Genomic DNA, 72,089 nt, shown 5'->3' with positions numbered 1-72,089 from the left:
GGAAAAAACCCATAAATGACTTAACATTATGGACTCAATTTGTGTGCCTTCTCAATGGCAAAATCGTCCAATTTTTTACTTTGTGGGTCTTATTTGATTGTCAATGAATTTCTGTAAAATTCATTGCCAAAAGGAAAAATTTCCTTTTTAATTAAAACATTTTTTTTTTTTGATTGGCCTAGTTTATTACAAAGGACAAAGATGAGGTAGGAAGATCTCTTGGGCTTGCTATTTCATTTTCACTTCTAATAACCATTTAGAAACCTGTAAACCCATCTGCACTGTCTTTTACTACCCTGTAAGCAATGACTATGACAATGTAGTGTAAGTCTGATAACGTATTTTATTTTCCGGAACAAAACAGTTTTGATAAACAAAGAGAACACTATTAATAATTACACTAGAGCAGCAGATATAATCCAGTACTGCCCTCTACAATCTGGATTGTATGTCACTATATGCTTAATGGAAAGAGCATGAAATTTGAGGTGAGGTGTGCATTTTTGTACTACTTTTGCCCCTTATTGTCTGTCAATTTATGCCAGTTACTTAACTTCCTAAGCCTTAGTTTCCTTATCTGATTATCTAATAATATGTGAGAGTGTATTTGAATTATATCTGCATGCCCAGAAGGACAGAAGTGCCAGAATCAGAAGATCATGAACTATACCTTTGGAATAGGTATTCGGTGTTGGTGAGGGTGGGGGCTTTAAGATAAACTTTCCTATCCATTCATCCAAGTTTTCTTTCAGAAATCAATTTCTTTCACACTTTCAGTCCCCTTGTTCTGCTGAAGTTGATTCCCCACAAAGCTCCAGAAGTGCTTTAGGCTTGAGCTAACCAAAACTTTCCAACATCTTACTGCAGTATTGGGAACGTGATTCCTATCAGGCCAATCAGTGTCAATGGGGAAACAGAGTCCTACTTTATCTCACAGATCTCAAGCTTTGAGAAAGCCAGTCATGAATCTTCTGGTTCCAGTTTAATGAATTGGAGATTTTGAAACTTAAAGATTGGGTGAAACAATTTGTGACTTCTACATTTTGAGTTTACTTATTTCCTGAGATGCAGATATATTAGACTCACCTATAAAATTTAGGCTTTTCAGGGAACTGGATGTGGTTCAAGCAATTGGGATCCCATCTACCATATGGGAGGTCCTGGGTTTGTTTCCCAGGACCTCCTGGTGAAGATGAGCTGGCCCACGTGGAGAACCGGCACAACAAAAGAGACAAAGAGGAGAGACAATGTGAGACACAACAAACCAGGGAACTGAGGTTGCTCAAGTGATTGAGTGCCTCTCTCTCACATTGGACATCCCAGGATCGATTCCCAGTGCCTCCTAATAAGAAGATGAGAAGAGAGTACAAGCAGATGCAGAGCAGAGAGCAAGCACAAAACAACAAGGGTGGGGGGGGGGGGGCTGCAGATAAACAAAATAAATATCTTAAAAAAATGTAGGCTTTTCAGACTTATTTGAGAGGACTATGTGTATGTCATTTAATTATCAAATTTTCTAATAGAACCATTTTTTATTTATTTTTATGAATTTCTTATGCACATCATTTAGAGACTAAAGCAAAGATTTTTGTTCTTTAGATCTTTCTCAATTTCTATCTCCCCACTGAATATTCATCTCCCCAGCAATAATATTTACACTACTCTTGGCTGGATTTGGGAGGGGGTTAGGGTGCAGTTAGGGGTAAGCATGTTAGGAAAATTTAAGGCTTTTTGTGGATCCCAGATAAGATTATCTTCTTAAAGATTATCCATTTCTTTCAGTGTTGGGACCCTTTAATTGGACAGGATTCAGTTGCGGGGGGAGGGGGGGGGAAGGGACTTTGGTTTGATTGCTTCAGTGAGGTGTGGCCCAGGGTGAGTAATGATCCTCTTGCAAGAGTCCTTTACAAATGGGGAAAACATGCAGATACTCACAGAAAAAAAAAAAAAAAAAGATGGATACAAGGAATCCAGGAGCTCAGAGAGGAACTCAGGAGAGACTAAAAGCCACAGACAGAGCAGCCAGAAGCAAAAGCTTCGAGACCGGGATGAGAAGTAGATGCCTCAACCTGCTTTGCCACATGGAAAGAGTCCAGGACCACATGCAGCCACCTTTAGTGGAACAGCATTTTTGATGATGTCTTGATTTGGCTGTTTTTACAACCACAGAAATGTAAACTTTTCACTTAATACATTCCCATTATAAAAGCAAACCCATTTCAGGTATATTGTTCCCAACAGCCTTTAGCAAACTAAAAGAGGTATTAACCTATATGTTTGTTCATTGTTAATTATTGCTTCAGCAATTACAGATTATATCTATTGCTTTCTATTATTTAACAGGAATACTTAACACTTTTCCTCCCTATACCCTTGTACAGATTGCCCTTTTCCCTTTTCTCACATTTCCAATAATATTACTGGAATGACTTCTAGATAAATCAATATTCTATGTTTAAACTTTGAAATAATATTATTGGAATGACTTCTAGATAAATCAATACTCTATGTTTAAACTTTGATAAACAAGTAAATTTTATCTACAGTTAAGACATGATTACCTTCCCTTTCTTACAAACCTTTTCAATCTAGGTTGTTTCTTTGTTGGTTACCTTGTTTAGTTTTCTATGTGTTAATAATTAATTCTGTCCCAAAATATTGGACAGTTTTCTCAATCTTTCCTGAAGTAGTCAAACCCATCTGGTATTTTATCTGTTTTACCTTCCTTAAGAAGTCTCTCCCAGAGTCTCTCATCACCTCCAACCTGGCCAGGGCACCCTCGATATCTTGGTCATATCTGTCTTGTCTTTCTCCTCCTGAGTATTTCTTCCTGTTTCCAATGATGTATATAGTTCTCCATTTGGGTTCCCAAACTCATTTTCATAGAATACTTTCTAGATAAAAAGTTAAAAGGAGAATATTTTTTGATGTTTTACAAGTCTTAAAAAATAAACATTTATTGTATTCACTTATGTAGTTAAAATTTAAACATGATATTTTAGATTGAAAGTATACAAATCATTGGGTTTTAGTATTTTCACAGAGCTGTGTGACCACCATCAATCAAACCTAATTTTAGAACATTTATATCACCCCAAAAAGAAATCCTCTGCCCATTAATAGACACTCCCACTTCCTGTCCTACTCCCTCTGCCAGAGGCAACATCTAATACACATTGTCTCTACAGTGGCCCTTATCTCTTGGGGTGACAGTCATGCCTTACTAGCAGGGTGCTGGGTGGGTGCAGTAGGCTCTGGTTGTCCTAGCTTGCCTCTCCTGGTAGAGAATGCCCATGCGAGAAGTGAGCTGAGGCAAGAAAAATAGGTATTCTTGGCCTGCCATGTCTGTGATAAAACCTCCACCTTACCAATCAAGGCTGGGTGGAGAGAAGGGGTCCCTGACCTCTCACCCACACTCACCTAAATTTATCCTCTGGAACACAAAGCAAGAGGGGATGAGAACTGCTAGTAGTCTGCCCTCCTAGAGATCTACCATACCTCTTGACTGGGAGATGGGAAGAGAAGTCCCATCTTCTTGACCTCATCTACCCAGAGTGAAACCTGGAGGAGGGGCAGCAGTATATTATGGCTTGGGTAACAAGACTCTCCAGTTCTTAACAGAGATTAAGTAGGCTTTCTTGAATAAATAATTCTATATTTTCTGTATGCCCTTAGAGCAACTTTCAGACACTTTAAGTTTTTATTGAAAAGTTTCACCAATTACAGACATATCTCAGAGACATTATGGATATGATTCTAGACCACTGCAGTAAACTGAATACCACAATAAAGTGAGTCACTTGAATTCTCTGGTATCCCAGTGCATATAGAAGTAATGTTTACATTGTACTATAGTCTATTAAGTGTACAATAGCATTACATCTAAAAATAAATTTATATACCATAATTAAAGACACTGTATTGCTAAAAAATTCTAACCATCAAATGAGCTTTCAGTATGTTGTAATCTTTTTGCTGTTGGAGGGTCTTTCCATGATGTTAACTGCTACTGACTGATCAGGGTGGTGGTTGCTGAAGGTTGGGGTGGCTTTGGCAACTTCTTAAAATAAGAACAATGAAGTTTGCTGATTCAACTGACTCTTCCTTTCACTAAAGATTTGCCTAAGCATATGATGGTGTTTGATAGCATTTTACCCACAGTAGAACTTCTTTAAAATTGGAATCAGTCCTCTCAAACCCTGCTACTGCTTTATCAACTAAGTTTATAAAATATTCTAAATCCTTTGTTGTCATTTCAGCAATGCTCACAGCATCTTCACTAGGAGTACTTTCCATCTCATGAAATCACTTTCTTTGCTTTTCTATAAGAAGCAACTCCCCATCCATTCAACTTTGATCATGAGATTTCATCAATTCAGTCATATCTTTAGGCTTAAATTTTAACTCTGGTTCTTTTGTTATTTCCCCCATAACTGCAGTTACTTCCTTTCGTGAAGTCTTGAACACTATAGCAGTTTAATATGGTTTATGAATTCCAAAAATAGATATTGGATTATGTGTATGATTAAATTATGATTAGGGCTTTGATTGGGCCATGTCAGTAGGACATTGAGTACCCACCCCCTTAGTGGGTGGGAACTCAAAGATAAAGCTACACAGCAGAGCAGAGGAGTAAGTTGGAGTTTTGATGTTGGAGTTTTTGAGTTGGAGCCAGGAAGTGAACACACAGGAGAAGAACACAGAGGAATAGAGATAGCTCCTTAGACACAGCAGAAGTCCTGGGGAGAAAGACAGAACTTGTCACTTGATAGATTACAGCTGGCCTTGTGGACAGGGGCAAAGTCTTAGAGAGTCTCACATTCTACAGCTGACCTTGTGGAGAAAACAGAGGAGCTGAGAACAGGGAGACATGAACCTTGCGAAGAGAGGAACCCAGGAATCCTGAACCCTGGCAGACTTTGGCAGCCATCTTGCTCCAACATGTGGCAAAAGACTTTGGCGAGGGAAGTTACTTATGCTTTATGGCCTGGTAACTGTAAGCTTCAACCCCAAATAAATATCTTTTTTAAAAACCAACTGATTTCTGGTATTTTGCATCAACACCCCTATGGCTGACTAATACAGGCCCCTCAAAGTCATCCATAAGGATTAGAAACAACTTCTCCAAACTCCCATTAATATTGATATTTTGACCTCTTCTCATGAATTACAAATGTCCTTAATGGCATCTAGAAAGGAGAATCCTCTCCAGAAGGTTTTCAACTTACTTTTCCCAGATCCATTGGAGGTATCATTGTTTCTGGCAGCTATAGCCCTACTGTATGTTTTTTTCTTCAATTTTAACACTTGAAAGTTTAAATTATTCCTTGATCCACTGTTACATAGGTTAGCAGGCATGAGAATAAGAGTAATCTCATTGTACACCTCCATCAGAGCTCTTGGATAACCAGGTACTTTGACAATGAGCAGTAATATTTTGAAATAAATCTTTTATTCTGAACATTATGCCTCAACAATGGGTTTAAGATAGTAAATAAACAGTGGGTTTAAAATGTTCACTATACCATGTTGTAAACAGATATGCTGTCATCCAAGTCTTTTGTTACATTTATAGAGCACAGGCATAGTTGGTTTAGCATAACTTTAAGGTCCATAGGATTTTCAGAATGGTAAGTAAGTATGAGCTTCAAGTAAATGTCACCAACTATATTATTCCCTAACAAGAAAGTCAACCTAGGGAAACGGACTTTGGCCCAGTGGTTAGGGCATCCGTCTACCATATGGGAGGTCCGCGGTTCAAACCCCGGGCCTCCTTCACCCGTGTGGAGCTGGCCATGCGCAGTGCTGATGCGCGCAAGGAGTGCCGTGCCACGCAAGGGTGTCCCCCGCGTGGGGGAGCCCCACGCGCAAGGAGTGCGCCCGTGAGGAAAGCCGCCCAGCGTGAAAAGAAAGAGCAGCCTGCCCAGGAATGGCGCCGCCCACACTTCCCATGCTGCTGATGACAACAGAAGCGGACAAAGAAACAAGACGCAGCAAATAGACACCAAGAACAGACAACCAGGACAACCAGGGGAGGGGGGTATTAAATAAATAAATAAAATCTTTTTTAAAAAAAAAAAAAAAAAAAAAAAGAAAGTCAACCTAAACTTTAAGCTTTGAAACCAGGCATTGACTTCTCCTTTCTAGCTGTGAAAGTCCTCAATGACATCTGCTTCCTATAGAAGGCTATTTTATGTTCCTTCCTTAAACTTCATAAACCAATCTCTGCTAGCTTCGAAGTTTTCTTCTGCAGTTTCCTCACTTCTCTCAACTTGAAGAGAGTTAAGGGCTTGCTCTGGATTAGACTTTACATTCACAACTTGGCTGTTTTGGACAAAAGGCGTATCTCAGTTTTTGACATGCCTTCCTCACTAATCTTCATCATTTCTAGGTTTTGATTGAAAGTGAGAGATCTATGACTCTTCCATCTACTTGAACACTTAGAGACCATTTTAAGGTTAATACATAATTGGCCTGATTTCAATATTGTTGCATCTTGGGGAATAGAAGGGGCCAAGGAGAGGGAGAGTGACTAGGGAACAGCATGTCAGTGAAACAGAACACATATCATACAAGATTTATTGATTAAGTTCACCATCATGTGGGCATGGTACGTGGTGCACCAAAACAATTACAACAGTAGCTGTAAAAATCACTAATCATGAATCACCATGGCAGATGTAATAATAAAGAAAGAGTTGGAAATATTGTGAGGATTGCTAAAATGTGACAGAGAGACACAAAGTGAACACATTGCTGTTGGGCTTGCTTGACCTGGGGTTGCCGCAAACTTTCAGTTTGTGAAAAACACAGTATCTGCAAATAAAACAAAGTGCACTAAAATGAGGTATGCTTAGATAGTTTTTTTTGCTGACTACCTGTCCCCAGACCTCTTTGTGCTGTTGTTCCTACTTATATATCTCTATTAATATTTAAAACTGGCTACACATTGAGCAACTTTGGGAGATTTACAGGAATATCAAATCCTAGCCCAAACCTGAGGTATTCTGATTCAATTTGCTGGGTGGCATTAAGGAGCATCAAAACTAAGCTAGTGGGCGTAGTGTCCATTTATTGATAGTGTCCCTTAATATCATCCTGGTAGATATTATAAGAACTCCATGACATTTCCTTTCTTCCCCACTTTTTAGGAATGCAGAGTATTTTTTTTTTCCTTCCCCCTTTTAAATTTGAATAGGCCAATATGACTAAATACCCTGAAAGGAAGATATTATGAAAGAGGTCACATGTATCATTTTGGGAGTCAAACACTTATGCTCTGGAGCATAATTTTCTATGTTCCTTTTACTTTTTTCCCTTATCTGGTAAAGCCTGAAGTCTAATCATGAAGTAAAAGTGCCACAACAGCAAAGCAGCCTGAATGTCTATATTCCTAGTAGAATCTGGTGTCCTTGGAGAGTTATTTGCTCCTACAGAAGAGAAATAAAATTTGTAGTGTTGTTATGGCTTATTTGTGTAGTAAAACTTAAATTAACCTGACTAATACAATCATTATTATTTCTCCTCAAAGTGATTTATAGATTGAATATTATTTCAATAAAGATGCCAACAACATTTTGGGGAAATTGACAATTTTATTTTTTAAAAATTATATGGGTGAATAAAGAATTATTTAAATAAAATGAATAAAGTGATGTAAATTTTTTTTTATAAATTTGACTTCATTAAGGTTAAGAACTTCAGCTCTTCAAAGATACCTGAAAACAACTATAAAGACCAATGTGCTAGAAGTAACACCTATCACTGACAAAGGCATAAAATCAAGAATATGTGATGAAAACTTTTAAGTCCATTAAAAAAAGCAAAAAAGGAGGTTTAAAAATTGCCATTTCATGAAAGAAACACAAACTGAAATAGTCTCACTAGAAATTATAGAAATGCAAGCTAAGATGACAATGAGATACCATTTTAACACATTTGATAGGGAATAATTAAGGTCTAGGGAAATAACTCTATTGTAGTTCAACTGGATTTCTTATGCATTGTTTATCATAGTATAAATTCATCTTAGTATAATTCATCATAGCATAAATTCAAAGACAATTTGGCATTGTCTTTCAAAGTTGAATGTTCATAACCTCATAAACAGCAAGTCAACTCCTAAGAAATGTGTACATTGGAGATGCGCTCAAGTATATCCATAGTAATACTGATTATAATAGCAAAAACTGTTTAGGCACAACCTACATGGCATAAATTTTGTTATATTCCTACAATGGAATGTTACACAGAAGTACAAAAGAATGAGGTATTGTCATATGCAACAACATGAATGAATCTTTAGAGTATAATGTTGAGCAAATAAAAGCAAACACTTGGAGATAATATTTAATTGATAACCATTTTAACCTTAAAATGGGCATAACTAAATGATGCAGTGTTAAATGGTCTGTGTGTGTGTGTTTGAACCTATGTGTGTTAATAAAAAGAGAAAACAGCAAGGGAATGAAACACAATATTCAGGATAGTGGCTCCCTATTAAGAGTGGAGGAATTGGGATAACGGGAATGTTATATGGGTAGGCATAAGTAATAAGTAAGGTTCTAGTACTTGGGTTTGGTGGTAAGTTCATGAATAAAATAATAAAAATGTGCCAAGCTTGGCCCAATGATATTATTTCTTGAACCAATGGATAGTTTTAATTAAATCCTGTGCACGTGAAATCTAATTTTTAAAATTTCCCTGGTGATTTGAATTTGCAGTCAAGTTCAAGAATCTCTGCACTAAATCAATCTTGTTATTCAATGCATGATCTGAGTACTAGTAGAATAGGCATATCCTGGGAGCATTTTAGAAATATAGAACCCCAGCCCCACCCCAGGTAGTGAGTTCAGAATTTTCATTTCATCAAGATCTTTTGGTGATTTTTATCCCCTAAACTTTGAGGACCACCTACATTGGTTATCTATAATGTTACTTGCCATTTTTCAAATATGCTTGCAAAAAGAATTCTGAGTAAAAAACGAAGGGATAAAGACTATATTAATAAAAGTCACTTTGACCTGTTCTTTGAAAGAGTGAATTTTTGAAATAAATTAAACTTCTTATTACATTTATGCTTCTTGATAAATGACTTGAAATGAAAAATATCAAATGCTAAATTTTTAATTTAACACTATGTTATGAACCCAGATAATGAATAAAATAATTATTGATTGGGAAATAAGGGCATCTATGACTAGAAGTCTCTATCTGCCCTGAAATGTAGAAATGGTAACACAAAGACATGCAACCTAACTAGCTTAATTATAAACTAATGGAAAGTATGTGAGGACTGTAAAGTAGAAACTTGACTTTAAATCAATGAAACTTCAAGGTTGTAATGACTTTACTGTGTTGATGAACAAAATGAAGAACGTGATGGCTTTCCATCCTCATGAACATTTTGCATTTTTAAATAAAAATAAAAGTCATTTTGTGGTAAGAAATCTGGGGAGATAAATGACTTCAATTAGCTTTTCCAGTTTTAAACAAGATTATTTCTTAAGCTATTACTCATTTATCTCACTTTCACTTTTTGAGAGCTTCAGGCAACTCCTTTTCTAACACTAAAGCCAGGTAAAGGGAATTAATTTTAAAATATAGTGAATAATTTTTATTTTCTCTTGGGTTGGATTGTGGTAAATACTGAAATGGAGACTCTGCTTCAGAATGCTTCTGCTGTAATCTCTGTAGTAAAAATGATATTTTAGAGAAATAACATTTTAAAGGGCACAATTGGGTGCATCAAATTTTCTTTATGTGATGAAGAAAAGACATAATTTGAAAACTATTTCTAGAAAATCAGGGAAAAATATTTCTAGTAAATTCTGCTTTCTCAGACCCACCCAATCTTGAAAGCTACAGCAACTGTAGGAAGGCAAGCTGGCATAACAGGCAGCATATCTGAGGTTGAAGTTTCTCTTTGGGTGACAGGAGTTGAAAGCGTTGGAACAAATAAGACATTTGTTCTTCTTCAGGCCTAGAGCAAGACAGAGGGCAGCACAGGGAGGCTGACATTATCTTTTCCTCAGGAGTCAGAAAAAGAGAAAAATTTATGAATTCCTGAGGAAGCATCAGATAACAGAAACTATGACTTTCTATAAAGTGGGGTTTTACCTACTTGCTCTCAGGGTAAGCCTAGTGTGGTTGTGCTTAATTCTCCTGCTTTGCCATTTTTCCTTAGTGAGGGAGGCAAGGGGCAGGTGGCAGATGTTCCCCACCCTACATCTGGAAAGTAAGCAGTCTCTTGTGCTCCCAGAAACTGACAGCTGTCAAAGATAGGCACCTGACAGCAGTTAAAGTGGCAGGACAGACTTTATTAAACTGCTGTGACAGGAGAGAAGAGAACCTAGAAGCAGCTTGTCTTAACTCAGGTACACAGGTACACTCAGGTACACTCAGGTAGCACAGAGGTAGCTAGATTTTTTAAAGGGCAAAGTAGGAAGGGAAATTGGGAACTGGAAAATTACTGAGAGTGTCTAAGTTTGGTCAGAGGGGGTCTGGCAATGAGCTTGTAGAATAAAGTCAGGTAGTCGTGCAGTCCTGAGAAAATATATTCTGTAGTTTAGCAAGTAATGCATCAGCTTAGGTAAGAGCTCAGGGTGGGGTCAGGGGGTCCACCCAGGGACACTGCCTAACATTAGAGAAATTCACACTAAAGTTTGGACAAGTCCTAGGAGCAAAGTTTGGACAAATATATGGGACCAAGCAGTGTCTCTTGCAAGGATTCACAGAGGGAAAAAGTTCTTTTCTATTCCTGAGCAATAGAGGTAATGGTTTAACCTTCCAGTTCTTTTCTGATCATTTATTAATAAGTGATTAAAAGTAGAAGCTGCTATGTTATCCACCACCTGCTGGTTTGCCATAGCAGAAAAAACTTCTATGGTTTGACCTGTTCTGGGTTGAGGAAACACTAAATCACTTAAAATCAAGGATGAGCAAAAACCAAAGAAAGCAAAAAATGAATGACAAAAAGTTCAAGTAAAGAAATTCAGAGGCTGATGATGGAAGACTGAGATTTATATATAGACTGGGAGTTCTCCTTGAAAGAAAATAATGCAAGAGTTAAAAAGATAACTGATAATAAATGAAAACTCTCAGTGAGTACACACAAGGATATACATGCAGAAAGTTAATAGGACAATAAAATAAATGCAACCCTTATTCTAAATTATAAATTTTAATAAGTAGGATGTCTGTTTCCAGCCATGATGTTATAATAAATATGAGATTTTCCCTTCTTCTTTACACTATTACAGCAATTATCCTTCATGTTTCTTAAACTTTCTTTGATATTCTTTATGTGTTTTCTGGTTTGTTTAAGTCCTCAACAAATTCTTCAAGCTCCCTAATTTGCGTTTCATCTGTGTCTGTTCTAGTTAGCCTATCTATGCAGAGTTGTTTTTAAAATGTTTTTTAATTTTTAAAAATTTATATTTTTATTTTCAGGAAGCTCTACTTTTTCTCAATGTTGATGGTTCTTATTTCATGGGTGTGGTATATTCTCTTACCTCTCAGATGAAATTAAAAAATCCAAATAAAGTTAATATTTGTAAAGTGCTTATAAGAGATCTTAGCAAATAGAAAAATACTCTACTGTCTACTGTCACTATTGTGGTGACTGCTACTACCATTATTATTGCTCTTGTACTTATTTTCAAGCCCAATTTTGTTTCATCCATTAAATTTTTTTTTACCAGTGAAACCTTACAATTTTAATATATACTAGAGTCTCACGATTTGACAAAAAGGCAGTTAAAAATTTATACTCTAAGATATGCTGAAGGAAAATTAAATCTTAAGAAAATTGCTTCATGACTGAAAGTAGCTCACACTGTCCATTTCATTTGAACCACCAGTTATGGCAGGCATGGTAGTGAGCGCATATTACGGGTCCTTTCTCAGGACCAATGCTTTCATATGCTGCCCTTCCAGAAAGATGAGGTTTTCCTTAACTATCAAAATCAGTTAACAACAAATGTATATTTCCTTTTATTAAAACATCTATCTGTTTCTCTGACTCAACTTAGGAAGAAGTGGTACTATTCAAGTCTTTCAGATTAACTATTATTTGCAGGTAGTATTTTATCAGTAAATTCTCCTATGGAACTACTATGTGCTGTCTACATCTTTGTGAATCAGCAGCCAAAGAAAACCAAAGAACTGTAGAGATGAAACATCAGGCAGTTCATCTGTCAAAGATGACTGTAATTAAGCAAGCAAATAACAAATTTTCTATAACATGACCAAATTGGGGTTTAAAACAGTTACCCACCAACTGCATACTCCACTATTAAAATGTTCTAAAATTTTCATGATTCATAGCTAATCAAAGACTGTCCACCCTGCCTACCCTCATTTTAAACAATGCCAGTGATCTGTTAGAAGGCCAGATTATGACTATGGGCATGGCAGAATATGAGAAGGGCACACTGAGAAAATATGAGTGAGAGAGAACGTGAAAATATTGGAAGTGGCAAGAGAAAACATAGTGCTCTATCTAAACACCAAGTCACCATTATCCTTTAAAACGTTTGAAGTTCTCAAACCACGCATACCTATTTGTCAGACATGATAATTAGTGTTAATCTTCAACAGACAAAAAAAAACCAGAAAATGAAAAATGTGACAGCAGGTGATGGAACACTTTTCCATTCCCGGGCCCAAAAGAAACAAAAAACTAAGCATAATCTCATGCTGTCTTAATGTTGAAGAGTTCCCTTTATATTTATCTTTTAGCTACCATAGTCCTACTGGTATAAGTGATTTGGCAAGGTGAGATGCATTCCATCACATCTGCGAAGGCCTGATTTTCTCTGTTGGTAGCTCAGTTTGTGAAGAACATGTATGTAAGATAACAGCTCTCGCGTTGCTTCAAGCTCATCAGTATGCTGCTTTGTATTACCCTGTTGAATTTGTCAGTGACTCTTGTACTTATCATGGCCTGCTTTAACATTCTCAGCATGAAGAACATCACTCTGTTTTCTTGGTTTCATCCTTGGCTCAGGTAAATTTTGAACTTATGTCTGGATTTGTTCCTTAATATGCTCATTTGTCTGTGTTTCTGTTACATGTTCTTCCTCACTTCAATGTTTCATCGCCCCTTCATTTGATAATTCAGCTCTTGCCTGCCTACTCTTCTCAATATGTTCATTATGCTCATTTTCTGTTGGAGAAATGACTAGTGGTAGCAGCGGTGGAGTGTGCAAGGCAGACATCATGGTTTTTAACTCTTTTTTTGGTCTTTTCCGAGTCCTCCTGGGTTGCAAAAGCTTTGTTTTGCCATTTAGTAGCTTTCTCTGCCTTTTTCTTCTTGGCTTCTTCTAGAAGTGCAGTCTTGGCAGTGAATTCGGCAAGTTCTGCTGCTAGCTGTTCTTGATTCTTCATCTTTTCAGCAGCCTGTTTTGCTATTGCAGACTTGGCCTCTTAAGCAGCTCAATGCTCCGTTTCAAGTCATTCTGCTTCTTTGGCTCATTTCTGAGTCCAGTCCAGCTCAAGAGCTTTGTGAATCTGTTTTTCTAGTTCTTTCTGGATTTTCATTGTCAGCTCTTCAATGTGCCTTAGATGATCCATTAGTTCTTCCTTTTCATGTTCTATTCTTTCCTTTTCTTTTCCGGCTATTTCTTATCAGTTTCATTCTCTAGCTGTGCCCTTTTCCAACTGCTTCTGACAACTTTTCCCTAGCCTGAACTTTCATCTGTTGTACTTCAAAAGTATTAAGCTTCCATCTTTGCATATACAGCTCATGGCTTCCCATACATAAAGCCAAAATACACTTATTCTCAGACAAGCTGCATAAAAAACAAAATCAGGTGCCTTTTGTCAAATGGTTTTATAACAATTTTTTTTTTTTGGTCATTAAATGAAGTATTTCTGATTTCACTCCAGGGAAAATCAATTTTAGATGTTACCCTGTTATCATGCTCATAAATATTCAGACCCAAAGCGTCAATGCTTAACAACAATTCAATTCCCTATTTATTTTTTATTTCCATACATTTCTAAATCTTGTACAATCTTCAGGTATTGCATCATGGTATCTTCCCTTAGCATTCCTCTATGTTTTTCAAGCCAGTTCTCTATTCTTGTTTCCTATTGTTCTTTTGTCAGTCTGTGGTGTTTCAAAACACATTGGGGTAGGAGTCTATCATTAGTCAGGTAACCTGGTTTAGGAATCTCTTTATTATAATCTCCACACTTGGCTTCAACAGCATAAGAATCCAAAAGGACTGCACTTTCTGGTGGGCAATATATCTCATTGTTTAAGATGGCTTTTTTTAGCTTGCAAAAAGAAAAATCTCTTAGTTATTTCTTGAATTAATTCCTCAGAAACATCTTTAGGAAAAAAATAGATCTAAACTTAAAGTGTAAAGGATTATGTTTTTTCGCATCTTTCTTTTTTTTGTTTAGTTTAAGCCAAGCAGAATAACGTTTGCTGTCCACATATTGCAGAAGAAAAAAACCAGACCTCATGCAAACCAACTATTTTCACAATATGGTCAAAAAATTGCCTGTTGTACTGGACTGAGTAGCAAATTCCAGCTCAGCATCTATTGTAGTTAATCTGATGTAGATTTTCCTTCTCTTTTTGTTACCTTCTTTAAAAATCCTTCACTTATATGAATTCTGTTGTCACCTTCCAGAAAGCAAGTGACTCTTTCCCGCTCAGTGTGCAGCTGGAGCGCTGCAGGGTGGCCCAGGTGTCACTGCTGCGGGAGGGAGGGCGAGGCAGTAGCCGAGTGAAAGTGTTGGGTCACAGGAGAGAAGAGGCGCCACGGCCACTGCAGACAGCTCCACAATATCTGATCCATTAAATTTTTCGTAAGGTATCAGTTTTAACATTTTTTCTCTTATTCATGTATTGGCTATCCTCAGTTGTTTCAAAATTCTTCATTGTGTTTTCATCTTTGGGATATCCATACAGAAAATTTAGGGTTAGTAACAAGTGTTGTGAATTCTGCCTGTTTTCAGAGAAAGAAAGGGAAGTACATGGCATATGGCAGTTTTACTCAGTGCTATCTTTAAGACATGAGTCCTCCCTGTTTCCCTCATGTCACCACCCATGACACTGCCCTGTATTTCTAGTCTGAGAGACTTCTTATCTCCCCTGCTTCCAAAAAGGCATCAAATATTCACTATTCCTATTCTACTTCCTCTGGCTGTATCGAATTCCTGGAATCTACCCCTGTAGCAACTTGATATTATTTATGAATTCCAAAAGGAAATATAGATCATGTTTGTAAACTGGTCAGCTCCTCTGGCATAATAGTATTTTGATTAAATTCGATTCAGCTGAGATATCTGATTAAATTATGTAATGATTAGGGCTGTGATCCAACCACATCATTAGAGTGCGAATCAGTCCCAAGTCCCAGCCCCTTGGGGATAAAACAGATGCTCACACAGAAGTAAATACACAGAGAAGAACACAAAAGTGCATACATGGGAGAGGAATACAGAGGAATAGAGACAGCTCATTAGATATGACATAGGTCCCAGGAAGCAAGATGAGCTTGATAGCCCACAGCTGCAGCTGAACCTGCGAAGAAATGAGTTCCAGGGAGAGAGATGAGCCCTCCAGACTACAGCAAGTTTGGAAGAAGCTGGGACCATGGAACCTTAGGAAGGGTGAACCCTCACAGAGATTGGTAGACATCTTGCTCCAACATATGGCAACAGACTTTGGTGAGGGAATTAACTTACTCTTTTATAACCTTGTGATATAAGTTTCTACCCCAAATAAATACCCTTTATAAAGGTCAACAGATTTCTGATATCTTGCATCAGCACCCCTTTGCTGACGAATATAATCCCCTCCCTACATAGCGTATTTTTGGGTCTGCATTTGCTCTTTGCGTTGACACTCATATAATTTTATGATACAGACAAATTCTATCTTGTGTCCATTTTTAGGACATTCTCTTTTAACTCTCCCTTATTTTTGAAATATGAGCAATTTAAAAATTAAACAAACAAACAAACTTGATCAGTTACCTCTCTCAAAACCTCACATTTTATATGAGTGTTATATAATATTGAAAGTTTGAAGCTATAGACAAGGTGCAGGTTCATGCAATAGAAAGGGTATGTACAAGACATCTTCCAAAGTGTGAAGCCAAGAGTGATACCTATAAAACAAAATTGATAATTGACTCGAGGTAACAAACATTAATAATTCATAATGGGTTCTACAATTCACAGGATCTAATGATATGCAGAAAAAAAAGATATTCTAGAAACATGATTCTACGCATTCAAAGAGGTTAAACCTGTATATCAGCTTTCTGCCCAATATTGACAAATGAAATGGAGATCATTGTATCGTCTGCAGAATATAGTGCAATTTTCTGAAGTTATTTTCTTCTAATAAACATAGAAAGTCTGGCCAAACAGGAAATTGGAACATCTATGTGGAGTCCAGCACATCAAGTTCTAGTCTCTAGCATTAAGCTGTGGAGCAAAAACAGTAGTGTGATGATAATGCTTAACAACCAGCTCTACAAATACAGATTCTGACATGAATGATGGTTAATATTTCCATTTAATTTAGCAAGTAAGAAAAAAGCAAAATGACCAAGAAACAATCCATGCATTTGTTGGAACCTCACTTGTTTGTCAATGACATAAGTGGCTTCTTTGCTGAACTGGATAATTTTTATAAGTACTGGAAAACATTTCCTCAATTACTTTTGTGATATTCACTAGGGAATGGTTAGAGACATAATACATTTAGTTTAATCTGCTATTTTAAGAGGCTCTGCATTGCTTCCTTAAATGCAGACAATCAGAAAAACAAATGAAGCCCTGATTTATAGTGTTTGTAGATTTTCCTAAAGTGAATACTCCTACCCTGTCCTATTTCAAGCAAATAATATGATGTCTCTGAGCATAGAGTTGGAAGAGAAGTTCTGTAGCATACTAAATATATGTCTACTATACAGATACAATAAATGTAAATAAAATCAACAGTTTAAAGCAAAATGTAGTAAAATGTTTAGGAAATGATGAATTTTGATTATTTATTTGCGGTCACCCCTCGGGCTGAAGTGTGGTTTGCTGGCCTGGCCGGGGAGCGGCCGCGGCAGGCCAAGCCGCTGCCCCCATAATAGGGTGGCTGGTCGGACTCACTGCCACCCCTGAAGGGAACTCGGCATGGGCGCAGAGTGCCCTCGGGTCTCCCCTTCTCGGCAGCCATGCTTCCGCGGCCGCCCCTCCTGCCGGATGGCGCCACAAGATGAGTGTGGGGCGGCACCCTTCTTCTTCTTTCTCCCTGCGCAGGCGCAGGGCGGAAAATTTCAGTCTGCCCTTTTCCCCTCCCCCGACAGCAGCAACAGCCAGGCGTGCGCGGGAAACTCAAGTCTGCCCTCCACCCCAGCAACAGCAGCCACTAATCCCTAAACCCTGCCCCTTCCCCTGGCAACAGTGACAGCCAATCCCTAACCACCACCCCTCCCCCGTCCAGTACCGCCCACTGACCTTTCGCTGGCAACCAATCAGAACAGGGCATGGCTTCGACCAATCAGCCTTCCCCAGCCCCTATAAAACTGTTGCCTCTCCCTCAATAAAGTTGGACTTGCGTGTTTACCTTGTCTCCGCAGTAGTTTTTCTGCCGTGCGCCCTCCAGTCCTGAGAGCCCCCGACAAGGGCCTGGCCTCCCTTGTCCCCAGTTCGTCGCCTGCTTCTCCGGGCGACCCCTTCGTCGCTGGCTTTGCTGGGCGACCCCGTCAGCCGAACCGCGCAACCCCTGTGAGACCGACCCCTCGTCTGCTGCCGGACCGACCCCTCGTCCCAAGCGGGACCGACCCCTCGTCCAAAGCTGGACTGACCCCTCGTCCGCAGCCAGACCCCACCTCTACCGACCGAGCAAGCTGCCGCATTTATTACTTTGCCTTAACTATAATTTTAATTTTATAAAATTTAATTTTTAATAATTGCTCTCAGGAGCTTGTATAAGCCAATTCAGTACATCATTGAAAAACCTTCTTCCTGTTTTCTAAATTACCATTCCATGGCGAGTGTATTTAGACCCACTCTTGGATAGTATCAGGTCATGAGATACTGCTCCTCCTCTTTCTTCCCCATAGAAGAAATGACAGCACAAAATATTTAGGTATTTGTACCAGAAATTATTTCAGCAACAAATAGTAAAAGCACAAACATGGACCAATAGAGGTTGAGTTAGGCACAAATAAGTAGAAGTCAGGATGTAGGCCATAAGCACGAATTCATTGGCTCACCACTGATATTGGAAACCCAGTGTTTTAGTTTTCCTTGACAGCTCAAGCAGATCATGCAATGGGGTGACTTAAACAATTAAATTTATTAACTCACAGGTTTGAGGCTAGGAAAAAGTCCAAATCATGGCATCCTCAACACCATGCTCTCTTCCTGAAGACTGGCATTCTGGAGCTGGCTGATGGTGAGCCTTGGTGCTGGGTTCCTCTATCACATGGTGGCCTCTCCTACCTTCTCCCCTCTCTTCCTTTGGCCTTCAGCTTCTTGCTTCCCATGGCTTTCTTTTTCTCTGTCTGCATTTCATTCTGTTTATAAAGGACCTCCAGTAATAGGCTGAAGACCCATCCTAATTGTAATGGGCTACACTTTAACTGAAGTAATCTCATCAAAATGTTCTACTTACAATGGTCCATAGGCACAGGGATAAATTAAGTTTAGGAACATGTTTCTCTGAGGTACATAGCTCCAAACCACCATATCCAGGTTCCTCCTTTTTTCGAATCAACCATCCTAATTGTATCAACTATATTTTCATGGTTTCACATTGATTGCTGTTCTGGTAGGCAAGCCTTCACTTCCACAGTAAAGGGCAGATAAAGAAAAAGGGAAAAGAGCTACCAACTAAGTCTCTTTCTAGAAAGTCAGAACTATCCCAAAAGCCCCACCAAACACTCAAATCTCTTTGGCTTGAATTATGTCGACTGATGACACCCTTTTCCATCCATGGTACCACTGATATTACCCCTACTGTTAACACCCCCTAGGTTAACCTGCTCACTTCTCACCGCTTCCAGTATTGTCCTTTTTAAACCATTCTCCCTAATTTATTGTAATGTGCACACTTGATCATGCAACTCTGCTGGTTTTAACCCTTAATCTTTATTGTTCTTCATTATATATTCCGTGCTCTTTAACAACACACAAGGTCATTTATATTCTGCTGTTACTGTCTCCTTCAAGTTTATTACCCACCACTCTTCCATCATGGCCATTGGAGGACAGGGGAAGAGTGGATAGAGACCAGAGTTCATCTTATTCAGAGGAACTTTTTTCTACTTTCCTTTCTTTTTGTTTTTTGTTTTTTTCTATGCAAATGCAGATTTCATCACTCAAATGAGGTTCAGTTTATATCAAATGATTATAACATTTAAGCAGTTGCAGAAAAGAAGAGTAAACAATTAAATGATGTAGGAAATCCACTTTCCTTTCTAATTTCCTTTCTCTCAGTCCCCCACAGTAAGTTCTCTTTGTCATCACCTAGGTGTTAAGTAAGTGTGGGATCTAAATAAGCAATCTAAGAAAGAAAAGCAGTTTAATAATGCTGGCCAGCCAGCATCTAAGCTTTCTTCAAACAGCTCTTCTGTTTCTGGATACAAATTAAACCTTTGTGTCAGGCCATCTTGCCCTTGGATTCTTAGCTATCGTAGGTACCAAATAAATGATTTGGAAATCTTTAACCATTTCTGAGAAATGTTGATCCTTTTAATAATAACAGCATAAAGTCAAATTCAAGTAAAATGTTGTAGCATCCAGGAGATTAATCATCCAGATCATCTAAATTGTTCACATGGTTTGTAATTGTACAGTTGTAATATGTGTGGAAAATGACTAAGATCAAAGAAGGCATTAAAGTGCTAAAAAGGGATGTAGGAAGATAATCATAAAATTAAAGTACATTAGAAGGGGTAGGAAACTAGCATTAATTAAGTACCTTTTATCAGGCACCTTGCTATATTATGCATGGACCCCAAATCCTCCACATAACTGCACTTCAAAGTATCATGATCTTAATTTTATGCATGAGGAAATGGAAGTTCTTGGAAAATAAGAAACTTGATATATTCATACAGTTATTAAAACTCTGCAGTTTTAATTTAGGTATTTTAATCTCCTTAGACACTTCTCTTTCCTTTACAAGTTACTCAAAATGGGGAAATGATGTTCATAGTATCTGAAAGCAAATGCAATTCTAAGAAATCAAAAACAGGTAAACACAGTGTTCTGAATTTAGTACACTACCCTACATAAGAACTCACTTTGAAAATATAATCCATCAATAAATATATAGATAATTAATATTTTAAATATTTTGATATTCCAAACACTGATATTTGAGATAAAAGAATCTAGGTTTTGTTTACAAAACAAAATACAAATTGCCCTTCTAGTGTCTATGGCTGAGGATATAACTCAGAGTGAAAAGATATTTAAAAGTTTTATAATAATTTATTATTATGGAGTGGTTCTACTGAAAATTAATAAATGATCATTTCATTTGCTTTCCATATAGAAGTTGACGTAAGTTTATTATGAAAATGCTGCCATCCTTGGGGAAGCAAGTAAACACACAGAGTTGATTTCTGTCTATTATGCAGAAAACAAGGGGATAGGAGACACATGAGCAGATTAAGCAGAACTGATTTAACCGCATATTATATAAGCTTAGCTAAAACTTCCACAGAGCTAATGCAGAGCTCTCTTTATTAACTTATGGAGGAAGATTTTATTTTAAAGTTCTAATTAAAGTTCTACTTGCCCAAGTCAATAAACATTATAAATATGCATAAAAAAGCAGAATGAAGAGATCCAGAAACTTCAGCATATTAAAAACTATTCCAGCTTCTGAAATTGTATTATAAAAATGCTGAAAAGCTCTTGCTCTTGTTATAAACAGCAAACCATTAATAACATCCACAACATATTTTGAACAGAGATGCTGCATCTGTGTACTGTGGTAGAAGCCATTCACACATCTACTCTTCCAGAAAATAATGCATTTTTATTAGGCAAGTTATTGATTGCTAAGTATAAAGTACTTGAATTTTATAAATCAAATTAGTAATTATTTATTGTCTCTAACATTATACATAATGCAGCTTGAAATTTTTCTGCCTCGCATTTCCTGTGGTATGTTCTTTCAATTTTCTCTCCTGAGAGTGAAAATTTTAGGTTATAAATACACAGAAGCTAGAAAAGTGACAGAATTTGCTGATTTTCATTATAAATTGTGTGTTGCTATTTGCCTTTTAAATTTCTATATTTATATTATAAATAAAAGATATTTTTAAAATTTTAAATTAAAATAAAAATGTTATCTTTTGTGGATATAACCTATTTCTGAAGGACTGTTATCACTTTTTCTCAGACAAAATGATGGAGGCACTTGCCATTATGTGCCAATTGCATGAGCAAAGACATGGAGGAAATGAGCTTGAGATTTGAGGAGCACCGCATAGTTAGACATGAGAAGACTGGATTCTGAAGAGTCAAGCATGCCATAATTAAGAGTTTGAACTTCATCGAATTATCAGTGAGTCTGAGACCAACGCTTACTCCTTAAGCCATGGAGAAATAATTAAGTTATACATCCTTCCTCCATTGAATGCCTTTGTACACCCCCTTTTAAAACTATTAGCCTTTCCCTTAGGAACAAGATTGGGAAATGCCTGCAGGATACGTTCAAGTATCACTTATATATAGAACCTGGTTAATATGAAAGCCTAACTAAGTTAAGAGCATACATTTAGAATTCAAAATCTGACTCTCTCAGGCATGACTATTGTCCATAGGCAAGGTAAGCCTCCTCTCTGAGCCTCAGCTTGCTCATTTGTAAAATGAGAGATTCCTACACCACACTTCTCTGGAGAAGTAAATGATATATTTATAGCAACTGGTACAGAATCTGATATATAGCATGCACCCAGCAAACATTAGCTGTCATGACGTTTGTTCATTAGTTAATTGACAGTTCCTTTCCTCTAAGGCCCATAGGGACTTTTGCAACCAGGAAGAAAAAATGCTCATGGCATTTTAGTCTTCTGGCTTCATAGTACTATTGAATCTCTCCTGATTATAGTATCTGTTTCACACCAGCTCTGCCAGGGAGTCTCTTGCTACATGTATGTGAGGGTCACTATATATATATATATGCTCCAGTACATCAGGAAAAGGTTTAATTTTATTAAGAAACCTCATTTTCAGCCACAGAAGTTTAAAGTAAAAATTCTTTCCTATTGCCTCTCATAAACATCTTGAATATGCTCAAATATTTCTGAGTCTGGAGGTAAACAAAAGTTCATCTTTCACAAAATAGATTTGTTAATTGTACCATATACACAAGATGCATTATTCGGGAGCAGATAGTTAAAATTTGGGACTTAACACTTGATAGCTGAATATTGCTTTATCATAGTTGGATGTGAAAAAATGGGGGTTATGGCTGTCAATGCAAACATATATTTTAATACTCTAAAATGGTAATATAGCTCTAATTATTATATTGTCTGATCATTATCATATTGTCATTACTTGGTATGCTGATTTTCATGAAAATTGAAAGACAGAAAAACAGAAAAAGAAGATGTAAATTTTAAGTGACCGATAAGAACAAATATTAGAAGCTAGATTTGAGTATGTAAATACTCCCTCGAAACTATTTATTTGTCCTTTCAGTATGTCTGCTACTAACATAACTTCTTATTCAGACAAAGAATAGAAAACACATTTCCTGGGGCAGATTAAAGAGCTTAATAATAAGTTCTCAAATGTAGATGTTTCTTATATATAAAAATGTTTTATACAATGAGTCATATTTTATGTCATAAGTGTTCAAATTTTTATATTCATGTTTCTCATATTTAATGCATAAAAATTAAACTATAATTTTAAACATGCACTACTTATATAATTTACCAAATTTTTTCTCATCTGAGTTGTTAACCTCCAAATAACAACTATAACAATTCGACAGATGAATGCAGATTTCTGTTATTGCCCCAAGAATTTGAAGTTAAAATATTTATGTGTTGTGCATTGTGATTTATAGGACATGAAATGCAAAATCAGACCATTTATTAGTCAGTTTTCCATCTGTTCATCCTATAATTCATATCTGGAAAAGGATATAACATTGAGTTGAAGGGATTACTGCTGTCAGGTGCTATACACATTTGGTTTTTCTTATTTTACATTTATTCTACCGGAATAATAGCATTACCCAGGGGGCACAATTATAGATCAGAGAGAAGGGAGATCTTGAAAATGTTCTCTAGTGAGGCTGGCTCAAGGTCTTCAAACCTAATATCACTTTTCAAAATAAAATGAAAAGAACAATCACCATAAGGGAAATAGAGCCTACACATAAAGAAGCCATTAACAACTAAAGGGGGATTCTACAATAGAAAGCATTTAAAATGGCATCTCTAAAAATGACCGCACATATTTTGAAAATGACTAATGAAAACATTTTGGACATTACAGAATGTAAGTGATTTTTCTTCCCGTTTAAGTCAGAATGTAGCTCTTACACCTATGCAACTGTCAGACTTTGTGGAATACTGACAAGTTGGCATTACTATCAATGCCTTTGAACAGTTGGGAAATACAGATTCAGAAGCGAAGAATTAAATTGTACTGTTCCAGAATAGTAAACTGATACACAATTAAAAACATGCAACAACAATTTCTACAATTGTAGAAGAATAGGAAGCTAAAAACAGGGAATCTTCTTGCTTCTGGTTCGGCCATGGATTCATTGCATGGTCTTGTACAAAACATTTCATCTTTAGTCTTCATCTTCCTTATCTTTGCACATAGAATGAGAAGTCATGCAATAATAGCCTCTCCATTAGCTAAATTATCACATTCTGTATTACTTTTTTCTCCTCTTTTTTACTCTCTCATCTGTCCTCATTACTTTCATTTCTTTGTTTTCTTCACCATATGACTTTCTTTTCTCCTTCTTAGCGGGTGTGCATGTTATATAAACATAAAACACAAATACATATATTACATTATAATTCCATATATAATTCAAACAGATTTTTAAGCTATGGGAAAGTTTTGACTATAAGAAACTTGAAAGTCATTTTTATTCTTAAACACAAAAGCTAGAAGGCTGAGAAATGTATTTTTCTCTGACTTTCATGAATTATATTATCATTAAATTAATAGAACAGGTAATTATGGACCCAAAAGAATATGGAATTCTTGACCTCCTGGCTGAGTAAATGAATTGTATAGACATATTAAATAAGAGATATATGCAAGTTCTAAAATATAAATGCACTTGCATTTTGTTTTACAAATAGCCTATTTAAAAATCAATGTTGATAAAAAAGTACTGAAAGTACATTCTTGTCCTTTACTTTTTTTCCTTAAAGAATTTATTATAACTTGGAAAATGAAACTGACTTAATACTTTTAATGGACAAAAGAAGATGTCTAGGAGAAGCAATGTTAGGATTGGTAATTCTGTAGACGAAATCTTAGAGATCATGCTGCCATCTATTATTCTCAGTCTTTATGCAAATATATTTACATTATAATTGGCTTCTTATTTACCGTGTTCTTATCTGCAACTGCTAATTATACTTTTCAATCTATTTTTCACAGTTGATGACTGTTGAACTAATTATGGCTTCAGGTAGAGTAGATACAATGTGACAAACAGAAATGTGCATATATGGATATGTGTGTGCATGTGTGTGTGTTTAATATACACAACCACACATTCATTTAAATTGCTTCAGAAGAACAGGAGTTACATTGCTTAAACCTATCTCAGGTTTTACTTGAGAATTTAGGGCTGACCCTAATTCAATATAATCTCATTTTAACTGGCTTACTTCGGCAAACACCCTATTTCTAAACAAGGTCACATTCATAGGTACCAAGGTTAAGGATTTCAGGTATCTTTTTGGGGGCCATCATTCAGCCCACTCCAGTCCACCATCTGACCATCAAAAACTGATATCTTTCCCTTGTGCAAAACACTAACCTCCCCAAAATTCTTAACCCATTACAGCATCAATTCAAAGTCCAAAATCTCATTTTCTAAATCCCATAGATCAGTTATGGGTGATATTCTGTGTATGGACCTTCCTGCGGCAAAAGTTATCTCTATCCATGGGCTTGTGAACCTAGAAAACAAATTATTTTCTTCCAATACAAGGTAAATACAAGACAGACATTTCAATTCAAAAAGGAAGAAATTGGAAGGAAATAAATGGTCACAATCCAAGGTAAGTCCAAACCAGTAGAGCACATTCAAGGGCAGAGAATAATCCTCTGGCTCATGGCTCCACGCTGTGGGGCTAAGGTGTCCATGCTTTCTCTTTTGGAAATCCAACGGACTTCCTTTACTTTTGACTTATCTGGCCCTTTCAGCCAAAGCTGTCAGTATTCTTGCTAGAACAACATTCTCAGAAACTTTATTGGTTTATCATGGAATTCACAGGAGTACAAATGATCAGGCAAGAGGGTCTTCCACAGATCTTTTCTGGACGTTCCATCTCTATTCCTGGCTTCTTCTGATTGGATCCATGAATCACAAGTCTTTAGCAAATGCTTGGTTGTCTAGTCACATCCTTGGCCCTATTCCAGGCTTTTTCCATGGTTCTCCTCTCTTCTTTCTGAGATCTCATAAGATTCACCTCTGAAATCCATATTTATACAACAGTTTCTTCAAGGCAAAATAGGCTTTTTCAATCATTCACCTCAAAATTCATCCTACTTCTACCCACAACCCAATATTTATTACATCTCACCACTTGGTACCAAAATATGTATTGGTTTCATAGGGTTTCTGTAAGAAACTAATACAACCTCGGTGGCTTAAACAACAGAAATTGTCTAACAGTTCTTTAGGCTAGAAATCTAAAATCAAGGTGTCAACAAGGTCATGCTCTCTCCAGAGGATCTTGGGAAGAAATCTTTATTGCTTCTTTCATCATCCTGAGATATCTTGGCATTCCTTGGTATTTTAGTATCCTAGCTGCTAAAACAAATACCACATGATGGTTGAACTTGAACATGAGAATTCATTGGCTCAAGAATTTGAGGCTAGGAGAGGTACAAAATTGAGGCCTCAACAAGGTTATACTTTCTCCCCAAAGACTTGGGTGTTCTGGGCTAGCTGCTGGCAATCATTGGCCTTGATTTTTCATCACATAACAATACACATAGTGTCAGTTTCTCCATTTTCTTCTGCATTCTGTTAACTTCTGCTTCTGGTTGCTCCCTGTGGCTTCTTTGGTGTCTAATTTCCTTTGCTTTTAAGGAAATTAGTTTTTTTTTTATTGCTAAATAGGTATTGTTTATTAAGGCTTATATTCTCCTGGAAGAAAAGTTATCTGATATTGCCTATTACTCCATACAGCCTCAGAGAGTGACACGTTCTAAATACAAGTCTAAATAATACAGATTAAACTTTGAACCAGTGGGCCTTTTGGAGTAATGAGTTTTCAGAAGACAACTGTTGTTGGTAAGGGAGAGATCCTCGACAAGGGACTCAAACAGTCTGAGTGCTGGGCAGCAGGTATGCACACCATTTCCAAGTTTAAAGGCAAACTTCTTTTTTAAGGACTTTAGCTATATCGGATTAAGGCTCACCCTCATTCAGTTAGGGCACAACTTAATTAACAACATTTTTCAAAGGTCCTATTTACAAGTGGGTTCACATGTCCAGGATCAGGGATTGGGATCTGAACATGCCTTTAGTGGGGGACATGATTCAATCCCCAATACTGGTTTGTGACAGTATAACTCAAATCTCTGCCTTTTTTGTTACGTGTTCATTCATCCTGTATGTGTTTGTTTCTCCTCCATGGTTTTCACTTCTTCTTAGCTAATATAGGATAAATTTATCTTAAATTGTTCATATGTGCAAAGACATTATTTTCAAATAAGGTAACATTTCACAGGTGCCAGGGCTCAGATTTTAGTGTATCCTTTTATTTTTAGCAAATCAATTTATTGATACATATTACTAAAGCATAAATCCATCCAAAGTGTACAATCAATGGTATTTGGTGTAATCACATATTTGTGCATTCATCATTTCAATCTCTCTTAGAGCACATTCATTATTCCTATAATAATAATAAAAAACAAACAAGAAACAAAACTCATTACCTCTCAATCTGTCTAAGCTTCCCCTGCTGTACATAGCTTCTATTCTTTTTCCTTCTCTCTAGTATTTTGTATTTATATTTTGTAAAAGCAGTCTTATATATGCCATATCACCCGTTTCCATATTTTACATGAGGTTTTACACTCTTATACAGCACCATGTTACAGTTTTAGCTTTCCTTCTTGTATTATAGCTGACCTTAGGCTTTTCCTTTCAACCACTGTCATACCCACATACTAGTACCGCTAGTTACAAACACCATGATATGCTTTCACCATTTCTATTCATTTCCAAAGATGTACAACCCTTTTACTAATTCTGCACAGATTAACCCTCAAATTTCCATTCTCTACCCTCCTTTTTCCTGGTGACCTATATTCTAATTATTAACACCATGAGCTTAAAACAGTATGTTTAGTTCATAATAACGCAATCATACAATATTGTGTCTGGCTTTCAGGATATTTTTTTAACCCCCTACAGTCACTATTAAATGAGCCGGATCAAACGTTCTGGTCTACTCACCCTACGGGTCCTCATATTGAAATTATTTCTTTATTTGTATATTTTATCCTTACATGAGAGTAGTAATTGTGTCTTTACACGTTTTTCTGAAATAAAGACCTTGGCAATTATTTATTCAATGAATAATAACAGGTAACAAACATTTAGATTGTAATAAAATCTAAATTTTGTAAATATTGTTTGGTGTGATTACTAAGTTAAAGATCAAGGGAATTATAGTAATGTAACCATTTAGCCTTTGAAGATTACTATGGTTTTGAGCCATGCTTCCTTTATTTCTGAGATATTTGAAAAAAATCCACAAATCATTAAAAAACACCTTCAGAAACAACAAAACTTGGAAACCTTTTCTAGTGAATATTTAGAAAGACTGTTTAATGAGCATCAGGCTGCTATCTCTTATTCACGAATCATTGTGCTAGAGACCTCAAAGTATTTTCACATCATTCCTTCATTCTTTACTTTTTATTCAACTCCTTATTTGCTTCTTAGTTATTTAACAGACTTTATTGAGAACCCATTGCATACTAACCCCTAGGGGTTGATATGAATTTAGTCCATTCTCTCAAGATGTAAATATTTTTTTCTGATAAAAAAATTGAGTTTATATACAATCATAAAGACATACATACATTTAGACTATCTCACAGAAAAATCCTATAAAAATAAAACTTTTTAAGTACTACATAAATGACAATGAAAGAGTCTTATGTATGTTCGAAAGCACAATTTTCAAAGTGACGCTTAGCCTTTTCATCTGGGTCAGGTAATGAAGAGGACTGGAGATGATAGAGAATTGCCAGATTATTTTATTTTGGATTAAACCATATAGGCACATATCTGAATCAGTTGATAGAATTGTTAGCCTGAAAATACTTTGTGGAAATTGCTAGAGGCAGATAGTCACGCCCCAGGACCTCATTAGAAAGAGTCAAATGAATGAAATTTCTCAGCCTATTCCTCCACAGATCCTGGAAATCCAGTCTTCTAAATATCTTTCTAGTTAGGCTGCTCCTCTTTAGCTGAACTCATCTTTCTACTTCCATTCTCTCCTAGATAAATTCTTCATTCATACCTTTGTTTGCTTATCTCTCCAAAACAGAGACCCAATCATCTTATTACCCTGTTTAAGTCATTCCATGTTTCCTCAATACCTAGTGTGGTCATCCAAATGTGTCAGCAAAGCACACAAGGCCCTTCACAATCTAGACACCTGATTCTACCTCAAGTCTTTTTTCTGAGCCCTAATTCCAAAAATTATAAATCACACTGAACTATTTGTCTTTTACCCCAATTTGCCTATGTCTATGCTCTGCCTTGCTTCTACCATTACAGGTCCTACCTCGTGTATGTTATAAACATCTACTTTTTCTCTCCGCCCACATTATGTTCTTTTTCCTTCATTAAAGATTTATTAGACACCAATTTAATTTCAATTATTGTGTTAGGACTGGAAGATACAGAGATAATTAAAATACATTTTCTCTGTACCAGAGGAGTTTTGGAGAAAGTAAGCATATAAGTAAATAATTTTAGGGTGGTAGAAATTTTATAATAAAAGTGTGATAATATATGGAGCAGAAGATGTTGAAATGAAGTGATATTTGATTTATGATTTAACAAAATATGCAAGACACTGATGGGGAGGGAAAATGGAAATTGGAGTGGACACTGCAGGCAGCTTATGAGAAGGCAAGAATGTGAAAATATCAGAGAATGGGGTAAGTCTGATATGACTGTGTTGAAAAGTAAATGTGTAGAAATGATGACAGCTGAGGACAGCTATATGGGTTCAGCTCTACGTTTCTAATAATTCCTCAAGATCTAGTTTCAAAAGCACATTTTTGCATATGCAGGCTACTAAATTTTCCTTTATATTCCCATTGCACAGTTTGGAAGTAGTTATTTGAGCACTTACTCTTATTTCTGAAATTATTTGTTTAAACAGTGCCTACTCTTCTAGCCTGTGAGCTCCTGAAGGAAATGATCCTGGTTTATCTCTCTTTCTACATTATTACCATTGCAGACATGAAAAGTTCAATAAATGTTTGTTGCATACATAGTATGCATATGTATACATAAGATATATGCTGTGAATAAGTGGAGAAAACAACGATAATTTGAAAGCTCTCTATCTTAAATCTAACCTCAAGTCAGTACTTGATTTCAAAGCTATTATGTATGTTTCTTTTTTATTTCTGCACACTATGCAGCAAAATTAAACACATACTTAATTTTAATGTAGAACAGTTTTTGCTTCAGAATTTGAAAAGTGCCATTTAAATGCCATACCTAAAATATTTGAAAACTATTGTATGAAAATATTTTGTATATTCTTTCACATTTCTTCATTTGTTTTTCTCCCTAAATATATTTCCATGTGCTTCAAAAATATAACCATTAGAAAGAAATATTATACCAGATGCTGATTTGCATTGCTAATTATAAAATGCATTATATTTCAAGAGAACTAAATTTTCAGGGAATTTCATAAAATAAACCAGATACATTGTTCTACTCATTAATGAAAATTACAAAAACAAAAAACAAAACAAAAAAAAAACCAGAACATACATGTATTAGTCAGGGTTCTGTAGGGAAATAGAAATAACAAAGGATATCTGTAAATAATATGAGATTTTATAAAATTGTCTCATGTGATGGTGGGGATACAAAGTCCAAATTTGTCAGAGCAGGCTGCAAGGCAGAGGCTCTAATGAAGGTCCTTAATGAGTTATTTCCCCGGGAGATGCTGGCTGTTCAAACTAAAGATGGGAATTCTCTCTTTGAATGTTGAAATCATTTCCCCTTTTAAGGTCTTCTGCTGACTGGATGAGACTTCACTCATTGCTGAGATTGTAGATGTACCCAGCCAACTTTGCAATCAATTGACTGATGATTAAAGTCCATGAAAGGCCCTTATATTGCAATTAGCCCACTGCTTCCTTGACCAAAGAACTGAGCTCCATTACCTGGCTGAGTTGACACACTAGCCTAACCATCACAATACATATAATCAATGTTCTCTTGAAAGGACTGAATGAGTAATCTAGGTATAGAAATAGTAATTTTTGCTAGAGTCAACAGGTCATAAAATAAAATATTCATTCCAAAAAGATTGCAATAAAATTTCAAATTAAGATGAAGCAATCTGTTTTGATGAGTGCTATATTTGATCACTTTCTGAGACTACTCAACAGAACGAGCAATCTCTTCTTTATTCATTTCACAAATTAACATTGGCTAAAGATTTTTTGGTTGACACAGATAAGGAAACTTACTACACATACTCCTTTCAGTTAGTATAGAAATAGTAGAAGTCTTCAAGACCAATTTCCTAATTTTTCTCACACACCAAGAGCACCAGAAAGTTTTTTAAACCAGTAACTTTGAATGAAAAAGTTATTAAGAAAAATACCAAAGGACAGAATCAGAAACTGAGTTCTAATCCCCATCTGACTCTTCAAAGCAGATAATTGAGGCTCAGGGTCCAACTGGCATATGGACTGCCCAAAGATTCATCCCAGAATCCTCAGGACTGGGGAATAAAATGTGGACTAAAGTGGACTTGTATTCAACTATAGCTTTATTGGAATTTTAGCAATGGAAGAAATTATATCATTCTTGTGGAGACAGTGGCCACTGGAGGTGCTGAAGGCAGAGAGAGAAAAAAAGAAGTGTAATATGTGGGCATTTCCAGGACTTGGAATTGTCCTGAATGACATTGCAACAACAGATACAGGCCATTATATATCCTGCCATAACCTGGAGAATTGAGTGGGAGAGAGAGTAAACTACAATGTAAACTACAACCCATGCTTAGTGGCAATGCTCTAAATGTGTTCAACAATTGCAATGAATGTTCCACACTATTGAAAGAAGTTGTTAATGTGGGGAAGGATGGGATATGTGGGGAATGGGACATATGGGAATCCCTTATATTTTGTGTGTAAAATTTTGTGTAATCTAAGTACCTTTTAAAAAAATAAAAAATATATTTATTATTTTTTATTTAAATATATTTATGCTTTCAAGTTGTATAACCTATGATCAGTTATTTAGCTTCTCTTTTTCTCAGAATCCTCTTCCTTATGAAAGGTTCTAATAAAAAAAGTCTATAACAAGGCTTTGATAGAAAATATTAATCTGGAAGCTATGGGAGGCCTCTTTTGGCGCCAGTATCAGTCGCAGCCATCTCGTGAAATACGCCTAACCCAGTTAAGTTTCTATTTCCCCATCCTCGCTGAAGTAATTAAGTTTCTATCCTCACACCACTCCCCGGGCTCCGATTGGGCACTCCCTAAAGAGCATGAAAGTCTTTCTCACCTTGCGCATGCGCAGACTGTTGTTTTGAAACATCCGCGAAAAGACTTCGTGACGTGGACCAATCAGATCTGTGGCGCGAAACCTCATTCATTCCTACTATAAATACCCCTGATTGACCCTCAATAAACGAGACTTGATCAGAATCCTGTCTTGTCTCCATTCTTTGTGTCTCTTGTCGCTTTCATTCCCGCTCCCTCCCTCAGGTCTTGGTTCGACTGATCCGCTGGTCTGGTCGGGTCAGGAAGCCATGGAGTCTACTGCCTAAGAATGAGGCTTTGGAGACAGAACATCTTGCTAATATTCCTTTTATTGCTCTATCTTCCATTTGCTAGTTTCTTAATCACAAGTTACCTTATTTCCCTCTGCATTGATTTCCTGTCTGTCAAAGGGGGTTTCTAATAGTACTTACTGCATAGGGTTGTTTTGAGGATTGAATAAGTTATTATGTGTAAAGTATTTAAAATATTGTTTGACACACAAATGTTAGCTATTTTAAATATTGAGGAGAGAACACAATAGAGTGCCTAGAAGAATTGAATATTTAATAACTATGGTTAAGTAATAATAATATCTTTGCTGGTGGCAATTAGAATTGTATGTATACCACTAATTGTTTGATTATTTTTTGGATTTGTCAGTTCTCTAAATTAAAGGTTTCATGAGCACAGGGTTGGTGTCATGTTTGAACCCTGTAGTCCTAAGAACAAATATAAATGTTATGTGTTCTCTCTCTCTCTCTCTATATATATATATTAAATATACATATGAAATATGAGGATCCCATATACCCCACTCAACTCCTCCCACATCAACAACCTCTTTCATCAGCGTGGCACATTCATTGCCTTTAATGGGTACATTTCGGAGCACTGCTACACTGCACGGATTATAGTTTGCATTGTAGGTTACACTCTCCCCCAGCCCATTCATATATCCATCTACTGAATTTCTCTGCTAACAGGACTTATATAAAACTGAGAAACTCAGAATTCTTTGGAAACAGCATCAAAAGAGAAGGTTTTCCTAAAACCTTTCTAAAGTTCCATTTACTGTAAACTTTAGTGTACATCAGAATTGTATGGAGAAGAGAGCTTGTTAAAACAGATTGCTGGCTGCCTTTACTGGAGGTTCTGATTCAATAGGTCTAGGATGGAGCCTGAGAATTTGAGTTTCTAATTCTCTTCCTGCTGCTCTATGGGCCATGCTTTAAGGAATAAAGAAATAATAAAAATCTCTGTATTAGAGTGTTACTTTTCAAATTCTAGAATAGTAGTTAACAACCAAAACTTGTTTTGCTCCCCAAGAGAAAACCAATGAAGAAATTATAAAAAGCAGATAAGTAATGATAATTGAAAAATGATCACACTGAACATCCTTCAAAAGAAAAAATAGAGGATTATTTCTGAGTATAAAATTATAGAAATTATGAAAGTAAATCTAATTTGAAATAGAGATATTTTCAAATCAAGTTTTTCTTTTTAAATTCGATCACCTTTTCAGACTGCCTGGATCTAGCAATAATTGCTTATTTTTCTTGCCATAATTTTAGCCCTAGTTTTCAGAGTCTTACTATGAACCACCTGAAGTTTTCTATAAAAAAAAAAAAAAAATTGCCTGTCAGTAAGAAAAAGCTATGTGTAGAAAAATAACAATTCAAATTTGATTTTTTTGCATTCTTCTAATCTTCAAAAACTTGTTTAATCTGCTTTTCTACTCTTAAGATGGTGATTTATTTCTCTTCACAAAACTGTTTAGAACAAAAACTCTTCTGTTAGAAAAGCTTACTTTTTTTTTTCCCTGAGCCTCAGAAAAAGCCTCAGTCATAATCACAAAAATATCCAAGCACTTGAGAGATCCACATTTTAAAAAGTTTTGTTCACTTTTCCAATAATCAGCAAAATGAGGAGAGAGTCAGTGTTCCCTAGCTATATTCAGTCAAGAAGGTAAATTGGATTGAGAAGGGATTGGCAGGAATGAGTATGGCATATAAATAATGGAATAGAGCTGGGACCATTACTACCCGCAAGTAAGGCTCCCTCTGTCAGCACATTTATTTATATATTGAACACAGAATACTTCAGCTGATACCAGTAGCTATTTATTTTTATGTCAATAAATCATTTCCAGTGTCCTGTACAAAGCACCACTTTACTTTGTCTCACGGTGAGGAACTCTGGCTTTGTTTGACTGAAGGATAAGGTCATGTGGTGCTCCTTCTGTCTTTTGGAAAACTCCATCTTCCTCCCAGGAATACTGATGTGATTCTGTACCACTTTCTGTTTCATACAGAGATGCCCACACTTTCTCTCCCATGGCTCACAGGACACTTGAATAAGCACACCTAGAGGAGGAGGAATAGCCCTTTTCACTAAAATATTTTCGACACCCTCTTGAAGTATTAGCTTAAATTAGCCAGTAAGTGATTGTCATTTTCCTCCTGCCATGTTAAATGCACCATAATTAGAAGTACAATTTAGCTTAATCTTTTAGATGCTTTATTTTTCTCATGTTTTACTGAATGAACTTTTCCTCTATTGATTAAATTCTGTCCACTATTGGTCTAATAATTCTTTAAGTTAATAATTCCAGACATCTCAGCAATCCATTTAGGTACACAGCAGCCCTTCTCCCACAAGACCCAGCAATAGAAAAATTGGAAAGGTCTACTTTGAAATGGAAATGAAGAAGGGAGTAGTTGAAGGAAAGGGAACAAAAACTTAAAGGTGTACTTTTAAAACTTTTCCCCTGTAGTAATTCTGTTATCAGAGGAGAATGAAGATAAATGTCCAGTGGGTCCATGGGCATAGCCAGAAGAAACTCATCACATGCACTGTCTTAGAACTGTCAAGTTTAATCATTAAAGGAAGAGAATTTTGCATCCAGTTATATGACACTTTAGTTTGACATTAAAGTAATACTTTAAATATTATATTACTACCACCACTAATGCCCCCAAAATAAAATCCGAGAGTTAATGTAGTTACAGTCAGGCACCCCACATTTACTTTGAGATTTCACTTAACTGGTGGTACACAAAAGAATGCCTTAACTACTTATCAAATAAGCAATTTATATATGGCCTGAAAATAATTGAACAACATGGCTAGTTTCTTAATTTGCCAGTCTCCTATGACAAATGCCACACAAGGTTGGCTTAAACAATGGGAATTCAGTGTCTCATGGTTTGGTTTCCAAGGCTAGAAGGCTTACTTCCTTCTGGTCATAAGTGTTCTGGTGCTGCCTTGTCACAGTCTATGGGATTCCTTGGCTTGCATCTGTGTTTTCTGTCCATGGGGATATCCTCTCTTTTCTCTCTCTGCTCTTCTTGCTGTGGCTTTCTGCTTCTTGCTCTGGCCTCCTCTTGATAAGGCCTCTGGTTACTCAGATTAAGATCCACCCTCATTCATTTGGGCTATACATTAACTAACTAATGTCAGGTCTGGGGGGATACCGTGTATTGTGTTTTGAGTCCTTTCAATTGCTGGATCCTTTGTAATTGATGCCACTGGTGCTGTGATCACGATAATTAAAACAGCCCTTTATTCTATAATTTAAATGTTGGCTAAGTCTTTGTTAAAAAAAAAAAGGTACGGAAATGACTGTGGTGAGCCAGTGCCTACTGAATGACTTCCAGGCCACCCCTGGTAATAGGTCACTCAAGCATTTGTAACTGATAACAGGAAGACAGGAGAGCAGGGGAGAATTTGATCCTAGAAACTTTGGTTAAAGAAACTAAGTAACAAACACCATGAGGATGCTAAAGCAATCAATTTAGGGCTGGTGTATCAATCGGTAAATCAAAATGAAGTTGAGGAGCTTTGTTTTTTCATCAGAATATGCTACACATCCAAATGATAATCACTAAAGGAATGATTCAAGTTGCATACTTAGGGGATCAAATGACTACTGAATGAAAGAGATTTTCAATCAAATAGTTAAGCCACTTTTGTATTAATATTAGCAACTCCCTAAGTAGCTTACTGAAATTAATTTCATATGGAGGGAATCAAGGAGTTATTTCCCTTGAATTCTACACTAAAAATGGGAGGATCTATCTAGTCTTACTGAGAATCTTAAGTTGCAGTTTCTGTAGAAATGTGAATAGATGGACAAACACCCATTCTATTTAGCTCAAAAAAGGCAGGGCCTCTGTTGAGAGATGATTTGAGAACAGCTGTTGTGGACCTCCTTACCAGCTTTCCTGGATATGGTTAAATGTCAGGAAAGAGATTAGAATAATTCAGAAGAAGGAAAAAATTAAAGGAGTAGGGAAAAAATAAATTAAACCAGGTGAAAATGTTCAGCTGAATAATTTTAAGAGACTTCAAAAGGAGACATGGACCACCATAGAGAGAAGCTGGTCCAGCTAAGCCACCAATTCTTCAGATTGTAAAATAACAGGTGACAGATATATTTGATTTATCTTAGCCTTGACAAATTTTAAAAATCTGATGATTACATGGAAGAGGAAATTACAGTTCCTTGAGAATACGTGCTGATTAAAACTGTTCAAGGTAATGAATTGTTATGATTCTGATTGATGTGAAGGCCAGTGCCTCTGGTGTAACTCTCAGCAAGGGATCTGAGGCCATTTACATTGGTATAGGTAATAGGCCAGGGGATAGTGAACAACGGGATTATTGCCATTGCTAGACACTGGTGTACCATGTTCTACTGTGCCTAAACTTAAGGAAAATTTAAAAGGAAATATAATTGTATTACCAGAAGTTCTTAACAAGGGATCAATGAGTTTGAATTTAAATAAAACAAACTCTATTCTTGTGGGGACATGTTGGTGAGGGTGTGATACATTTATTAAATAATATACAGTACAGTGTAGACTTAGTAAGAGGTCCATAATTTTCACCTGACTGGCAAAGGGTCTGTAGAACAAAAAAGATTAAGAACCCCTGCATTAGACAGATATAGACAGATACAATTATAGAAGGCTAACAAGTGAAACTATGGCTCAGAGTAGGAATTTATGAACTTAAAAGGTGGGGAAGACTTTGTTCATTAAAAGAAATAAAGTTATGTATGGCTGTTGCCTCACTCCTGTGGGAATTTATTGTTGGACTATATCTGATATCCATAGGAGGTACTCTTCTCTTATCCACATCATTGGGAAAGGGGATGTTGTACAAATCTGCTCTATATTCTGTTTGCTAGATGGGAGCCATTAGAACTATTTAAGTCAACTTAAGTGGCTAACATAAAACAATATAGAATAACTAAGGAGCAACATAAAATTTCACCTTAGATTAGGGATGTTTTACATGCAAAATATGAATACCCCCAAATTCCTTTTGTAATGGTCTGGTAAAGCTGATGGATCCTTGAGGTTAACTCTATGTAGTCTATAGAGATCCAAATAAAGGAAATAGTATCAGTTGTGATACATTTGGTGTTAGTCAAAGCTAGACAACAAGCTAAGGATGATTGATGCTCTGTGATTGATTTGGCTAAAAAATTGTTTTCAATTTCTATTTCAGAAGAAAGTCAAAGCCAATTTGCATTCATGTGAATACTCTCCAAAACATATTTACAATGATTCTTGGAGATATTTAAGTTCTTCTGCTTGCTATTACCTGGCAAGAAAATATTTAGCTATGACTCAAGTGAAAAGTACTGTTATTTGTTATATTGATGATGTAATGTTAATATCTCCATCTGAATACCAAGCTAAAATTGAATTACCAATACTTAATGATATAGCCAACAGAAGATGGCTGATTTACTGAGATAAAGTGCAAGGTTCAGCACAAATACTAAACTTCTTAATTATACCTATGGCTTGTGCTACTGAAGACATTCCTCAAACAACCACAAAAGAAGTAATTTCTCTTCCAGCCCCCAAAATAAAACAAGAGGCATAATGTTTGATTTGATTGTTCAGTTCCTGAAGAAATACAGTAGTTGAAACTACTTCTACAGAAAACACATAACTGTTGTGAGACTTGAAATATACATCATTTTTTGAGTGTAAGAAATTCATCCCCACAGAAAAGTAAATGCCCAGAATATTTTCCTCATCACAAAATATGTAACAGAGGGGGTACAGAAGATTTCCATGCATACATGAACAGGTTGCCATCAAGCCCTCTGAGTAGTTACCTATCCCCATAGTTGAGTGTCCACCCTCCCCTTCAAAGTCAACTATTGGAAGATGCCAAAGAATTAAGATGGGTTAAGATGGTAGTTCAAAGGTGGAGTATGGACATTCAGTTGACAAAGCAGCTGTATTACAACTGGCTGCTTTGATTGAAGAAGGAAAAGATAAATTCCCTCAAAGTGCAGAAATAGGAGCTGAGCTCTTCATGGTATCAGAAGGGCTAGATAAGAAAAATATTGGTATGGTATAGTTTTTTACCAATTCTTGGGCAATAGCAAGTCGCCTGGAATTCGGGTCTGGAATTAGATCACTTTCAAATTCAGAGGGAGCTGAAAATGAGCTGATGCTCACTTTGCTTTTTGGAAGTGATTACTGGTGTATATTAAATGAGTGTCCATGGGGACATTCAAACAAATCAAATGGGCATAACATAACTAATAGTTCAGTTAGTAAATTAGAAAGCTATAAAACTTGGCTAGGATTTTGCTGGTGACAATATGATGGGCATTACTTAAAGAGTACATTCGCTCAATGGATAGAGTGTCCACCTACCACATGGGAGGTCCAGGGTTCAAACCCAGGGCCTCCTTGACCCTTGTGGAGCTGGCCCAAGCACAGTGCTGATGTGCACAAGGAGTGCCATGACACGCAGGGGTGTCTCCCGCATAGGAGAGACCCACGCGCAAGGAGTGCGCCCCATAAGGAGAGCCGCCCAGTGCAAAAGAAAGTCCAGCCTGCCCAAGAGTGGCACAGCACACACAGAGAACTGACGCAGCAAGATGATGCAACCAAAAGAGACAAAAATTCCCGGTGCCACTGACAAGAATAGAAACGGACACAGAAGAACACACAGCGATTGGACACAAAGAACAGACAACTGGGGAGGGGGCGGGGAAGGGGAGAGAAATAAATAAAAATAAACCTTTAAAAAAAAAGAGCACATTGGGAACCTGCATCAATATGAACGTGTAGTATGAAACAGAGCATGTTACTTTGCCCATGAGAGAAGTGACATAAAGAATTAACTGACATTAATCCCTTGATCAAGCCATGACAATTGGTGTATGGAAAAGGGCCATTTTTATAGGGATAGCTAAGAAAATACTAGTCTATTTCTAATATTGTGATCATTTTAATCTAACATGTAACCTTCATTTAGTGTACTACTAGGTTGAATGCTAAGGTTAATTTTGTTGATTTTAGCAAAACCTATGATAATATTGATATTGATATTACTCATGAGAATATTAATATCATAATATTGATTTTGATAAGATTTTTTGGTAGATTGACTTAAAACCTAAAAAAGATATTATTTGCTATACTACCAGTTATTATAAAGTATTTTACCTTTGTAAATAATCTTAAGGAATTATACAGAACTCATGTAAAACTACACAGTAGCCAGAATTGTAAAACTGTCAAATCAGATCTGAATTGTGTCATCTAATGAGAGTTTTGATTCTGTCACTGAAAATGAGATTCTTAGTTTTATCATTGACAATAATTTATTTTCTATTTATGTTCAGCAATGGATAAGACACAAAAGTTAATGCAACAATTTGACCTTGTAAAAGACATGGACTTTTGCTTCAAACTCATGTGTTTTCAAGCAAAGGCCTTATTTACTTTATTCATGAGCTGATACCTACATGAATACAACTTGTATTTTTCTAGGGCATCAAATTTTATTTCCCATAAATATATCGGTGACAGTAGAATTAAAAAGGATTCCCTTGTGCCAGCACAAATTTTCTGAGAAACTAATTTTCTCTCAAAAATAGTTAAATCCAGAGAAATGTGTGGATTTGAGGTTTGTTACAGCTAGTAATAGAAATGCAATAGATTGTCATTTCCTTGTAATCTAGCTTACCAGTAAACTGAATCCTCTTTTATTTCACTTTTTGCTCACTTTTCCTTGCATTTTAGAAGAAATGGAAATAAATAGCAAGAGAGGCAGTATGATATCCTGAAATATAGGACTGTACAAGTCAGCAATCCAGGTGTCTAAAGTAGTGCTGGTCTTATCACATTTTAAATTGGGGGGGAGGGTGGAGATAAATTGAAAGCCTTTTGATATACAAAGGGGCCACTAGAAAATATTTAGTCCATTTTAATTATTTCAAATATAAAGAAACCAAGATCCAGAGGAAAGAGGTAATTTCACTCATCATTTTCCCCTTCATGTTCTCCATTTCCTTTGCCTTGTCAATATTTTGGGGTATTTGTTAATCATCACAATATATTAATAGTAATAGTTCAGCACATTCTTGAAATCTATTTTTCAAACCACTGAGATTACATTACATAATGTTCATAGATGTTTCAGGGTTTCATTAACAGAATAAGAATCTGAAAACTTATGATACCCTTCGTGTGAATAGAATTTCTATTAACTGCTTTTCTTTCCAATGAGAACCAATGCAGGGGATCTGAAGAAAGATGATCATTTTTGTTCCCTGATATTCAGCTGACAAAGTGCAGACATCGACGCTATACTAGGAATTAACAAATCTTTCTCAGGACATAAGGCTCTGTGATCTAGTGGAAAGTTCACTGGAAAGTATTTCAAAGGGCTAAGATTTGTTCCAAGAAGTTCCATCATTAATTTGTTGGTGCCTGGAGGTCACTGCTCTGTAGTTTCAGCAGCTTCAGGTAGAGCATCTGTAAAAGGAAGTAAATGGGTTAGTTAGGTGATTTTAAAACTTCTCTCCTTGAAAATTCCTTTATATGATACAAGAAAAAGGGCACTCGGGTGTCTCTACATTCCAATATTATGATCCTTATTAATCTCTTTAAAAGAATTCAATTTCACTACTTCATTGGCCGTTCTGCGTATTTGAGACTTTGCAGTGCTCGTGTGTACAGTTTAAATGGCCTGGTGAGAAGGATCATATGTGGGATGTCAATTTTTCCTTCCATTAAATTTGTGCTTACTGGAACAACCTTAAATTAGAGCAAATGCTTCTTAAAAGGCACATTAACAAATCATCAATTACAGATCCAGCCTCTTCTACTGGGATTTATTTGCATGATGAAGCTTCCACTCATTGTTAATATAACAATGCACTAGCAATTAAGCCTTGAGATTTGTCAACCTAGTTAAATATTACTTAGTTCACTGATTTTGCATATGTCACATCCTAACTTTTAGTTATTAGAGTATTTGTTCATTTTTAACAGAATTCTAACTGCTACAATTAGTGTTCTAAAGATGAGTACTTTATTGGTCTCAGGAGAAGCTGAAGCATATAAGCAGTTTGTCTCTAAATAACTTGGCTTTTCTTTACTAAGTAATTAAAGGAATTGCAATGAAACCTTATAAAATGTTTATGGTTGCTGAGACTTCCCTTGTGTGAATTTAATTTAATCAGCGAATCTAGGGAATTTTTTAGTTCATAATTTGGACAATTTGATACTGTATAATTATTTTTATGCAATAAAATCCACACAAATTCTTAACTGTAGGGATGTCCTTTGCATTGCATAAATAAGCAGAATCACTTATTTGTATGAGGTAAAACCATCTTTTATTAGGAACTCATTTGAATTTTCAAAAATAATGACAATGACTTAATCAATTTAGTAACAAAACTAGCTCAATCCCTTGGCCAAATTGTTGTACTTGGAGTTAATGTAGTCACTGTAATATCCCACTTACCCTAAAAAATTTGTGTTTCTCTCAATCCTGGAACTACATACATAATGGTCTCCAGGCTCAGAACAACTAGTAAAAGGACACCAGACTAAGTGAAGTCTGGTGTGTTTTTATATTTGGAGGACAACTTTTATTGCTAAGAATCATTTCTCCTTCACTGTAACACACTATTATTTACAGCTGCATTCTCAGGAGCTACCATGATGTTAAAAACAAAATTTTATAAAGTAATCAGAGGACTAACTAGCAGTAGCTACCTTGCAACTTTGAAGTTTATCTTTGTAGTATTTTGTGCTTAAAATGTCTTTCAATTACATTTTAATGTTCCCATATCAATTAAGAAGGCATTTTAGTAGGCACAAAGATTCTTTTCTGCTTTTATTTGTACGTTTTAAATTTTATAGACTTTCCATTTTATTATCACTGAAATGAACTAATTTTCATCATCATTTAACAAAACCATTTTCTTTTATTTGTAGAACCTTAACATGATAATATCTTAGATTTGAACATTTATTAGTAGACTTAAATGGCTCTAATTATATACATATCTAGGAACCATTGCTAAAATATTTCTGAGGTTGACCAAATTTCATTCAAAATTTTAAAAACATTTTACCAAAAATAACAAATAAAAATATTATTTTCAATATTTGACATTTTTCTATTAAAGAAAATGTCTCAACTCAACATTTTTTATTTATACTGCTTCAGTCTTCCTCCCCCAAATTATCTAATTTTGGAAGGTGTCAAATTCTAAGTCTCCAAAATTACCACCAAAATAATTTATTGATGAACAAAGTTGAGTGCCTCACATATTACAGTAAATTGGGTCACCAGCTTGACAAAGTCTTAATAGCATCTTAGGATAGTGAGAGCAAAGTTGGGATATTTATGAGACTTTTGTTGGTGTTATGGTTTAAGGTAGGCTTGTCAATGCAAGAGCTTAATTAGTGTGGGTAATAATCACTTTACAATGTTTAAGGATTATTGAACATAGTGAGGTTACTTCCCAGATAAAGATTTTTAGGCAAGTTTGGAAGAGTAGTTATTTGATATGTGAAATATTTGACTCATCTATTTGTTTAAATAGGTTCACAAAAAGTTCCTAATAGATGTTCATTTATGTAGGTTTTCAGAAAGTTCCTAAAAGAATCATAAATTTATTTCCAGCTTTGATCTTCCTGGGCAAGGTACAAGAATTTCTTAGAATAGTCACTTTGTGTTATTGTACACAGTAAAGTATTTGGGGATACATGGTTCAGGTTCTCAGTGTCCCCCTAACTCTAAATTCCATAACCATGCTTCATCCTGAGCCAAAGAATGAGCCATGAATATCTGGGTATGTGATCAATCCACAACTTCACAGGTATCTAATATGTGATGATCAGATATGCATTTTTTCAGGAATGACTGTTTCCATTTAATAAGGCTCAGGTGTTTCTACTTTATTTGTCTGAAGGTCACTTGTTGGATCTTTTGATGGGGCAGCAGCTGCACAGCAAAAGTTAAGACTACAAAGATAACACATCTGAACACTGCAACATGGTCATATACTAAAAGAAAGATTATGATCAGAGTCTATAGTACACTCTTCAGTCAGTATCCTAGCTACAGACCAGATTTCATCACCAAACTAAAACAATCTTCAGAATCAGATAAGGGGTAATACAGACCCATCCAACCAATTTTTTATTTTATTATTTCTTTCTTGCTTCCAAAATCTTTTAGTAACGCTTAAGAACCCAGTAAGTCTCAGCCTTTTCCCCCTAAAACAGCACGCTCCTTTCAAATGCAAATATTATATCTAAAGCTTCTCTCTTCTGAATCTGCCCAATTCATTATTCTATTGGGCAATGAGACCTATGGCTTTGGGAGCATTTTCTTGCTCCCCTGCTATTCTCTAAGCCATAGTGCATTGGGTTCTCCCTGTTTTTTGTGCCTTTTGTAAAGCATGAAAATGAAGAGACTTGAGAAGGCAATTTAGAATTCCCCTTGAGTGGTTAGTCAATTATGAGGCTTACTTCCTTATTTCTGGAATTCAGCTAGCCAAAGATTTCTTTAATCCATGAGGGAAAACTGATGGGTCAAAATGGATGCTGGGTGATATCAGGGTCTATCCTGAAAGTAGGTATCAATTAACCAAGGTAACAGATCCCTATATAACTTACATATAGTAGCTAGTAGGCTTTTGAGTCTTAAATTCAATAACAGTCATTGGGGATCACAAGGTAATCTATTTTTATTCAAAATCCCTATGGGTTGTCAGGTACTACTGTAACATTTTGACACTTTTTATCCTTGAGATCTTCAATTTCATCCTGATTTAGAAAAGCACCAGTAAGTCAATGTCTAAATTATTTATGTTCTCATTATAAATAGCAGAATCTTCAGGGATATTAAGGAAGCGACCAGCAAAGATTTAGTTTAATAATTTATCTCCACTGCAAATCTCATCCTATTAAATTAGTAGGTGCTATGTCCACAGTTCCCACTGAGGAAATACTGTTCCTCAGTGAAGGATGGAGTTCCAGTTATGGGCTGATACATGGAGAATATCTGAGGATTAATAGAGATACCCACAACCTGAGTAGTTCCTTGACTCCAAGGGAGAAGCTGTGTAACGGTAGCTGGGTTTAAGGTTGATTTTGTAGCATATCTACCAATTTTTAAAACGCAGGTAAGGTTGTATTCTAATATTTGGAGATATTTTTCCATGTTGGTTTGGCAGTAAAATAGGAAATGGATGCTGGATTCTCTCTCAAAGATACTGTTCCTCAGAAAATTTTTTTAATACATTCACATCACCGAAATACAGATATTTGGCTCTATAATATGCAGAAAATGTGATGAAGCTTTAGAGTGTAAACATGAAAGATTACTGTTTTCTAAGACACTTTACATGATCCATAATATATAGACCTGAATGCTAATGAGACTGATGAAGAAACAAATAAGGAAGCCAAATATAGGAATATAGTTTTGAGATAATAATCCAGTTAATTTTAGGTATTGGTATTGTAGCAGTTTGATATAATGATGAATTCCAAAAAGAAATATTGGATTATGCGTGTAATCTGATCTGTATGTGGGCAGGATTAAGTTATGAGTAGGGTGTTGAGTCCCCACCCCTTGGTGGGTAGGAACTCACAGATAAAAGGCATCGCAAAGAACAGAGTTGGGGCTTTTAATTTTGGAGTTTTGATTTTGGAGTTTGATGCTGAAGACTGGAGCCCTGGGAAGTCAGCACCCAGAGGAAAGAGAAGCCAGCCCCAGGAAGGAAGGAAACTTGAAACCAGAGTAAAACAAGCCCCAGCAATGTAGGAACTCAGAAAGCCTGAATCCTCGCATACATTGGCAGCCATCTTGCTCCAAATAGACTTTGGTGAGGGAAGTAAATTATGCTTTATGGCCTGGTATCTGTAAGTTCCTACCCCAAATAAATACCCTTTATAAAACCAACCAATTTCTGGTATTTTGAATCAGCACCCCTTTGGCTGACTCATACAGGTATATACAATTATCACAGACTACTTGGACTATTATTCTTAATAATTTTGACAAGGCAGAGTTGAATTCACACAGCTCAATATAAAGTATGAATAAATAAAGGCTAACATTAATTGGACAATATGGTGGATTGGATTGTGTACCTCATTTATGACATGTTCATGGTCTTACTCGGCATATTGGTGGGTATGGACCCATTGTAAATAGGACCTCTTCAAAATTTCACTTTAGTTAATTTGTGGCCCAACTGAATCAGGTTGGGCTTTAATCCAGGTAATTGGAGTCCTATATAAACTCAGTGATATCAGATGGAGAAAGAAGCCATGGGTAGCAACCAGAAGCTGAAAGTCAATGATACTCAGAAAAGAAAGGAGAAAACACTGCTACATGCTTTGCCATGTGACAGAAAAGCCAAAGACCAAGGACTGCTGGCAGCCAACTCCAGAAAGCCACAGTTTTATGAGAGAAAGTGTCATATTGCTGACTGACACCTTGACTTTGAACTTCTCCTAGCCTCAAAACCATGAGCCAATAAATTCCCACTGTTTTAGCAAACAGAAAACTATAACAGATATTTGCTATCTCCAGGTACCATACTGGGCACTTTATCAGTATTACCTTAAGTTTCCTATTTAATCCATTCAATAGCCCTAAATATAGGTACTACCATTATTCCCATTTTGCAGGTGAGGTACCTAAGAAATGGAAAAGTTGAAGGAATAGCCCAAATTTACACAAAGAGTAAAAGCAAGTATCCTGATCAGTCTTCTTGCAAATGAAAATTCACCACTAGGATATCAGACCTGATAAGGAGCCACTCATGATAAAGAAACATAGAATCCTAAACTTAAAAAAAGTTCTTAATGATTATGTAACCTAACATTCTATATAAATATTGAAATCCATTCTTATACACCCCAATAAAGTTGTTTTAAAACCTTTCCAAAAATAGTTTATTCATTGCACTTTATGCATTTCAGATGTTCTTCTCTAACCAGAAAAACCCTACAAGAGCTACCAGGTGACAGACATACTTAAGGCTCTGATATAATAAGAGAAAATAGGGCAAAGTCACAAGTTCCTTGGCAGAGTGAAAATAAACAAGAATTTCAGCATTTAAAATCATTAAAATTTTTTTAAAAAGGTGGTGTAAGTTGTCAGAGGCTTTTCTAAGGGAATGGAATTTCAGTGAAGACAGAAACGACAAAAAGAAGCTAAATATGTGTAGATGAGAAAAAGATTATCCAACACAGTGAAAATCATCCCAGTATATTCCTATATCAGTCTGCCAAAGTGGTGCTAATGCAAAGCACAAGAAATCTGTTGGCATTTATAAAGGGTATTTATTTGGGGTAAAAACTTAGAGTTAGATGATCCTAAGGAGTCTAACTCAAGGTAGCTTTCTAACCAAAGTCAGTTGCCACGTGTTGAAGCAAGATGGCCGCTGATCTCTGTGAGGTTTCAGGCTTCCCCTATGGGCTTCTGCTCTCTCAGCTGCAGGCTGGCATAGGGCTTCTTACTCAGGGATTCCTCTCTCTCCTGGCATAGGGCTCGTTTCTTTCTGGCCTTTCTCTATCAGTCTCAGCTGTTCTCTTCTCTTCCAAGTTCAGCTGCAAACTATCAGGTGAATGCCTCATCTCTCCCCAGGGCCCCACGACCAAAAATGATAGCGCTCTCTCTTCTGGCATGTCTTCTTGAGTTAGTGTCCATTTATATCAGCCCACCAAGGGGGTGGGGACTCAGCCAGACTCACACCTTACTGACATGGTTGAATCAAAGCTCTAATCTTAACAGGTAATTTAATCAAGGACTCCACAACTGAATCCAATATAATCAAAGGGTATCACACCAAGAAGAACAGATTATGTTTACAAACATAATCTTTTTCTTTTTGGTATTTATAACATAACTCAAAATGTTACAATTCCCTAGCCTGGTAATAAACTGGATATAGTCTATGAAGTAAATAAAGTCCTTTGTGCCTACAGCAAAGCAATTGAGGATGAAAACTATCTAAGACGTGGTTAAAGATGCAAGCAGGGGGAAGAATGTAAATGACCTGATATGTCTTGAAAATACTTTAGGATTTTATATTAAGGGTCATTGGCACATTTTAAGTAAGAAAATGACATATCTGATTTATTATTAATGTTTTAATAATTCTGGGTGGTTTGGAATTAATTATTCCAAGAGGGCCAGAATGTAGAGGAAACATTCAAAAGGCTGATGAAAGACTCCAAATGAGAGATGGCGGTGGTTTGGATTAGGACTATATCGGTGTAGCTATTAAGAAACAGATGATATTGGGGTATGCTCTGGAATTAGTACTGATAGGGCTTTGTTTTGGATTAAGTTTAGAGAATCAAGAACTAATTTTTGGTATTGGCTTGAGCAAATGGCAAAATCATTTACCTAGTTGAAGTTGACTTGGAGGGAAAAGATTTGATGGTGGAGGGAATCAATGATTCTACTTTGATATCATTTAGACTTAAGAGATAAAAGCTGCCTCTGTAGTTTTTACTCAGATAATTTTAGTTCTTTTAGTGTTATAGCCAAAAAGATTTATATCTCCTCTGCATAACTACTTATAGATGTCCTTTCTCTCAGGAAACATCTATTTTTTTTCAAGTGTCTCTAAGATTTGGTTTCCTCACCATTTGTTCTGCTTCTCACCAAATATGTTCCACTTTGTTTCTAATACCATCCTCTGAAATATGTTCTAGAAAGAGAGAACATAATCAGATACAGGAGCAAATTGGGAGCTATTTTAAAGAGGGGAGTTTTACAATGGTACTACTCCAGTGGTAGCATACAGATATCCTACAATGAGAACTAATTCTAGTTTAGGGAATTCTATCTGTTCTCATGTGAAAAACAGAACAAAGCAATTACCTAGCTAAACTGCTTAGGAGGGAGGATATTTTTGTGGGGAAATAGACAATGGAACACTGCATAGGGATCTTAATTCATGATTGTATATTGTGGAGGTGACTCTAGGGAGCAAATGGGTAGATGTAGTTAGCAGTGCAGTGGGAGAGGGTATGAAAAGAGAAGGGAAAAGCAAGAGAAATGATGTTGTGCTGGGGAGAGAACCTTGTGTGTGCAGTGAAAAAATTAGTAAGACACTTTACAGAGTTATAAACTGAGGCTGGGTGGAATTGAATGAAGCAGTGGATATTATTTCCTTTCTTAGGATTTCTATTGGAAAATTAGTAATACCCATTTTGGACTGTTCAACTTCATCTAGGCAAAGGGGAAATTCAATGACCCTCATAAATTCTGAATTTAGAAATATCCTTAAAATCATATTGTTAAGAGTCTTTCTGCAGATGAATAAATACAAAACAAAGAAACAAACAAACAAACAAATGATGCAAGAGTTGCAAACTGTTCCACTCTGATATCTTATTACCACTGGTGCTAGCAGTGGTAGCAAGGTCCAGGGCTTCTCTTTAGTAGAAGCCATTTGAGCACATTCAGAGTTCTTAAAATCATGTCATAAAAATTGATCCTGAAGAAAGCAAAGACATTTTGAACCCTTACTTTAAAGGCTATGATATATTCAATATTCTCATGCCATTGCAAAATTGTATGAACCATATACTCTAAATAAATCCTTAGGTTCACAGGTATTTGGGGATATGTAGTTAATAGAAGAAATTCAACTTGTCTTCTATTTAGGCAAATACAATATTTCTAGAGTACAAATCCTATTATATTAAGCAAAATTGAATACTGGATACATTTCCATGTAAATGAAATGAAAGAAATACTCAGGAGAATTATTTTGCCACAAGAAAGAAAAGTAAAAATTATGTTCAATATAAGAAGCATGTATTTTATTACATACTTATCAAATCATCTAATTTCACATTTAGTCATCATCTTGAAACAAATTTCACCACATTTCAGGCTTACTATGCAGCATTTCTTTTGACAGATTTCAACCTTAAATGAAACTTAAGTATTTTTTCTTTTTCTGACATAGAATCCACTAAAATGTAAATCTCTTTCTATGTTTCTCAAATAAAAAGCAAAAAGTGAAAAAATTAAGGACATTCATTTATAATTCTTTAATTTCTAATATATATGAATGAAATAAACTAACATGTTTCAGACAATTATTTAGAAAATTTTTGTGATAAGAAAGTGAATATATAAGTGAAGAAAAAAATGTATGGGCTTGTATAATGTCACGAAGAGGAAATAACTTTTGCAGACACTGGGAATTTATTGGATGTTGGGTGTTCAAGACGTTTTTTGCCAAAGGGCTGCTGATGCAAAGTATCAGAACAGTGTTGGCTTTTATTAAAGGATATATATTTGGGGTAAAATCTTACAGTTCCAAGGCTATGAAATGTCCAAACTGAGGCATCAGCAGAGACACCTTCTTACCAACATCAGCTACTGTTGATTCTGGCTTCTTGCCACATGGTGAACCAAGATGGCTGTCAATCTCTGATGAGCTCTCTGCCTTTCCATCATGAATCTACCATCTCTTGGAGTTCAGCTGTGAGCAACCAGCCAAGGCCTTCTCTCTCTCTCTCTTTGTCTGGGCCTCAGCTTTTTGAGCTTCTCAGGAGCTTGCCTCTTTGCAGCTCAGCTGTGGACGAAACCTCTCTCACATGGTAGGATCAAATATGTTGGCTTCCTTTCCCTGTGTCTATCTGAGTGAGTCTTTCTGTGTGTTTCTGTTTATATCAGACTCAGCAAGGGGTCAGAGATTCAACTTAAGCCATGCCTCACTGACTTATTTCAATCAAAATCTCTAAAGCTATTTTATCAAGCAATCTAATCAAAGGCTCCTGAACTGAATTTAATGCAAAGAATATCATACTGAGAGGAATAGACTAGTTCACAAACATAATATTTCTCTTTTGGGGATTGAGAAAATAATTTCAAACTACCACATTGGGTTTCCATTGGGTTAGCAGTAGGGAACCAAATAAAATAAGTAATGAGACAAATATTACTTTGCAAGGTAGTGTGTTTAATAAGAGTTTGAGTTACAAATACTCCAAATGAAAAGATATTTCCAAAAAACATGTGTTTCAAGGGCCAAAATTAATTCAAAATGGATAAATGAAATCTTATTAAAACATGCTCTTTTTAAACTGTTTAGAGAAAAAAAAAATCTATGTCCTGTTTTACAAGGGAAAATAAATATATTGTTTAATCATGATTAAAGAAACATTAGGAAGGAATAGTTATGTTCACACTTTTGTCCCAATGATTCTATTTTGTTAGTATGTGGAAGATTTGCAACAGACTAGCTATGGGGGAAAAATGTTAACACATTTAAGAGTTTATTGCTTTTGTTTCCATTTAGTTTTAGAAGAACAAGGGCATACATTTCACTAAAAGATTCCTCTGTCCAAATACAAAGACTATTTCCAAAAGTCTAGAGGCAATTATACTGTCAGTTCCTCCAGGATGAGAAGCACTAATTTATTACAACAATTCTCAGTTACTCTGATCAGGGGAGATTCATCACAAAGATTATGGATCAGATAACTTTGTTGTGGTGTCTATCATATTGTGAAAGGTACAAAATGTAACTCAATATCTTGTGCCTTTCACAAATATAATAGACACCACAACAAAAAATATTAATAATGATGATGATAATTTACAATTTGTGGATTATTTTGTACAAAATTACATCACTTTATCCTCACAACAATTTGGGCTATGTAAAACAATCAATATTTTCACTACTTCATAGAGAAGAAAGCTAAAGGGCCAGTGTTTTCAGATGTCACCTTAATTATAACTTAAGTTCCATATACATTTTGGTATATTTCCAAGTTTGTGTCTATGTATTTATACTACCATTAAAACTAAAACTAGAGAGGGGGCAAGATGGCGGCTGAGTGAACATCCCTGTTAGAGTCTTCTGCAGGGAATCGGCTGGGCGGCGTTGGAGACTCTTTGGGACCGGATTGTTTCGGGATTTTTGCTGGTCCGGAGGTGTCTGGACATCGATTTGGAGGGAAGGTAACAGAGAGGATTCGTCTGTGAAATATACACGGAGATCCCAGCTACCTGTAGAGGATTCCCTTCTTGGGTAGGCGGAGACGAGGCATCTAGCCCCGCTCGGTGGGGCTGAGCCAGGCCGGGCCGGGCCGCGGTAGCGTTTGGAGCCGGGCAGGGCCGGTGCAGGCCCCGGCTGCGGGCCGCGGTAGCGCTTGGAGCCGGGCGGGGCCGGTGCAGGCCCCGGCTGCGGGCCGCGGTAGCGCTTGGAGCCGGGCGGGGCCGGTGCAGGCCCCGGCTGCGGGCCGCGGTAGCGCTTGGAGCCGGGCGGGGCCGGGTCAGGCCGCGGCGGGTACGGAGCCGGGCAGGGCCGGTCCAGGCCGTGGTGGCGGGAGGTGGATGCCGGAGCCGGCTGGGCCGCTGTAGCGAGCGGAGCTGGGCGGAGCCAGGCCAGGCCAAGGCGGCGTGAGGAGCCGGGCAGAGCCGGTCCAAGCCTCCGCGGCGGGCGGAGCCGGGCCTGCGGAGGGGATTCTGTTTTTTTTTTTTTTTTTGAGCATCTGCAGTACTGGGGAGTTCGTGGCCCTGGGCGGCCTATTGGGGGTTTCTGGGAAGGGAGGTGCTTGCAGACCCATTTGGGCAGACAGACGGGGGGGTTTTAGGGCAAAGCGGGGGGAAGTTGTTGTTTTAGATAGTGTTGCAATTGTGACACGTGTGTACCTGTATCTCTCTTCTCCCTATCCGTTCCCCACCGTTTGCCCATCCTCTTTTTCTTTCTTCCTTTCTTCTTGCCTTTCTTTTTTCTTTATTATAATTAGTTTGTTTTTTTTTTTCGGTTTTCTCTTTCCCTCTTGTCCCTCATCTTCCACTTATTTTTACTTTAATTCAAGTATACAATAGGTGCTACAGGGAACACCTCACATTTGCTGGGTTTTCCCATCCTCCACTGCCTCATTTCTGTGTGAACTGATTTAGGCTACCTACACTATCCCCCTTCCCCTGCATCTTGATATCCACTATCATCTACTGTCTCTCCTATATTCCACCCCCCACCTCCCGTTCTTTGATCCACAAAGTGTCTAACTCTTAATTTCTAATACCTTTGTTCTGTTTTCTGTCTATTATCCACTCTTGAAACTATTACCTTTCTTTTCTTTTTCCCTCTCTCATGAAAACAATAGCTGTGTAGTTCATACCATATTCCTCCCAAATTCAGTCATCAACTTCATAAAAGGTACTCTACCTACAGCTATAACTCTATACAATCTACATGAATCTAACCTCCATCCTTCCAGATCTCATATTCCTGCTTTATTAACATACATCACCAATACAACTTTACACTTTTCCCTTGCTTACACAATTGCCTTTCCCCAACACTAATACTTTCCTCTAAAGTGAACTTAACCAACAACAAGTAACTAGAATAAGAAGAAAAAAGTGACAAAGAGAAGATATAACACCTGTGCAAAAATAACAACTAATTAACCTCCAAGAGCAGACAAAGAAGCTAAGGAACTGATTAAATTCATCAAAATAAAGAGATGACCAGGAAGCAACAAAAATCTACGAACCAAACCAATAATCAGGAAAACATGGCTGAATCCAATCAACAAACCAATAATCACGAAGGGGAGCAAAACTTGGCACAAGCAATGAAAGATCTCAGAACATTTATCACCGACAAATTTGATGCAGTAATGAAAGAGGTTAACAACATGAAGACATCACTTGGAGGGGAAATTGCAGACATACGCAAAAACATAACAGATATGATGGGAATGAACACCACAGTTCAAGAAATCAAAAATACACTTGCAGCAAATATCAGCAGACTAGAAGAGACAGAGCAGAGAATTAGTGATGTGGAAGACAGTACATCAGAAATCAAACAGATAGTAGAAGGGGTCAATAAGAAGATAGAAAAAATCCAATTAGGATTTAGGGACCTGAATGACAATGCAAAACGCTCAAACATACGTATTATAGGCATTCCAGAAGGTGAAGAGAAGGGAAAGGGGTCAGAAAGAGTGTTGCAGGAAATAATGGCTGAAAACTTCCCAAATCTACTGAAAGAGACAGATGTACATATCCAAGAAGCACAGCACACTCCACAAGTCATAAACCCCAACAGGCCCACCCCAAGACATATACTTGTCAAATTATCCAATGCTCAAGACAAAGAGAAAATCCTAAAAGCAGCAAGAGAAAAGAAAACCATCACATACAAGGGAAGCTCAATTAGATTAAGTGCTGATTTCTCTTCTGAAACCATGGAGGCAAGAAGACAGTGGTATGATATAGTCAAGGTACTAAAGGAAAAAAATTTCCAACCAAGAATACTCTATCCAGCTAAACTAGCATTCAAACATGATGGAGAGTTCAAAATATTCGCAGACAAACAGAAACTGAAAGAGTATACCAACAAGAAACCTCCCCTTCAAGTAATTCTAAAGGGAGTTCTGCAGGAAGAAAGGAAAAAACAGGAAAGGCAAAGTTGGAGGAGAGTATAAGACCAACAACAACAACAAAAAAGACAAAAAAAAAATATACAAACAAAATATGACAAACACAAATCCAATCAAAATATGGCTAACACAAATAATTCCTTGATAGTAATAACACTGAATGTCAATGGATTAAACTCACCTATCAAAAGATTCAGACTGGGACACTGGATAAGGAAATATGACCCATCCATATGCTGTCTACAAGAGACACATCTTAGACCCAGAGACGCATGGAGATTGAAAGTGAAAGGCTGGAAAACAATCATACAAGCTAACAATAACCAAAAAAAGGCAGGAGTAGCTATATTAATATCAGACAAAATAGACTTTAAATGTGAAACAATTGTGAGAGACAAAGAAGGATACTACATTTTAGTCAAAGGGAAAATCTGTCAAGAAGATCGAACAATCATAAATATCTATGCCCCTAACAAGGGTGCCTCTAAATACGTCTGGCAAACGCTGGAAAAACTAAGTGAAAGAATAGATACATCTACAATTATAGTGGGGGATTTTAATACACCACTATCAACTCTGGACAGAACATCTCAAAAGAGAATCACCAAAGAAACAAAACATCTGAATAGTATATTAGAGGAGCTCGATCTAATAGACATATATAGATCGCTACACCCAAATACAGCAGGATATACATTTTTTTCAAGCGCACATGGATCATTCTCCAAGATAGATCATATGCTAGGCCACAAAGAAAGGCTGAACGAATTCAGAAAGATTGAAATCATACAAAACATTATCTCTGACCACAGTGGAGTCAAGCTGGAGATTTGCAAGGGAAAGAAGCCCAGATTTCACACCACGATTTGGAAATTAAACAACACACTCTTAGAAAAACAGTGGGTCAAAGAGGAAATCTCAAAAGAAATCAATGACTACCTTGAAACAAATGATAATGACAACACAACATACCAAAATTTATGGGATGCAGCAAAAGCAGTACTGAGAGGGAAGTTTATAGCCATAAATTCATATATCAAAAAAGAAGAAAGAGCAAAAATTGAAGAACTAACTGCACATTTGAAGGAATTAGAAAAACAACAACAAAGTAACCCAACAGGAAGAAGAAGGAAGGAAATAACAAAGATAAGAGCAGAACTAAATGAAATAGAAAATAAGAAAGCACTTGAACAGATAAACAAGACCAAGAGCTGGTTTTTTGAGAAGATTAACAAAATTGACAAACCTTTAGCAACACTAACAAAGAAAAAAAGAGAGAAGATGCAAATACACAAAATAAGAAATGAGAAAGGCGATATCACCACTGACCCCACAGAAATAAAGACTATCATAAGAGGATATTTTGAAAAACTATATTCCAACAAAAACGACAATCTAGAGGAAATGGACAAATTCCTAGAAACACATAAACAGCCCATATTGACAAAAGAAGAAATTGATGATCTTAACAAACCAATCACAAGCAGAGAGATAGAATCAGTTATTAAAAATCTCCCAACTAAGAAGAGCCCAGGGCCAGATGGCTTCACAGGTGAATTCTATAAAACATTCCGGAAAGAACTGACACCAATCCTGCTGAAACTATTCCAAACCATCGAAACAGAAAGAACATTACCCAACTCCTTCTATGATGCCAACATTACCCTAGTACCAAAGCCAAACAAAGACATCACAAGAAAGGAAAATTACAGACCAATTTCTCTAATGAACCTAGACGCAAAAATACTTAACAAAATACTTGCTAATCGTATTCAACAACACATTAAACGAATTATACACCACGACCAAGTGGGATTCATCCCAGGTATGCAAGGATGGTTCAACATAAGAAAATCAATCAACGTAATACACCATATAAACAGATTGAAGGAAAAAAATCACATGATTATATCTATTGATGCGGAAAAAGCATTTGACAAAATACAGCACCCTTTCTTGATAAAAACACTCCAAATGATTGGAATACAAGGAAATTTTTTGAACATGATAAAGAGTATATATGAAAAACCTAAAGCCAATATTGTTTACAATGGAGAAATCCTAGACTCCTTCCCTCTAAACTCAGGAACAAGACAAGGATGCCCACTGTCGCCGCTCCTATTTAACATTGTCTTAGAAGTACTTGCTCGAGCACTGAGGCAAGAACCAGAAATAAAAGGCATTCAAATTGGAAAGGAAGAAGTCAAAATTTCATTATTTGCAGATGACATGATCCTATACATAGAAAACCCTGAGAGATCTACAACGAAGATTCTAGAACTCATAAATGAGTTTAGTAAAGTCGCAGGTTATAAGATCAATGCGCAAAAATCAGTAGCATTTCTGTACACCAATAATGAGCAAGATCAGGAGGAAATCAAGAAACAAATACCATTCACAATAGTAAATAAAAAAATCAAATACTTAGGAATAAATTTAACTAAAGAGGTAAAGAACTTATACACTGAGAACTATACAAGATTGTTCAAGGAAATCAAAGAAGACCTAAATAAATGGAAGACTATTCCTTGTTCATGGATAGGAAGACTGAACATTATTAAGATGTCTATCCTACCAAAATTGATCTACACATTCAATGCAATCCCAATAAAAATCAATGCAGCCTTCTTTAAGGAACTAGAAAAACTAACTATGAAATTTATTTGGAAAGGAAAGAGACCCCGAATAGCCAAAGACATACTGAAAAAGAAAAACGAAATTGGAGGAATCACACTACCTGACTTCAAAACATACTATAAAGCTACGGTGGTGAAAACAGGATGGTATTGGCATAAGGAGAGACATATAGACCAATGGAATCGAATTGAAAGCTCTGATATAGAACCTCACATATACAACCACATAATATTCGATAAAGCCACCAAACCCTCTCAACTGGGAGAGAGTGGCCTATTCAACAAATGGTGTCTGGAGAACTGGATAGCCATATGTAGAAGAATGAAAGAGGATTACCATCTCACACCTTATACAAAGATCAACTCAAGATGGATCAAAGACCTAAATATAAGAGCCAAGACCATAAAAACCTTAGAAAGCAGTGTAGGGAAACATCTACAGGACCTTGTAATAGGTAATGGATTTATGAATATCTCACCAAAAGCACGAGCAGCAAAAGAACTAATAGATAAATGGGACTTCCTCAAAATTAAAGCCTTCTGCACCTCAAAGGAGTTTGTCAAGAAAGTAAAAAGGGAGCCCACACAGTGGGAGAAAATATTTGGCAATCATATATCTGATAAGAAACTTATAACTTGCATATATAAAGAACTCCTACATCTTGAAAATAAAAAGATAAACAATCCATTTAAAAAATGGGAAAAAGACTTAAACAGACACTTCTCCGAAGAAGAAATACAAATGGCAAGAAAGCACATGAAAAAATGTTCCAAATCTCTAGCTATCAGGGAAATGCAAATCAAAACCACAATGAGATACCATCTTACACCCATAAGATTGGCAGCTATGAAAAAAACAGAAGAATACAAGTGCTGGAGAGGATGTGAAGGAAGGGGAACACTCATCCACTGCTGGTGGGAATGCAGAAGGATCCAACCATTCTGGAGAACAGTATGGCGGTTTCTCAAAAAACTAGCCATAGATTTGCCATATGACCCAGCAATACCACTGCTGGGAATATACCCAGCAGAACTGAAAACAAGAACACAAACCAATATATGTACACCAATGTTCATAGCAGCATTGTTCACCATTGCCAAAAGTTGGAATCAACCCAAATGCCCATCAACAGACGAGTGGATCAATAAAATGTGGTATATACACACAATGGAATACTACTCGGCTGTAAGAACAAACACACTACAAACACATGTGATAACATGGATGAATCTTGAGAACCTTATGTTGAGTGAAGCAACCCAGACATTGAAGGACAAATACTACATGACCTCAATGATATGAAATAAACAAGCTGCCCTAGATAGCAAGAGACTGAACGATAGGCTTGCAGGAAATCGGAGGGTGGAGGAAGGATATGAGCCGATGTCTGCAGGGGTGGAATTTAAGACGAGATGGTGGTAAGTATGAACACAAAGAAGAGATAAAAGGGGGGCAAGGGGTTGCCTTTGCTTGGGGCTTTGCGGGTTTGAGGGTGGCTGGGGAGGGACGGGTGGGTAACGTTGCCCAAAAGTGGGGGAGGGAGGGGTAGCATACGAAACAGGAGAGGGTCAGGTGTTGGTGGAGAGTAAAACGCCGAGAAAATCATATCAAAATATAATAAAGAGGGTTACCTGTTTAGAATGCTCGGAGGGGAGGGTCTGATGCAGGACAGGCTCCTGGGGAATGTCTAAATGCTCATTCTGCCAGAGTGGGTGACACCATGGGGTAGAAACCCAAGTAGTGAGAGTGGGGGTGGACCCACATCCTGGGGAGGACTAATGCCATCCAATAGAGGGAACTGTATCCCTCGAGAGAAAGGGTGGCTCCCAGGGCATTGGGGCAGTTGAGCAAGTTAGGCCCTGAACACTATTCCATCTATCTCTGGAAGTGGCTCCTCAGGAAATGGAGGTTGGCTATCACTGAGGGCACCAAGGTGGAAGGGAAAATGGACGTTAAATGTGTGGAACCAAAGTAAATGGGGGGTAAGAGAGGAGTTTCTTGAGAGTACACAAGGATGGATATAAAACATGTAATATTACACCATAACATATAGGAGATGACAGACTGATAATGTAAACCATAATGTAAAACATAGGATAACTAAAAATGTAAAGAACTGTGTATCCTAAAGTATGCACCATAATGTAAACACAGATGTCACCTTGTTAGAAAGCTAATGTCTCAGACTCTGTACATCACTTTAAGTAAATATGATATGAATAGGGCGTAAGAGTATCACTGTGGAAGGGAAAAGGTTTTCTGGTGGATGTGTGGGAGTGCTGCATATTATATATATACATTGCTGTGGTCTAGGACTCCTGTGAAGAAAAGCTGAATAATTAGGGGGGGGGGGGGGGGAAAGAAAAAAATAGGATGTGGAATTTTTTCAAGTCAACATTCTTTATCTAAGTTCTTTATCTAACTTTATCCAAGTTCTTTATCTTTCCTTTAAACTCATCGCTATATGCCATTCCCTAGTAAGGGACCATGACATTATATTGGGCTTCAAATTTCGGGGAGTTCTGGATCACAGAGTGTTTCAACAATGGCAATGGAGGGATACTGGTATGGGATACCAATGACAGATGATATATGACTGACAGGGAGCTGTACAGAACATATGTCCAGGGTGCATGGTAATGTTTGGATATACTCATAGTGGCAACAATTAAAAACCACATTAGGGGGGGTACTGGGTTCCTGGCCAGTGGTGCTCTGTCGTGGTCCCTAGGGGAGCAGCGACAGTCTCCCAGGTACAGTGGTGGGGACCGGGAGGGAGTGAGGGTTCAACAGTGAGCCCCTGATACTAATGACTATGCTTGTGAGCTGATAAACCCAAAATAATAATAAGGCCTAGAGCAACTTTGTGCCTGGGAATTTCCTTCTGTCAGCCTTCATGTTACTCAAATGTGGCCAGTCTCGAAGCCAAACTCAGCATGTAAATGCAATGCCTTCCCCCCAGCGTGGGACATGACACCCGGGGATGAGCCTCCCTGGCAACGAGGGACCACTATCAACTACCAACTGATGATGCAACTGGAAAATGACCTTATACGGAAGGTTCAATGCGGATCAGCAGAATATCCATGTCTACATAAAATACCATGACTTTAAAATGCTGTTTGACCTAAAGTAAGGGGGAAATGGAAAGGAGAAATGAGTTTATATGGCTACGAGTTTCTAAAAAAGAGTCTGGAGGCTGGCAGAAGGTTTGCCCTCATGCACAACTGAGCAGAGTCAGAGAGACAGATAAAGCAGATACAACCCCCAGATATTGGTTCCTTTGAGGGCTAAAGAGACCCATGGGAGTTATGGTCATGGCCGATGGGGTTAACTACCAGGGCAGATGGCCCCTCTTTGGAAATGGTGTTTATGTGTGATGAATCTGGACTCAGATGGGATCTCCCTTCATAAGACTTTCATGCTAATGTGCTGGAGGTGCAGTTAATGTTGGGGTTTAAGATATATTTAGGGGATTTGAATCTCTGGACTGACAATGTGATAGCCAGATCCTGAGCCTCAACAGACTCCAGCACCTACAATCTGATTTATTGGACTTACCACACTCAGCTAAGATGGAGGTGAAGAAGGACAACCACCACACCATGGAGCCTAGAGTGATTACAACTGAAAATGGGAGGATTGCATCCAGCATCCAGGTGGAATCTGAGCCTCCTCTTGACATAAAGGTGCAATGGACACAACCAATCCAGTGTCCACATAGAAGAGGTGGCATTGGATTGGGAAAAGTGGACATAATGGACAAAGGGTATGGGGAAAGGCAGGAAGAGATGAGAGGTGGAGGCGTCTTCGGGACATGGAGCTGCCCTGGATGGTGCTTCAGAGGTAATCACCGGACATTGTAAATCCTCACAGGGCCTACATGATGGAATAGAGGAGAGTATGGGCCATGATGTGAACCAATGTATATGAGGTGCAGAGGTGCCCAAAGATGTACTTACCAAATCCAATGGATGTGTCATGATGATGGGAACGAGTGTTGTTGGGGGGGGGGAGAGGGGGAGTGGGGGGGTGGGGTTGAATGGGACCTCACATATATATTTTTAATGTAATATTATTACAAAGTCAATAAAAAATAAAAAAATTAAAAAAAAAACAAAAAAAAAAACTAAAACTACTGTATATATTCTAGTCTCCATCCTTCTGAGGCTTGTTACTCTGTATGTTCTCCCATAATGAGAAACCTGTCTCCCATTAGCCTCAGTATTTCTCATTTTTACAAGCCATTTCTGGTGTTCTTCATTTCATAAATCTGCATTTCCATCTGTTCACATATATCCTCAGGCTATAGGAAATTTTTAGCATTTTCAGTAGTGATGGTCAGATGGAAACTTTTTTTCCCTCCCCATTCTCTTTTTCCTCTTCTGCCTGGTTTGCATTTACTCTTATTTTGGTTTGAAAGATATTATTTCAAACAAGGTTAATAGATTCCTAACTTTTTAGCATGATTTTCACATAAAGTGCGGTAAAATTACATTTTTCTCATGTCTTCTCTCTGTAAAATGATCTCTGGATGATCATCACTACCAAAGCTTGCAGGGAAAAGAAAATATTTTAGCATCAATTTATTGGTCATAAGTATTTACAAAGGGTCTACACAATGTCTTTAAAATAATCAAGACGCTGATTTTGTTTGTGGCAAACCTTCTTGAGGGAAGGCAATGATGTTATTACTGCTCTGTGTCCTCCACAGTGCCTGGCCCTTTGAATAGATATTAAAAAATCTTTTGTTGATTGCTTTTGTGTTCCCTGCTGATCTTGTCATTTAATTCTCCATATCTCCAGGGCATAAAATAATCTCATATTAGACAAGCTCCACAGAGTAGAGAAACAATATAGTATATTATATGTATTTACATTGATAGCTTTTTATTTAAAATGTGCATTAACAGACAACATTGCCATAACAAAGATCAAAGGGAAAAATCAATAGTAATTTCCCCTTCTTAACAAATCAACTTTCTTATTTCTTTGTTGCCTTACAGCACTTATGGGTATGCTCTACAAATTTGCATAGCGCTAACAAGTTGCTTAAAATTTTAAATTCAGCATGGATTGCATGTTAATAAGGCCCCGACTGCCTATTCTTTGCGTGACACCCAATTACAAATCAAGCTCTGGAAATTTATAGGGAAATTAACTGATAAGCACATTGAGATGGCCACAGAACACAAATTATGGAAGTTTTGAAAAATATATAATGAAAAATGAGGAACTTTTCTTTGACAAATGATAATCTCTAATGGTAACTTAGAGTTATGAACCCCAGAAAAACATGTTCTCAGTCTCAACCTGTGACTCCCTTGTAAGTAAGACCTTTTGATGAGGTTATTTCTGTTAAGGTGTGGCCCACCTGAATCAGGATAGGTCTTAATCTGATTACTGGAGGTTTTACAGATAGGACCACAGAGAGAAACCAGGGATAACAGCCAGAAGATAGAAGTCAAGGTACTCAGAAGAAGAGTTAGCTATGTGCACAGCCACATAGCAGATAAGTCAAAGAACACCAAAGAATGCCAAAGAATAAATTCCATTTGCTAAGCCAAACCCATTGTATTGTATTTGTTTAAGCAGGTGGGAAACTAACATACCCCCCTTCACATTGAGGCTAAAACAATACATATGCTATGTATATTTTATTCATTTAAAATTTTAGTTTGGAGAGAGTACAGCTCAAAGAGAAGAGAAATGAGTTTAAAAATTGATTAAAAACATCTTTAATTTATTAATGGGCTAGAAAGGCAAGTTAAGAAATAAAACAAGATAACAATGTGAGTAAAATGTTGCATGATAAATTCATTTAGTTGATAGTTACTGGCTTTTTCTCACAAAGAAGACAATTTGGATCTTAGTCACCACTTCTTAAAGTGAGGATTGTGGACAAGAAAAGTAATACCAACATCCTTTTTATCACTAACATCTATATTACTACATCACATGAGCAAACAATGTAGACTGGAAGAACATATGATTGAATCATTTCCCAAGTCACTAGAACTTTATTCAGACTCTGACTGGTGTTAAAAAACCCAAATGCTTTCCATGTTTAGAAAACTGTTTAATTATTATGTACACAAACTACACACAAAGAGATAGATTATTTTCATTCTACCTTAATATGTAGCTTAAATGTTCTATATGCAAATATACTAGATTATCATTGATTTTACAATTGTGCTCCACAGAGTATTTATTATTCTTTATATGCAGTCACTTCCTGAATGTTAAGTGGAAAGAAAATTTTATCTTAATAGAAGGCTTGGAAATACTGTAATTATTTTGAAGTCTCTCTACAATGGAATATAGGTATTTCCAGCCAACCAAAATATTCCAACACCCAAGGATAAAAAATCAACTGGATTCAAGGTGACACATCCCAATGCTTACAGAATTGCTAGAGATGGGATTGTTTACATGCAAACGTAGAGTGCAAAAGTGACTCTAAAAAGATTGTTAAAATTTACTAATCACACACTTTTATCCACTGTGTCAAACACTGTTCTTACACTGTACTTGTATCTTGAACATCTCTACAGTATTTGCATTAGTCTCATTTAAAGATGAGAAAACAAGAGTTAGTAGTATTCAAAATTACCTAAAATTTCACCCCAGTAAGTGATGTGTCTGAGATTTATACACAGATACATCTAATTTAAAATCCCATATTATTTTGACACCTCCTTAAATATTTGGTCTCTTTTATCCTGTTAATAATGGAAACTATATTGGGGATAACCACTTAAACTTTTTAATTAAATAACTAGCAGAATGATTTATATATACATATACAGCACTGTGTATATGTGTATATGTTGAGATTAATCATGATATTTTATTGAATTCAGGTTATTAACTTTAAAATAATTTAAAATGTTCTGCCTTCAAATGCACTATCAGTTTATTTAGTCATTGTTTTTTTAATCTTATATCACTCTATCAATGTTTTATAAAACATTGCTCAGTAAATCTTCTGATTTGAGTCTTACAACAATCTTGTGACACAGACAGGATGAGAATTATGACCATCATTTAACACAGGAGGGACAGAATTTCAAGGAGACAGAGAAGAAATTAAGACCCAGATTTCCTGAAACCAAATGAAATACTTTTTCAACTACATCACATTCATTGTTTACATTTTTTAGCAAGTGTATTTAAAATCCTTGCTTATATGTGGCATTGAACATTTTTTGTTGTCAAGGACAGTTTTCTCACACTTGTCACCACTCTTGTTTTCTCATTTTAGAAGTGTGCCAGGCTTTACCTTCTTGACTTAAGGTTTTTCTGATACTTCTATATGAAGCACTGTTCCTCCACCATCAAAGAACCATTTCCCAACTTATTTATCTCATATTCCTCAAGGAATCTCAGCTTTTATTATATAAGGAATTAAACTTCTTTTCAATGAATGTCTCCTCAAGGAACCCCTATCTGTGCTACTAGCATTGTGCTTATCTTTTCTTATTACAACCATAAACCTTTCTGCACCAGCAATGATTGTACTAGAAATTTTATATTTAAGTATGGAATTATTGAATTAATGTCTGTCTTCCTACTCCAACGTGCTGCAAGCTTCATGATGCATGTGCCCCCCATCTTGTCTCTTCCCCATTGCACTCAGTACTTTGTTTGGTGTCTGCTCAAAAACTGTTTGGGGGATAGAATACAGTTGTTCATTTCAAAATGTGTTAGAATCCAATATGGTATGCAACTTAAACCAAACCAGGATTCAGAGTTTGTCTTTTAATAGCTGAGATAACAGCATCAATCAGCAAGAGAATTTTGCATGGAGACAGCATATGATCTGCTTTTACTATAAGTTTCTGTCATCTGGTTTGCAGCTCTACCCTAGAGTGGAGATCTGAGGCCTTTGAAGAAATAGCTTTGTAGTTGTTGCTGTTGTTTTTCTCTCAGGTCTTCGTAAAACCCAGGAATATCTTGCACAATGAGAATATAAGAGTACTTATTTCTTTTTGGAATCCTCCGGGATAAACATATTTGAGAATACAAGACAATAGAGAAAAAAGCTCAGTAAAGAACATATGAACACATACAACAGAGGCTCAGCAGACACAGAGAAATCCTTGCAGTCTCCCTGCAGGACAATAGTTATAACTAAAATCTCCCAGGTATGATCTCATACTGAAATATATGCATGACACTGTCTGTGGACTTACAGAATATTCTGAGGGAATAAGTGACGCCCATAATTTTTTCAGGTAGAAGTTATGAGTACTGTTACTAAAAGTGAGGTAAGGACTATTAAAAAATAATGTAGCATCTATATACTTGGGAGAAATTTTCAGCATTACCTTTAAATTCTTGATCTAAAGAAGTATAATTTTACTAAAACTCTATTTACCAGATTATTACAAATTAAACATTAAACTTCTTTAAAGAAAAAAAGATCAGTTAGCTTTTGAAAAGAATTTTCCTTCAAATTACATTATTTAAAATCATATTATATGAATTTTTGTATATGGAACTAGGAAGTTCTCACCAATGAAAGAAAAAAGTAAACATTTTTTACCTCATAATTGTGCAAAATTTATTGTTGATGCTGTCTATCAATAAAATGGTAACATCGTTAGCTCTTTGGGAATTGTATCTAATATTTAAGCATAAAGCAAGCCATAAAAATATATTCACAGATATAAACTTACATCTCTCTTTAATAAACTCTAAAAAATACTTTATTTTCCTTCTCCTTATACAATATAAAGAAATCATACTCACATCTTTAACCAGGCTTTGTATGGTACAGCCTCTACTTTTGCCCAAATTTGCTTATCTCTATAGACAATGTTGAGTAAATAATTAAGAATAGCTGAAATATAGTATATATTTGATTTCCAAGAAAACAGATGCATATCTGAGATTTTCAAGGTTGACAAAACTCTGAAAAGCTAAAACCTCAAGTGAATGAATAAACTATAAAGAATAACACTGTTAAGAAACCATGCCAAACTATTTCTGGAGCTTAGCCTAAAAGAACATAAATCATTGGAAAAACAAAGCAAATAAAATAAAAGTGTTAAGAAGACTTTGTATTTCTTCAGGATCAGTTGGTATTTTTGCTCATGAAAAATTACAGTTTTGAATGGGCTATGAAAATTTAATAGTGCTATTGACTTTAAGATTTGAATAGAAATCAAATCCTCATCATTTATCAGGAGATAAATACTAGCAATTTTCACCCAAATGAAAAGTTTCACCTAAATGTACGCCCATGAATATAATGACTCCATAATTTATAGTCCAAAAGGGAACACTTCTGAGTGTGAAAAGTGTGCCTGTTAAAAATCATGTCATGATGATTGACACAAATCAGGACGGTCTGGGCAGACCAAGGTATATGGTTGCCATGGTTTAAATCATTGTGGCACTGATAGTTATAATTACCTTGCGCTTACTGAGGCTGCTGTGTAAACTGCAAAGGACACCACACCAAGAGTGTTGTGTTCCAAAAGTCACTAATTACATAATATTCAATGTGAATGATCACCTCCTAGTGTGGTCCAAGGTGGTGGAGCTGGTCCTCACTTCGAAATAAACATTCTTTAAAAGGCCTACTTGTTAAATAGTTTGTTCTTCATAACAACTCTGAGGTAGTTTTCACTATTATACTCACCTTACAGGTAAAAATAATGAGACAAGGAATTTGAATTTACCTGTCCAGAATCTCACAGTAAGCAAGTGATGTAACTGGTTTGAACACAAAATATCTGTCATTCTTTTCCATGCTTTTAACCATTTCAGTATATTTCTCCCTGATAGCACCTTTTCTCCAGTATATATTCATTGGTACTATGTATAATAGTACATAGCTCTGAGGCCATAAAAAGTTTGGTGATTCAATATACTTCCCCTAAATTTATTCCATTTAAGTAATTTCCATTGGGTTTGAAGAAAATATGCATGCAACTTATACAAAAGTGAACTGGGAATAGTCACAAAGAATACTTTGAAGTGAAAGACTATGAAAGGCAGAGTATCACTTTGGACTTTTTTATTTTGAATTTTAAAACAAATGATATATTCTTAGAATTGTATTCATATGTTTATTATTTAACTTTCATGAATTATCACTCATTTAAAATATGATCCAAAATTTCCCTCCCTCAAAATTGACCTGCTAAAAAGCAGGATGTGTTCCAAAACTGAAAAGCATAATGAAAAGGGGTTACTAAGTAGTGAGAGAAGAGAAAAAAATCATAGGAGTTGGAGAGAAAATTCTGCACAAAACCAAACAGAATAGATCAAGATTCCTGGAGAAAGAACAGAGGAAATAAAGCTTTCTCCTGGAGGTGAGACAATTGCACACTAAAGGAAAATTTCAAATATTGCATTACATGTTCAGGGCAAGAATCACATTCATAAGACCTTACAAAATCTGGACAGTTAAGCATGGCTACAATAAAGGTCTTGTGTAAGTTTGACCAAGCATCAAAAAAGAGTATTAATACATAGCCAATATACAATAAAATCCCAGGCAAGAGGGAATGACTGAACATCAGAGTAAGTACATCAAAATAATCAGATGTCCAGACATCACCTTAAAACTCACAAATCATACTAAGAAATAGGAAGATATGGCTCAGTCATGAGAACATACTTAAACTTCAAAGAAGACACAGACTTTGGAATAACTAATTAAATCAATTCAAATAAATATACTAAATCCATTCAAGGAGAGAAGGAAAATATGGATAGAAATAAACTAATGGTGGACATAGAGATAAAAGATATTAAGAAGAAGATCTGTGAAGTTTAGAAAATTTAAAAAGAAACAGAAATTATGGGCATGAAATGTAAAATAATGGGGGTTTAAAATACAGTAGAAGCATAAAACAGCAGATTTAAAAAGGCAGAAAAAATAATCTGTGAGCTAGAAGACAGAACAACCATAATCATTCAGTCAGAAGAATTGAATGTAAGTTGGTATTTTTTCAAACTAGTAGGTTATACACATAGGTTGTGTAATATACACTCCAAGGTAACGACAAAGACAGCATTTTTGAAATATACAAAAGGGATATGAGCAAAGGTTCAGTCAGATACATCATAAAAGATCAAGTATATAGAACAAGAACCTGTAACAAAGGGAGACAAAAATGAAATAAGACATATAAAAACCAAAGGACAAATTGTTGAAGTACTGTTTTTATAGTCATAACACTGAATGTGGGTAGAATAACTCTCCAATCAAAAGACACGAATTAGCAGAATTGATTTTTAAAAATTCCAAGTATGTGTTGTTATAAAAGATTGATAGTAGACCCAAAGAAACAAATAGATTGAAAGTGAAGGGATGGAAAAAGATAATCCTTACAAATAGTAACCAAAAAAAGAGCTAGGGTAGTTATACTAATTTCAAAGTAAACTTTAAGTCAAAAGCTGTTACAGGAAACAAAGAAAGTATATATTCATAAAAAGGTCAATCCACCAAGAAGAAATAGGAATCTTAAATATTTATGTTTTTAACCATGGTACCCCAAAATACATGAGGCAGACACTGGTAAAAACTTAAGGGAGAAATAGACATTTCTACAATAATAGTTTGAGACTTCAATGCACCATTTCATCAAAAGATAGCACATCTAGATAGAAAATCATTAAGGCAATGCTCAGCAGGAAATTTATACCCCTAAATATTTACATTACAAAAGAAGAAAAACTGCACATTCCGGAAAACCTAGAAAAAAACCCCAGCAAACTGAACCCAAAGCAAACAAAAGGAAAGAAATAACAAAGATGAGGGAAGAAATAAAAGAAATAGAGAATAAGAAGCAATAGAGAGAATAAACAAAATCAAAATTTCATCCCTTGAAAAGATCAATGAAACAGGTAAACCTTTAGCAACACTTACAATGCAAAAGAGGGCACAAATTAAAAAAAAAAAAAAAGAAATTAGGGGGGATATTACTAAAGATCCCACAGAAGTAAAGAGATCATAAAGAGATGTGCTGAACAACTGCATGCCAAAAACATCGATGAAATGGACAAATTCCTAGAAATCCCCGATCTACAGTGACTAGAAGAAATAGAAGATTTTAGCCACCCAATTACAAGTAAAGTGATTGAATCTGTCATCAAAATCTCCTGCAAATAAAGTCCTAGGACCAGATAGATTCACAGGTGAATTCTACCAAACATTACAGGAAAAATGAATACAAATCCTGTTCAAACTTTTCCAAAAAATTGAAGAGGAGGGAATACTGCCCAATTCATTCTATGAGACCAACATCACCTTAATACCAACATCAGAGAAATATACTATGAGAAAATAAAATTACAGACCAAGTTCTCTTATAATATAGATGTCCAAATCTTCAACAAAATACTAGCAAATTGAATCCAACAGCACTATCAAAAGAATTAAAACCATGATGATCAAGTGGGATTTATTCCAAGTATGTAAGGGTGGTTTGACATAAGAAATCAATTAATACAATATACCACATTAACAAAATGAAGAGAAATAAATATACAATCATCTCAATTCTCACAGAAAAGACATTTTACAAAGTCTAACATGTTTTTAATAAAAAATGATCAGAAAAATAGTAATAGGAAGAAATTTCCTCAACAAGCTAAAGGGCATATATGAAAAAGTCACTGCTAACATCATACTCTATGGTGAACTATTGAAAGCTTTCCCCCTCAGATCTGGAACAATCAAGTATACTCACAGCCAGCACTGTTATTCAGTGTTGTACTGGAAGTTTTTTCCAGAGCACTTAGGCAAGAAAAAGAAATAAAAGACATCCAAATTGGAATTGAAGAAGTAAAACTTCCACTATTTGCAGATAACATGATTCTCTATATAGCAAGTCCCAAGGAATCTACAACAAAGCTACTAGAGCTAATAAATGAATTCAGCAAAGAGGTACAGTACCACTAGTGTGATGTTGTAGTGTATCAGCAATGTATAGAGCACTGATTTTTAAGCATCAGGACCTCATTTTAGGCAATAACTTCATAGAATTTATATACAAGGTGTGAGCAACAAAAGAAAAGTAGAAAAATGGGACCTCTTCAAAATTAAAACATTTTTTTGCAAACAACTTTATCATGAAAGTGAAAAGACAACATACTCAGTGGGAGGAATCATTTGGAACCACATATCTGATACAAGTTTAATATCCAGAAATTATTTATTTTAAAAAAATCCCACAACTCAACAAAAACACAAAACCAATTTAAAAATGGGCAAAGGCTTGAATAGACATTTCTCCAAGGAGGATATATAGAAAAAGCCAAAAACGTAGGAAAAGATGTTCATCATCATTAGCTATTTGGGAAATACAAATCATAACCTCACTGAGATACTATTTTACACCAAGAATGACTAGTATTTTTTTTTTTTAAATAGTAATTGTTCTATTGGGTGTGGAGAAACAAGAACACTCATTCATTTTTGGTGGGACTATAAAATGGTGTAGGAAGGCAGTCTGGCAGTTCCTCAGAAAGCTAGGTATAGAATTACCATATGTCTCTGCAATCCCATTTCTAGGCATATACCAAAAATTTTTTACTCTTCAGGGGTTCAAACAGATGTTTGAGCAGCATTATGCACAACTGGGAAAGATGAAGCAACACAACTGTCCATCAAATAATAAATGGGTAAATAAAATATGGTATATACATATAATAGATTATTATTGAACTATAAAAAAGGAAGAAATTCTGATATATGCAACATCATGGATGAAGCTTTAAAACGTGTTAACTGAAATAAGCCAGACACCAAAAGGAAAAATATTGTATGGTCTCACAGATTTTAAATAATCAGAATAAGCGAGCTCATAGAGTCAGAATCTAAAATACTGGTTACCAGGAGCCAGGGTGGGGGAAGGGAATTGGGAGTTAGTGCTTAAAATGTACAGAGTCTGTTTGGTTTGATTGCAAGGTTTTGGTAATGGATGGTGGCGATGGTAGCACAAAATTGTGAATGTAATCAATAGCCCTTAATTATATATGTGAGCATAGTTAAAAGGAGAAATTTTAGGTAGTAGATATGTTAGAATAAAAAACATAGGACTGTATAGCACAGTGAACTTTATTGTTAATGATACTTTATAGATAATAGTACAATTACAAAAATGTTCCTTCATGAATTGTAACAAAAGCACCACACCAATTGCAAGGTGGTATAAGGGAATGTTGTATTTTATGCATGATTTTTCTATAAACCCACAACTTGTCCAATGAAAAATAAAATAAACAACAAAATGTCCCTCTCTCAAAACAGTGACTTAACTGACAATAGTTTGAGCTAAATATAGTTGTCACTATACAAGGCTTTAAATTTTTTCCCCCAAAATATTTTCTTTAAAAGATGAATTTAAATCACAGTTTAAAAATTAGGTCATATCTGAACTAAGGTACAGATTTAGCTTTCCTGAATTGATGATTTTTAAAATTGTTGAAATATGTGTATATTGTGTATTAAAATGAAAACTTAAATATGCAAACCACCCAAGGGAAGAGTGGGTACATACAGGGGAAGAGACTAGCAAGTGAAAAATACAGGTAATGGATGCATTAAATTCAAAATATTCACCATAAGTACAGCTTCTTTCTCTTTTATTTAGTTTCCAATTACTATAGTAGGTAAGTAATTTAAAAGGACATTAATACAGTGTACATTTAATTTTAATATATGTTATTACTAGGAAAAAGTGTTAACTTTCTGAATTGTTATAGTATTATTTGGACTAAATAAATAAAAATAAGTAAAATAATGCTGCATGTATATTTTTTGGAAAAGGAACATTAATTTTGAAAACAAAAGTGAATACTTTATATACAGAGGGATATATATAGAGAGATAGATAGATACCTAAATTTCTCTTTCTATCTATATCATATTGCTTTGTATATACATCTCATTACTGTTTCCATTGGTCCATTACAACATCATGTGAAAATGTCTAGGTGGATCAGTACATGAAATTCATCTTCAGCTCATGACTTGTTACTCAAAGGTAACAGCTAACACTAGAGGTCACGTTCTGTTCCATACAAGCAAAACTATAAAATTGTGGGTGGTGTTAGGCAGGGGATTTAGTGAATAAATAAAAAGCATCATGGTCCTTTTCTTTTAACGACTATTTTTTAGACTTCTTAGAAAAACTTGATTAAGAATATGGGTTAAAAATGTCACCATTAAAGGAATAGCAACAAAATTTGTTGTTTCCAAACAATAATGGGGGGTTAAAAAGAATAAGCAAAACTTTATTAATCCATTAGAAAGTAAAATAAATACAATGACAGTGGTAAGCCCTCATGCCAGCAGTGCATTCAGTGGAAAGGAGGCATTTTGGAATGTGGTAGCAGAACTTCTGTTTCAGATTCAATTTTGCACATATTGCAGAGGTGGGGCTATTTTATAAGGTTCTAGTTCTAAAACTTCTTTAGTTGCAAGACTTTTTAAAAAATAACTCTCTTTATGACTAACCCAAGTAGATCAGAGTGGTTTTGTACTTATAAAAATATTCTTTGTAGGTATCTGTATCTTAACCACATTGGAGAAAAATGAAGCTGCTTTAAGCAGACAGTTAATTGAAATTGGAGTTTAATATTAAAACTACAGGTTATACTACAGTACATTTGATTTCTACATTAATATTTTGAACAGTTTTGGAGAAAACTCATGATAATGGCAATGTTTATTTTTATTTTGGTTTGTTTTCAATAATTACTTGCAAT

At 36.1% G+C, this 72,089-nt stretch overlaps 1 pseudogene; it reads right to left on the bottom strand.

Annotated features, from left to right (window-relative positions):
* Positions 1-12,752: 12,752 nt before the first annotated feature.
* Positions 12,753-32,090, bottom strand: LOC101436101 (radixin pseudogene; annotated as a pseudogene).
* Between the last annotated feature and the right edge of the window lie 39,999 nt (positions 32,091-72,089).

The sequence above is a fragment of the Dasypus novemcinctus genome, chromosome 10, assembly GCF_030445035.2.
Source record: "Dasypus novemcinctus isolate mDasNov1 chromosome 10, mDasNov1.1.hap2, whole genome shotgun sequence".
In the NCBI taxonomy this organism is placed as follows: domain Eukaryota; kingdom Metazoa; phylum Chordata; class Mammalia; order Cingulata; family Dasypodidae; genus Dasypus; species Dasypus novemcinctus.
The sequence above is the reverse complement of the archived record's forward strand: the minus strand, read 5'-3'. Positions and strand labels throughout refer to the sequence as shown.